The 72,089-nt window shown below is 33.5% G+C and overlaps 2 protein-coding genes across 2 annotated transcripts; both read left to right on the top strand.

Annotated features, from left to right (window-relative positions):
- Nucleotides 1-7,017: 7,017 nt before the first annotated feature.
- LOC148598806 (uncharacterized) lies at nt 7,018-8,505 on the top strand. The gene is made up of 2 exons (XM_088561442.1): nt 7,018-7,096; nt 7,716-8,505. The coding sequence occupies exon 2, from the start codon at nt 7,716-7,718 to the stop codon at nt 8,325-8,327; it is 612 nt and encodes a 203-aa protein (XP_088417568.1). The 5' UTR covers nt 7,018-7,096; the 3' UTR covers nt 8,328-8,505.
- Nucleotides 8,506-26,538: 18,033 nt separating this feature from the next.
- On the top strand, nt 26,539-55,855 carry LOC148598807 (gamma-tubulin complex component 5-like). Its single transcript, XM_088561316.1, has 22 exons — nt 26,539-26,653; nt 28,691-28,797; nt 31,470-31,581; nt 32,570-32,669; nt 33,695-33,774; nt 37,656-37,942; nt 38,642-38,731; nt 40,467-40,560; nt 41,331-41,553; nt 42,405-42,607; nt 43,628-43,743; nt 44,940-45,088; nt 45,497-45,628; nt 46,619-46,874; nt 48,596-48,758; nt 49,087-49,149; nt 50,697-50,788; nt 51,533-51,738; nt 52,810-52,970; nt 53,883-54,097; nt 54,601-54,701; nt 55,301-55,855. Exons 1-22 carry the CDS (start codon nt 26,585-26,587, stop codon nt 55,351-55,353), a joined length of 3,072 nt encoding a protein of 1,023 aa, XP_088417442.1. The 5' UTR covers nt 26,539-26,584; the 3' UTR covers nt 55,354-55,855.
- The last annotated feature ends 16,234 nt before the right edge of the window (nt 55,856-72,089 follow it).

Consider the following 72,089-nt stretch of genomic DNA (forward strand, 5'->3'; position numbering starts at 1 on the left):
AAAACTTTTAACTTCTATACTCACAACTGTCAAAGAGGGTCTGCAGTCCTACCGCAACACTTGTTACTCCCGAAGTGGTATTAATTCAATGTGGATCCTGAAAAATTCAAAAGATCCTTTTGAGACAATCAGTTCAAGACTATTATCTGAATATGATAGCATTAAAACTTGTGGTTTTTCAACACTGTATACTTCTATTCCCCATAGTCAGTTAAAATCCCGACTTACAACATTATACATCGTTGCCCCCCCCCCCCCCACAAAAAAATGGTACACCTACATACAAATATATAGTTATTGGAATAGATTCTTCATACTTTGTAAGAAATAATTCTAAATCATCTTCCAAATGTACAGAGGAAGATGTTTACAAAATGCTGGAATATTTAATCGACAACATAATTGTCCAGTGTGGTGGATGTGTTTTTCAACAAACGGTCGGCATTCCAATGGGAACAAATTGTGCTCCTAATTTACTTGCTGTCAACTTTCCTTTCATCTGTGGCAACATCCTTCAGCACCTGCGTATGGTGTTTTCATATCACAACTCATACGTTATGCCAGAGCTTGTCGAAACTACGCAGACTTTTTGTATCGCGCTAGAACTCTAACAAATAGGCTTCTGGAACAGGGTTATGTTGCTACAAGATTGAAGTCATCACTACAGAAGTTTTACGGTTCATAAACTAGTGAATCGTTACGGTGTATCCATATGCACCACAAAAACTGATTTATTCAACGGGTCATAGTTTCCTTTCCTCCTTTGTCTACCCCGGAAAATATCAATGAGCAACTCCGCGGGTGTTTCAAGAAAAGCAGAGGACGCTTACCATACTGGTGCACCTGATCCATGTTCCCATTTTTGTGTGGAGTCCGAGTTGCTCATTTGCTTTTGTGACATTTTATGTATGATTTTAGTTTCTTTATGTTATTTGTTGTGTATGTCTGTTTTCCATGTCTGGTCTTTATCCCGGGATTACATTCTTTTGATTTCTGCTATAATCTTGGTTCCCTTGATTACTCGTTTATCAAAACGTTTGTTTTGAAAATACTGATAATTGAATAAAAGAAAGAGAACTGAATATGGTAAAACCTAATCATAACATTAACCTTAACATTATCGCAGGCGCAAGAAATTTGCAATAGAATTTAACTAGTTGCATATGGCCTTAACCATCCCCCGTTCCTGTGAGGTCAAAAATTATTTGAAACGACAAACAAACACACCATAAATTTAACGTCCTTATTGGTATAAATAACGTTCAAAGAATAGATAATAATTTGCTAACAGTATTCCATACATATTAGTCGATAAATCCATCGGATAACTTGACATAAGTTGCGTAAAAAATGCAGTTGAGCAATACCATAATATAATTAAGAACTTACAAATGATATACGTATATTTGCATCAAAGCTTTGTAATGGTGAACATAAATGTTTTCATAAGTTTGTGATATCGATATCTCAGGTACAAGGGCATGTCTGTAACAGGTTTAATTTTTTCAACATCTGCCAATTTATTACGAATTCGAGCAAAACGGACCAATTGCTAAATGTAAATTCCATATGGCGATGTTTCAGGAATATTACTCACCAGGAATGAGAAATTAGCAAAAGAGAAAATCAGAAACATCTTTTTTGTCATCGATTTTAGTGTGCATGTTGCCACTAAGTTTTTGTAGTATTATCGAATTCAGGAAAAGGTATTTATCAAGATTTCAGCTCGAAGTACTATTGGTTGATTTATACGGCTATACTTTTACGTACGCATATCCAGCTAACTCATACATGCGCTAATCACACACATTTGGTGCGGTGACCAATGGATAAGTTTAAAGCTGGCCGGGAGGGTCATAGGGGAGCTATTAATACTTTGGTAAACAGAACTAATGAGTCTAACAACCAAGAGCTACCGATGATCGTCGATTCTTTGAACAAGAAACAGAAAGTGTTACAAACATTGAACAATACAATTCTAGATTCGACGGAAAGAGATAGTGTGAGCAGGAAATAATGGAAACTGATGACTATAATATACAGTTAGAAGTAACAATTCTTCGTTTTAAGGACATTTTTAATTCAAAAACAATGAAGAAGTCACAACTCAGTCAATGGTGAGTCAATCGTTTTCCGGTGATATTCTTTTATGGCAAACTTTCTGGGAGTCGTTTGAATCTACAGTCCATGCAAACCCTGCATTATCAAGCATTCAGAAATTCGCCTATTTGAAAGAACAAACACACAATGAGGCAGCGAGATGTATTTCAGGATTATCGTTGACACACGCTAATAATGAACAAGCCATTATCTTACTTAAAGATGCACGCATGCAAAAGCTTATCAACTTGCCTAGCCCTACTTTGACCTTGAATAGTTTGAGAGCATTTTATGATCACATAGAAACTAGCTTTAGAAGTTCAGAATTCTTATGACAGAATAATGAATCCCCATGAACACCTATCATTTTCCATACACTCCTTGCCGACATCAGAAATAGTATAACACGAGAACACGGAAGTTACATTTGGACATAAACTCGTTACGCTAAGCGATAAATGATGAATTATAAGAACAAGGAGTAGGTCAAATGAATATATATGACGAAGTTACTCCAACTGCATGGTTTGTTACAAAAGCTTCTACAAAGTCAAATTACAAAGATAATAAAAAAAACTTCAGGGCATGCAACACAATTATGCGTTTATTGCAAAATGCACCACCATTCCTACAAATGTAGTACAGTAAGAGAGAGCGTAGGCCGATAAGCGAATGTAAAGAAACAACAGCTAAGGTTTTATTGTCTGGACAAACACAGAGCTTCAGAATGTCAATCTCGCTTTAAATGCAAAAAAATGAGACACAAAAAAAAACACTACACAAATCTGTGTAACAAAGACGATCACACCAAAACAATTCATAAAACGCCCACCGTTATAAATACAGTGAACACGGAAAAGATGACGCGATGTCGATGTCAAGCCTATACACTACATCAATGCAACCAGTTCAAACTCACACAGAGGTTTTTTTCAAAAACCACAATTTCCCAAGTATGACACAAAAGTATTTATGTACACGCTAATTTGGACGAATGATCGCAGGAGACACTATATTTAAAGATTTAGCCAAATCAACCCAAACGGAACCAATTTTGGAGAAACTTCTCATAATGTCACAATAATGAACAACGCTATGATAAACCTTGAGACCGAAGATGGAAAACTACTACCGAAGTACTTGTGGTACCGAAAACAGCAGCCCCATTAAAACGTTTTGCAAATGTAGAAGCCGCCTAATTACCATATCTTTCAGGATTAAAGCTACTAGCGCATCCTGTGAATGGAAACAAGAATTTTGAGATCGCGTTGTTAATTTGTACCGATTACTATTAGATAATAGTTGAAGATAAAGTTATCCGTGGACGAAGCCCAACTGCCGTTAAAGCTAAGTTGGGATACCTTCTTTCCGGCCCACTGAATGAAAAACCAAGTAAAAACACTTTCACACTTCTGTTGAATATTTTGATGGACCATGAACTAGAAGAACACAGCTTGGAACGTTTTTGGAGCTTAGTGTCTATGGATGGGTATTTCTTCATCAGATAACTCAAAGGATAAAACTGATTTCTACAATCTATATGAGAAGTCCGGGATCCGCAAGGATAACCGTTACTGTGCTAACTTACTGTGAATCGATGAATGCCCAGAATTACCTTCTAACAAGAACACTGTTATGAAAATGCAATCAAAGGATTGAAGAGAAATCAAAAAATACTTAAGGTATATGGAGATATTATAGCAGACCAAGAATATCGAGAGGATTCAATCAAAATGTACCAGATTACAAAATTGAAGGTACGACAAAAAGAATTCATTGTATTCCACATCATAAGATTTTGCTACTACGCCTATCCGCATCGTGTATGATTGCAGTCGTTGAGAGTAGCCGAATAGTGCGAGCTTGAACGAGTGTATCATGTCCGTCCCGCCAGAATTAAACGATCTCACCAGTATACTAGTTAGATTTCGAATACACAAGTAGGCAATATCAACCGATATAGAGAGAGCCTTCTTACATATTAGATTAGATACCGAAGACAGAGATGTGACCAGATTATTTTGGTTGAGTGACCCAGAAGATGCTACCAGCCCTTCAGTAACATACCGATTCAAAGTCGTATTGTTTGGAACTACACGCCTTCCGTTCATTTGGAGTACAACATTAGTAAAACATCTAAAAGTGAATCATAATATTTATTGAGGAGAAACTTGTACGTAGACAATGTCTTGTCAAGCTTTAGAAAAGAATAAAAGCTGTTGAATTTTTACCATGAATCACAATCTATACTCTCAAATGGTGGATTTAACTTGAGGTTTTGGACGTCAAACAATACAGCTTTACGAGATGTTGCCAAATGGAAAAACTGCCTAAATACCGACAAACTTATAAAAATTCTAGAACTACGTTGGAAAGTGGAATCTGACAAATTATTTTTCCAGAATACCATATCAGATCCACAAAGAGTGAAATTTAAAATAAACGATTTTCTAGTTTACAAAAGACATTTTTAAGGTAACATTACATTTTATAATTGTGAATTTTATAATTTATTTCATTTCTTTTCTATTGTGGCCGCCCCGAGTAGATCATTCAGCGCGAAGTACTAGTGTAACAAATTACATTACCTTTTCTTAACGTTACGCCGACGGTAGCGTAGCGTGGCCGATTAGTTGTTGATTAAGTGATCGATTTATACGGCTGTCTTTTTATGTTCGCATATCAAGTTAACTCACATATACGCTAACCACACACAGTATTCGAGTACAATAGTCCATGGGCTGGAAGGGTCCACCGTACACCACCCCCACCCCCCACCCCCCACTCATCAACTTCATGGTGATTTTAGGTATCTTTATACCTCTGAATACGGAATCAATTTGTCGCCAAAAAATATTCTCGAATTCTTTTTCATTATAAGCCTATATTTGTATCCCACTGGGTAAATATCCAAGGTCTTTGTGACTCAATTGTTTGAGCGTCTAAGCCTTTCTGGGATAGCATATGTTAACAAACTAAACAAATTGAAGTATCATCGTGTACCTCAAAAGATTAGTATAGTCTATGCTTTATAATGGTACCACGAAAGTTGCAACAACTATTAGGATTGAGCGGCAAAATGACAAATATATTCCCCTACCCTGCCAAAAAATCGCTTAAATTGACATCTTTTTCAAAACTGAGTGGCAACTTTTCACCTGACTTAACTTAGAAAAGTTCTAATATTTTTATATAGGCTCATTTTGAAGCTACAATACTATATTATAAATGTATTTAACACACAAAAGCTTGATTAAACTACAGTGTTCTGAGACAATGGAAATAACGGGTGTTATAGAATAAAATTTGGAAATTCTGAAAATTCCCTTTTTCCGATTTTATAGTAATTGTCACCCAAAAAAGGCAAATCTAAGCGCCTGAATTGATCAGATATGTTTGGGACATTATTATCTTAATTATGAATTCCTAAAATATAAATTATACAATGAATGAGAGTTTTGTTTGATACTAAGCCAATTTTTTTAAGGGTAGGGTTAACATTTTTAACATATTTTGAAAATCCCTTCTTGACAATTGGGTTTTTTATGGTTTAATCATATAGACAATTAAATTATCTATTGATTGATGCCAAATTTGAGACGTTTAAGTTTTGCAATAACTTGTAAAAAAGTTTTGTTTGTGTGACTATTACCGACAAATCGAATCTTTTTTTTTTAATTTATTTATTTATTTTATTTTATTTTTTTTTTTTGATAAATTTTATCTACGAAAATCACCAACATTCACCAAAAGAACTCCAAAAGTATAAATTGTGTTAATACTAAACGGAAAATACCTAATAACCCATTTTTTAACTGAGGCATTAATACTCTAGGGGTTTTTACCTTGAAAATATATATCAATTTAAGTGATTTTTCGGCAGGAGAACGGTACTTTTTTTTCATTTTGCCGCAAATTCGAAGTGTTTTCGCAACTTTCCAGGTATTGTTTTAATGTTTTATATGTTTGTTTACTTTGTTTTGTAGAAAAAAAAAGTTTGTAGAATAAAAAAAAAAGTGATTTTTGCCTCAACGAGGTATAGAATGTACCAAAAAAGTACCAAAAATTCCTCCGTTTATTTTTTTGCGACAAAAACTATCGTAAATGGAAGGTTAGGGTATCTAAATATTTTGGTTGATGGGGGGTGCACGGAAGGGGATATCTAAGCCCATGTACTACTATTATTGTTATACTTATTTATCTTATTTTATTTTTAGTAGATATCATAAAGATAGTTATCTAAATTAGTATTATTTACGGCCAAATATCCAAAAGGTATGTAAAAGCATCATTGAATTCATGTAACAGATAGTTTTTTGTGGATCTTTGAAGAGTTTACATATAAGCTGCCATCCATAACACATATACCATGTGTGGAATACAATTATTCCCCATTGCAATTCCACCAACCTGTCTATATTAAGTCGAATTTTCAATTCGAATAAAATGTTGTCAATTAAAAACTTCAAAACGGCTTTGATAATATCTAAATATGCTCAATTCATGTATGTATCTCACTGAAAACTTGTACCAGAATAAAAACATTGTTGCAAAATACTATTGTAAAGTTCATTAATACTTATTTAATATCAACCACTTCCGGGGCAACTAACCGATGCAATATGTAGCATATTATATTGGCATTGATAAGATATTTGGAAAATCAACTGAATAAAGAAAGTTCTACATTTTGACTTCTTGGCATCAACGAAAAACTATAATTTGAAGAATGGTATAACTAAGTTACTTCATAAACACCCAATAGAAAAGGTGGCACATACCCTTTCCTTTTATGCTGATTAATGTCCACCCAATTTCATTATTTAGGAAGAATGGAATTATTCAACCTGTCAACCAACTCTCCCACTTTTTTATCGCATGACCAAATATTTGCCTACTATTTAAGTTTTCATCTTTCAGCTAAAGATCACTGGGCGTTTTAAAACACGATCATTATTTTCGTGAAATTATAACCAAAAGGGGATAAAAAAATAGGGTAAGTTTTTATTCATTTTTCTTTCTTAAGTATACCTGACGCTTTGTGGGTGATATGTAGTGATCATATTGTCAGCTCACTATTCATTTTCAACCATATTGTTTCTGGGTTGCGCTGCGGGGTATTGTTTTCTGATGTTGGCTCACAGTTGATATTTTGATGATAATTCTTTTATTTTTGGCAAAAACAACATCTTTATAAAAATTACAATGACCGGTATAAGTTGTTATCGTTAAAAATACTGTAAGCATAGTTATTATCGCGAGCGATTGAGTCCCTGGATCAAATTCTTTTGATTACTGCTATAACCTTGGCTCACTTGATTATTCATTCAATTTTGCAAGCAAGTTGAAATTGCAAAAATAAATCTCCGGGAAATAAATTTGTATTTGTTAAAATGCATCATTGAAATAGTGTTAGACGCGACATTGAATAGGCGCAAAAATGGTTTGACATCATAAAACTTGATGATAAAAGTCAAGTTTACTATACCTACAGTTAATCTGAAAATATTAGATTTTGAACCTGTTATGATAATATTTCAATAAATAATTTGTTGATATATATGAAATTGAAATGCAAGCTGCAGTTATACATTTATTTAAATTGTTTATTTCAGATGAAAGGTTTTGTGTGTGTTCTTTTAGCCATATTTGGTATTGTGCATGGCAGAGGTTTCTTCTTAAAGAAAAGTCTTCCATCTGAAAAATTTGACGAATCTACCGTTGAAATAGGCATGGTAGTAATCAAGGATATCATTATGTCTGAATTAGGAGATTTGATGAAGGGTGTTGATGAAGCTTTCACTAAAAACCGCGATAAAACTCGTGAGGTTGTAAGAGGTTGTGTTGAGTCAGACAAACCTATTTTGTGCATAACTGAAGAAGTAAGAAAGGCACTAAGCTTGTCCAAAACCGAGGGATCTATTACAGAAAAGATTGTAGGGCTCGGTGAATATTTTAAAGCAGTACACGAGAATTGTGCTGAATCAGCCCCGGAAAATATTTGCAGCGAAGAAATTTATGAATTCGGCGAATGTGCCAAAAACGCAGGTCAAAGATTCTGTGAGGGCGATTTTGCTGATAATGAAGAAGAGGCTAAAGACTGCAAGAATGGAGTAAAATGGGTCGAAGGTAGAGGAGAAGAGTTCTATAATAAGCGTTGCGGGTCAGAGTCTGAGGAAGCTAGTCGTCGTTCCTTGTTTAGATTGTTTGGTAAAAGCGAACAATAGATAGATAGATAGCATCAACTGTCACAGAATTAACAATGATTTCTATACTTAGTTTCTGACTTTAATCATACCTATCTGAAATTTCAGATGAATTATCATGTTTTAATATACTTTTGGCGATTGAAAAAATATAGTAACAACAAATGAAGTTTTAGATGAGACAATTAAAATATTTTGCAGTGAATTTTGTCGGCTGTTTTCAGTAGTTTGATCATTCGGGGCCTAACTTAAGTTCAGAATATGCCTCATAATCAGATCTTTTGAGGGCAGATAAAATTTGTTTCTGTGATGTCATAATACCAGTACTTTGATGCCATTTTGTCAAGATTTTTCTCTGTAAGAAATCAATCTAAAACCTGATTGGCATGTTTAAGTGTCAATTTACTAACATAACACATATACTAACGTTGGTTCTCTGTTATTCGACGTGACCATAACAGAGCAGAGCGTATCTTGCAGACGACTAGAACAATTGACCATTTCATACTTCACTCCATTTCCGGGTGGAAACCGATGTGCCCTTTTGTTTGCACAATTTTCATGCTGTCACATTCGGTTGATACTCTCTGAAAAGTAGTCTGCATTAGTTTGTTAAAAAAAATATCATGAAATGCTTTCACACAAACTTTATAAACATAAAAATGACAAACTACTTCAAAGTAGATGCTAAAATTATTACAGAGGCTCCTTTAAACCTGGGGTTACAGTATAGCTACTTATCGAAGGAAACGATAATTATCCTCTCATCCAAACAGATCAAATGGCCGAAACATGATCCTTTGAATAAGAAGATTGACAAACTATCATCAATGAAAATCTTCATCGATTGTCATTTTCATAATTATTTTGATGATTTTTTTTCTATTTTTTTATCTAAAATCAAATCTACATCTAAGATAAATGTAATGAAGGTTGCATCCTTTTTTATAATGATTCCGTATTTCAGTCTATATTTAGTATCTGTAGTATATACTTTCACATATCTGCATGACGTTGAACGTACAATGAATTATTTTAACGTTCATATTTTAAAGGGACAGACACTCCCTACAGATGAAGAGATAACAGCATTTATATCGTCAGCTTCTTTCTAGGTTTTAAGTATATGATTGATGAAAATAAAAGAGTAGTCAAGGGAACCACAATTCTAGTGACAATCAAGAGAAAAGAAATTGATATAGTCATGATGTTCACATTGCTACCTTTCATTTGACTTGCGGTAACCTAACCATATGAAACATTTTAGTGTCTCCTCTTATTAACCCCACTTACCCATTTTTTCATTTATTTCTTTTTTGACAAACCATCGATATTTTGGATGAATGACTTTAGTCTTTTCTTTTGATATGCTACAATCTTACCTTCAAAGAGCTTTTAAGAGCTTTTCATATTTAAAAGAGTAATCAAGGGAACCAAGGTTATAGCGGTAATCAAAAGAATGTAATCCGTTGACAAAGACCAGACATAGAAAACAGACATACACAACAAAGAACATAAAGTAACTAAAATCATACATACAAAGTAGCAAAAGCAAATGAGCAACTCGGACTCCACTAAAAACTGGGAGCATAGACCAGGTGCACCAGTAGGGTAAGCGTCCTCTGTTTTTTTTTCTAGAAACACCCGCCGAGTTCCTCATAAAAAGTCAAGTCCAGGGTAGACGAAAGAGGAAAGGAAAACTATGATACGTTGAACAAATCAGTTTTCTTGGCGTAGAATAATACACCGTAACGATCCATGAGTTCATGATGACTTCAATCTTGTAGCAACATAACCCTGCTTCAGAAACTCATTGACCCTACACTTCAAGCATGTATGAAATCGTGGGTTTTAAACCTTGATTTTTAAACCGTGCTCATTGAGACCTTAAAAATGATTTATCACATGGCCCCATCCGACGAAGTTGTAACAATGATGCAATAACAAACATATGGAATACAAGTATACAAAACCACTGTAAACTATAAAAAAACATTTGGTTGTTGTAGTTTGGTTTTTCTTTTTTTTCCAATAAATTTCAGTAGTTCCGAAAGAAAAAAAGGTATTTTAAAACTGTAGAATCGGCAGAACAACTACAAGATGAAGACACAAAATTCGGGCAATTTCAGAGCTTATATTAGGCACAATTATTCAATCATTGAATGATAAGGATATGATGTAAAAACAAACTCCAGAACCGGGAGTTGTAAAGACATGGAACTAGCACCATACATCGAACGATCACTTGACCTTGAAAATTGTTACAAGATTAAGGTCACACCATAATGTAGAGGCTAAAAATGCTTCTCTTTGAAACAATAAAATTGTCATAAATTTTGGACAGACGGTCGGACTGTTGTAAAATTTAGCTCAAAATGTAGAACTTATCCATGTTATCAAGAGCTGTATATATGTACTTATTTCTTATAATTTTCTCAGTATCATGGCTGAAGTTTGCAGTGTGAAAGGATGAAAGGTCGTCCAATGTTTCTACGACTTTCGGTTCCCGAAATACAAATTTTCAAAACTTCGGGCATATTTCAACTCCTATAAGGTTTCATAACAAAATACACGTTTATGTTTATTCATAAGGTAATTGTATCCATCTGCGCCATGAAAACTGATTTGTTCAATGTGTCATAGCTTTCCTTTCCTCTTTCGTCTAACCCGGACTTGACTTTTTATGAGCAACTCGGTGAGTGTTTCTAGAAAAGCAGAGGACGCTTACCCTACCGGTGCACCTGGTCCATGCTCCCGGTTATTGGTGGAGTCCGAGTTACTCTTTCGATACTTTGTATGTACTATTTTAGTTACTTAATGTTCTTTGTTGTGTATGTGTGTTTTTCCATGTCTGGTCTTTGTCCCTGGATCACATTCTTTTGATTACCGCTATAATCTTGGTTCCTTTGATTACTCCTTCTATGAATACTTCTAATCGTCAATGTGTAATGTTTTGCAAGATATGAGCATTTTTTTAAAAGGACATAACTCTCAAAGAAGAAATATTTCGCAGCCTCATTTGCTTTTAGTACTTGATGATTTCTACATGTTTACAACGTCAAGTCTTGAAATATCTTGAAAAATGAAGAGGGGACAGTGCTAAAATATCGTCCAAAAAGTAAGATAACATCTATAAGGGATGATAGAAAACAACGTGCCCTCATCTTGAGATCTATCAATTGTCCAAGTTTGGTAATAATATCTTAAAACATGACGAGGGGCGCCTTGCCAAACAAAATGCCGGAAAGAAAAAATACATACAAAATATAATAAGGCTTTTTTCGGAAAGACCTTAAAAATCAAACCAAACGTGATTTTTGTGACTGGGTCCTTGTTACGATCAGTATAGGTCTTTGTCATAATGCTTCATCTTAAATATTTTCATTTACTATTTTTGAGCAGTGATATAAAATTAATATCAAGTACTCGACATAAAATTGCTTATCTGCCTAATTATTCAAATTCATAAAGCTATGTCAACTGCAATGTGCCCTTGCCTTCTCACTTATGAAATGCCAGTACAATATGAATTGTTTGTCAAGTTTTTTTTTTTTTTTTTTTTTTTTTTTTTTTTTTTTTTTTAAGGTGTTATTAAAGATCAAATTGGGAAAATGTGGGGAATAAGATTAAGATAAAACAATGGTTGTAAATTACTTTAATTATGTATTTTTGGTAGTCCAAATCTTGCATAAATTATTCCTTTGAGCGAATTCCTCAGCATTTGTCTCTGGAAAAACACCAACATAAATAATTAAATGTTCTACATTTTAACCGTATACTTTCGTGTGAAAAAACTTTCAATAGTGGAGGACAAAAGAAACGTAGATCAAATATGATGCCTATAGAAACTCAGTACAACATGCTATTAAATTTCAGTTAAAATACTTCATCCAGTTTTAAAATTATTATTCTGACTTGGTAATGGGAGACCTTAGCATTGAATCACTTTGACACTTGTTAAGCTGATGATAGGCTAAAATTTTAATTTAACCAAATTTCTACAAAAGTAAAGTAATTGGTTGTTACTTTTCATTGTGTATTAATAATGACTTTCCTTTAAAAACTAAACTTTATTAAATATTCTTATAACTTTTCTACATTTGGGACTTTAGTAGGAAAAAATGAGTGGGGGGATAAAATTATTTAGATATAATCCTACTTTATTTAACATTACTTATATAGTAATTGGTAAAAATCTGAGACAGTGTAGAACAAAAAATAATCAAGGAGCAGGCTTTCATTTTTAAAGCTAAATGGAATCTTTTCTCTTTTTTTTAAATCATTTTTATCAATAAAATAGGTCAGTATGAAACAATCGTAGTATCGATTAAATGCTTGTGCATATGCATATATCGATTTTTTTTATTTAACTTGATTTTGTCTATTCTGGAGAAGATTATTTTTCATATACTTATAGCTGAAAGAATATCGCTACAAAATGTGGATAAATTTTAAAAACCAAAACCGCTGATATGCATACACATTTATAAAACAGGACAAGTGCATAAGTATATCGACATGCCCTATTAGTTACATTGTTGTACAAGTATTATTGAAAGGACCACCGCAGAGTATCATCTTACAAATTACATGTAAGTCATTATAAAGCTAAATACGTCAGCAGAAGATTTTTATAATGACGCAGCAATCATTTGGTATGACCTGATATTTTAATTACAGAGAACGCTTTGAACCAATATAAATTTAAGTAGTATCGTTTCATAAGTTCGTTTATTAAACCTTACAGATCAACACAGTTAAAAGTTCCCAAAATAGATATCCTAAATTCGTACTTTTCTCTTTAAGTTAATTTAGTTTTTAAATGTCAGTTCCTGTAAGGAACAGGCAGTGGGTGAAACATGGTATGAAGGAACCCATCATTTTGAAAGTGTAATTTGACTATTTGCACCATCAGAATCAAGTAAAACAGACAACATTTTCCATATCATGCTGGACCATTGAGTTACAATATCATTTAAATTCACTGAAAATGAACATTTCAAGGGCAAACAGCTCTGTCAAAAAACCTACATTTTTTCTATCAAAGCAAAATCAGTGATGCAGCGATTAAATTGTGTTATCTTCCAGTAGAGAAAGTATCCTTGAGTAATATTATATTGTCAGATCGCTGGGTTTTTTACATACATTTTTCTGATTTGTCCCATTTTGCCTGATTCTTTTAAACACTTACACTAAATAGCTTTTTTAAAAGAAAATATTTTTGTTTCATTTGTTAGCTGAGTTTGACCAATTATCAAGGCGAGCTTATGACAGATCTGCGTTTTTCGTTGTTGTCGTTGACATTTCTGAAAAAAAATATATAAAAAACGACCGTTTCAGTTTTATCTTCGAATGTCGGTTTAATACGAAACTTGGACGCAGACTAAATCTTTTTGTTACTTAAATTTTGAAAATTTTGGAGCCAGAAGGAAGGTACAATACTCACCAAAAAACTGCAAATGATGGATGTCATCACTTTTACATTTTCGGGAGTATATGCATACAAGAACAACCAACAACCTTAAAACCTCATTTTCAACAATTGCTAAGTATAGCTTCTGCAATATTTTGTTCGTGTCTGGCTATGGTAATTCTTTTTTGTTTACTAGTTTGGGTTATTTTTTTATTATTATATGAAATATTACTTCAAATGCCGTTTATGTTAATACTTGTAGATGTAAGTTTGCATAGGATATTGTATCCGCCAGAATAGATAAAGTAGAAAGAATTTAAATTGCTTTTATGCATTCACTCGGGAGTTCTTTTCTATGGTCAAGCATACAAGAATTATTGCCCCAAGATCTTTGCACCCAAAAGCAATATAACCAACATGTAATTAACCATCGTTTATATAGTTCCCATTTAAGATTCTTCCTCACTCTCCTATTGAATATTTTTTTCCTTCCATGCTCGTTCGCAGATACAATTTAGTAAAATTTATTCGTCTTTATATTCAAAAACACATTCAATGACATGTCGTTTATTACAACTTATAAATGATAACGGATGTTGAATGAGTATTGAAAGCATATCGCTTTTCATGTTGTCTTTTATGATGACTTTTACCGCATACAGCCCAAACCCTTTCCTTTTGACACGGGAATTACTATTTTCATGTGACATATCTAAAAAAATCCTCCATTATTGGATCTCTGCATCACTAGATTTGCTCAGAATTTTTTCAATAGAATGTTTAAAAAATGAGAATTTGACACAGTTATCTGCCCTATAAATGTTAATTTTAGTGCATCTCAATGAAATTATAACTCAATCCACCAAAATGATATTGAAAATTATGTTTTTTTTCCTTGATTCTGTAAGGCAAATATTTAATTCAACTTTCGAAATGATGGGTTTTTTCATACCATGTTTCAAACACTGCCTGATTCTTACAAAGACTGACACGGTGCATCAACAATACAAGAAAAGGAAAAATGACTATGAAAAAGCGTATTACTTTATTCTAGCTAACGTAAGCAAAAACTTTTAAAAATAAAAGAATTCCAAATTCTGAACTTTGTCCTGCAATTTATTATTTGTGTTTGTCATGCATCTGACATGTTGACAAAAAAATTAAAAACGACACCAATAAATTATAAAGAAGAGACGCCCTCCAAATAACTACAATACAACACACATCAATTACTACCCATGATCGCTGTGTCATTTGTTGGTCTAATTGCTGTGTGGTGATCCGTATCGATCTCATAACAAACTCAATATGTGTTTGTTTTAGTCCTCAATAGGTTTGATACTTCAACTGGAACCAACCAAAGTTTTTTTTCACATTTTTGGAAAAGTATTAATATATAAAAACATTCAAATAAACTTATATTCCGGATATCTCCCACATGATCCATGTAAAATTCCCACATATTATTTCATCTGTATAATTACCTATTACAGAAAACACATGGATGATTGTTAAATTCTGCATATTTCTGTTGGATAAAATAACAATTTAGTGCATAACTGTCTATTACTTCTCAAAAGTATCAAGATGCTTCTCACCTGTGAGGTATCTAGATAGCTACAAGAAGTGTACTTCGATAAGTATAAAAATACAAAAAAAAATAAGATATAAACAAGTTAAAAATGGAAATTAAAAATATCTTTAGTTTTTATAAAGGTGGATTTGTTTCAAATAAGCGGGATGCCCTTTCCAAAATTATAACATAAGGCTACCGTACATAAGGATAACATCTATTATAATACGATTATTTATTTCACTTGTCAGTAAGATTATCAACATTTTCCATATTGGTACTTTTAAGTCATCAGCGTCGATCGGTCCACAGTCCACAATTCAAAACATTTCATACTGATTAAGGCTTTTATTACAGAAAAAATCGTAATTTTGACTTGAATCGATTTGAAATTTTAAAGTTATAAAGATTGTTTTTATTTTTTACCAAGTTATGTTTGCATTACTAAGCGTAGGCCAGTTTACGCTTGTTCATAAACCGCAATTCTGTAAAATCTTACTACATATCAAGCGCGTTACCATGACAAAAATGATCATGCACGAAAAGAAAATAAAAGGATCCTATGAACCAACTCGATGATCTGAATTTCGCTGATAAAATTGCTCTTCTACACTAAAGACCAAAAGTTTTTTTAAAAAAAAATCAATTTTTGCTTCAAATATAAGGATTCGTATTAAGAACGAAAAAAAACGAAAGTAATGGAAAAAAACTTCATTAATGTAGAAAAGGAAAATACACAACATGAAAATGTGACGTCATTTATGCGCGTTGTTTACCATCTTGGTGGCAAAGATGAAGATGTAAAATGAAGATTGGCAAAAGCATACACTATACTAAAAAGTATGGAAAATTAAAACTATAACAAGTTAAGGATATTTAATACAATGTTAAATTGGTATTGCTTTATGCAGCAGAAACATGGAGTTTGACAGTTGCCAATGTGATTCATAAACATACGTCTGAGGAACATTCTTCAGATATGGTGGTCAAATAAAATCTCCAATGAACATCTTTGAGAAAGGGTAAATCGGGTACCAATTATACAAGAAATAACGAAAGGGAATGGAAATGGCCAAGGCATACACTACGGAAGGGCAAAAATAACATCACTTGGCCAGGCCTACAATCGACACCTCAAGCAAAAAGAAAAAGGAGACGAACATGATTAACCAGAACTTGCAAGGAACAGAGTTGCATGGAGAGGACTTGACAGCGGTCTATACTCGGCATTTGAGTAAATAATGTTTACCTTAAGTTCAACCAATAGATCATCAACATCAATAACACTAAAAGATAGTATCTTGCATGCTTTCTGTATGTTGTGTTGCAAAACGATTGATTGGAAAGAACCGGCTAAGATCATATTTGAACCTGTTAGCTTGTTGCAGTATTGGTAATAGTTTCTGCTTAAAATCTTCTTAAATACTTATACGTCGGTTATACAATTTATACAAATGTGTTTTTCTCATGATCATCTGGTCACCTTGAAAATAATTATTCAATAATAATTTAGTAGTCGTATCTAATTATGTTATTTATAGATATCTAAGTCATTTTAATTGTATATATCCATGCCCCTTTTTATTTTCAAGTAAGTTTTGTATATAATTACATTTTCACTCGCTACCGATTCTTTTAGTTTTGTGACAATAATCTTTATCAAATTTGATTCTTTATCAATTGTTTTGGTTAGAATAGGTGCATATTTTCCTAACACAAAATAATAGAGTATTGTCCACGCGGAGAAATTGGAGTATGTCGTCCTTAAATTACGGTGATTTTTGTTACATTTTTAATCATATATTTGATATTTAGTGCCAACACGAGTTCCGTGAGGTCGTACCAATGACTTCAGTGTAAGTGTTTGTAAGAATCAGGCAAGATGGGAAAAATCATAAACATGCATGTCAAACACCACAGATCTGATAATAGCATATCACTCTAGGATGTTTTTTTTTTTTTTTCTAATTTAAAAATACCATTATTTGATCTCTGTATCATTGGATGTGCTTAAAAATTGTTCAATAGAATCTTAGAAAAAAGAGATTTTTGACAGAGGTATCTGCCCTTGAAAAGTTCTTTTTCAGTGCAATTCAATGAAAATGTAACTCAATTGTCCAGCATGATATGGAAAATCTTATCTGTTTTCAATGATTCTAAAGGTGCAAATAATCAAATTACACTATCAACGTTACACAGCTGGATCTGCAAAATGTACCACCAAACCTCTTTCAAAACTTCTAACTTCTATACTAACAGTTGTCAAAGAGGGTCTGCAGTCCTACCACAACACTTGCTACTCCCGTAGTGGTAATAAGTCAATGTCGATCCTGAAAAATTCGAAAGATCTTTTGGAAACAATCAGTTCAAGACAATCATCACAATATAATAGCATTAAAACATATGATTTTTCAACACTGTATACTTCTATTCCCCATCCTCAGTTAAAATCCCGACTTAAAAACATTATACATCGTTGTTTTTCCAAAAGCGATGGTACACCTAGATACAAATCTATAGTTCTTGGTAGAGATTCCTCATACTTTGTAAGAAATAATTCCAAATCATCTTCTAAATATACAGAAAAAAATGTTTACAAAATGCTGGAATATTTAATTGACATATATGTCCAGTGTGGTGGACGCGTTTCCAACAAACAGTCGGCTCCTCTACTTGCTGACCTATTCCTTCACTCTTATGAGGCTGACTTTATAGCTGATCTGATCAGAAAGAAAGAATATCGTTTAGCTAGATCCTTTTATTTCAGTTTCCGCTATATAGATGACGTATTATCTTTAAACAATCCTAATTTTGGTATTTGATACATCGCATCTACCCCCAAAGAACTTGAGATAAAGGATACTACAGATACTGTGAAGTCAGCCTCATATCTTGACCTGCACTTAGAAATCGATTGTAAGGAAAACTATTGACCAAACTTTGCGACAAACGTGATGACTTTTCATTCAGAATTGTCACATTTTCTTTCACCTGTGGCAACATTCCTTCAACACCTAGCTTCGTATGGATTATTCATATCGCAACTAATACGTTATGCCAGAGCTTGCCGAAACTACGCAGACTTTTGTATCGCTCTAGAATTCTAACAAATAGTCTTCTGAAACAGGGTTATGTTGCTACATGATTGAAGTCATCACTACAGAAGTTTTATGGTAGTCATCATGAACTCGTGGACCGTTACGGTGTATCCATCTGCGCCGTGAAAACTGATTTATTCAACGGGTCATAGTTTTCCTTTCCTCCTTCGTCTATCCCGGGCTTGACTTTTTATCCGCGGGTATCTCTAGAAAAGCAGAGGACGCTTACCCTACCGATGTTCCTAGTCCATGCTCCCAGTTTTAGTGGAGTCCGAGTCGCTCATTTGCTTTTGTTACTTTGTATGTATGATTTTAGTTACTTTATGTTCTTTGTTGTGTATGTCTGTTTTCCATGTCTGGTCGTTGTCCCTGGATTATATTCTTTTGATTACCGCTATAACCTTGGTTCCATAGATTACTCTTTGTTAAAATAAGACTGTGTGGGTATTATGCATGCAAATTTTGTTTTTACGGGTACATTGTTATACAATTTAAAATAAAACTTATGGAATGGGAGAGTTTAAATGCACATGTCTGAAAATGTATTCAATAAGCCTGACTATTTAGATATTCACATTATAAAGCATACCTAGGGAATAAAGGCTAGAAATGATATATATATCGTCGCTTTTACCCCATGCAGACGAACTAATTGTTGAAGACAATAGAAAAAAAAGAATTTAAGTTATATTGAAAATTTTATAATAAGTCTTTCTGTATGACAAGCCAAGGTGGACAAAATGAGCATTTTCTAATATTAAAAAATCTTTTCTAATATTTAAAATATGATTTTGTAATATATAAAATTCATTTTCTGATATTACAAAATATTGGTTTTTGTCCACTTTGGCTTGCCATACTTCTGTTCCTTATTCATGTTCTTTTGTTGTATTTTAGCAAGTACTGAGAATCTGAAAAATTAAGGTAAATATTTATCATGTTTTGGTAAAAAGTCGATGTCATAATTTGAAACTTTTAAATATCTTTTCTGAAGTATATGTGTGTACTATATGCGGTCAGACTAAAGGAATCCAGTCGTTTGTGAAATGTTTATTACTAATCTTCAGCCGCTCAATATTTCGTGACTGACCATTTCTGTCTTCTCTTTACGTCTTAGGAATTGTTTTGAATATGAATTTTATTCGTTTGTACGGTCTGACTTTCGACTGTCCTAACTACCATTTGTTTTCACGCGCGTGCGTCTTTTCTTCTATAGCTTCTACAGCCTCCTTGATCTTCTTTATTTTAATTTACCATTTTCATGCAACTACTGTCTTAAAAAATATGGTTAATGATGCAATTCCTTCGACAAAAATAAAATGGATCAAAAGTATATTCCAAATATTTGTGTTTTTTCCGGTAAAACAGTTCCAGGTCTGGCGAAGAATGCCTTGTTTTATCACAACCAAAGTAAGTTATTTATAATGTCCGAGAAATTTCGATCAAATAAAATGGGGGTCTTTGAAACATTTTTGTATAGCAAGTGTTTTTACTTCAATGCTACGTATGTATTACCTATAGTTCGTACTTAGGCCTTTCAACCTGACATGAGCAAAAATGCCTAGCTCTTCTTGCACATTGAAAAGAAAAAAAAACATAATTACCGTAGGCAAAGTAAACATTTTTCGTTTGGAGAAGATACGAAAGTATAGCTTTTTCTGTTGTTGTTGTTGTTGTTGTTGTCTTCGTATTTTATTTTTCGTATGTTTCTATTCAACCATTTTGGCTACAGAAATCAAAATAAAAAATCCAAAAAGCGTATACCATTCTGTCGGACGGAGATATCAGCGTTGATATGATTATACCTGTAATTCATATTGATTACCATTATGAGAACTTCGCCCTTTATTATCATAAAAATCCCATATCTCTGAGATTTGTACATAAAGAGAAAATTTTGCCATGCAAAAAAAAAAAAAGAAGAGAAAGGTTCAATGAAAAATCTTTTTAATTCTAGCTAACGTAAGCAAAATATCTGCATTAAAAAATTCAGAATTCTAATTTCTGAACTTTGTCTTATTATGTATGTGTCAGTCGACAAAATAATATTTTTGAATACGAAACCATCGAATTAATAAAAAGAGACGCCCTCACTGTAAATACAATACAACACTTAAATCATACGATGGCTGTGTCATCCATTATTATCATTATAGTTGCTTAGTGATCCATATCTTATCACGAAGTCAGTCTTGGAGAAAAACTTAATTCCTTTTATAGAATTTTAAGTTTTGTAAAAGTACTAAATGTGTGTTTTATTCTAATTCAAACAAACCAAAATCTTTTCACTTATATGAAAACGAATAGTTCATAAATTGAAAGGGTTCAAATAAATGTTGAACTCATTTTTATCTCAATGGCAGATCCAGAGAGTGGCAGAGAGGCGTTATACCATTCTTTTTATTGGAAACTTTGTCATTTTCATACGTAAAATTGGAAAAAAATGGCAAATAATGCCCTAGCAGATCCGTTTTCGGAAGAACCTCCGCTGACATCCCTCTTATTCAAATGTTTGAATCCGGCCCCGTATCTTTTTTTTGTCCATTCATTCTTAGTAAAAAACAATCAACTGTTTAAATTAAATCTACAACCTAAACATAAAACTAAAATCAGTTGAAAGTTGTCAGAAATTAGTAGGTGTATTTAAAATGGTGTACAGAATTGTTAAAAGAGAGGTTTTGTCTAAGATCGAAGTGTTGTCCTGGTGCAATATTTAAAAATAGATTGAAGCTATTGATTATCTCTTCCGGTGCCACACAAACTCCATTAACCTTCATTTAACCGTGGCGATCAGACCTTGTTTTTATTATTATTATTATTATTATTTTTATTATTATTATTATAGATGAATAAACCTTATTCTATAGACACAGTAAATAACTGTTACAGAGAAGATATTTATTGAACAAATATAAATAATGTATTTAGCATGTTTTAAATCTAACGTATATAATGTTTTTTTCTAGAATTGTAATGTTTTCACTATTAAAAAGTGTTCGAAGTTTAATGATGTTACTACCATTTGTACAGAAATGAGGCAATAATTTATTTCGTTCTGTCTCAAAAGAACGATATGTCAATATATATAGTGGAATTCGTCCCCAATATCGGAAGATCGAATCGCAAAGATGGCATTTTACTATTCTCCCTCCCAATACCTTGCAATGCATCTGCCCGATTCCATCGGTAGTTGGCGATTTCAAGTTCTAAATTTACATATTTAACGATCGTAATATAGATAAAAAAAAAAGGGTTTAAATTTACTTCTGCTTTTAAAAAGTTTATAGCATAAACTTGTGTACATATTATTCATTTCAGCGACCATTTTTTAAGAATTTGGTATTACCATATTTCATATTAACATAGCCCAATGTTCGACTTACCACACTGATAAAAATATGTTTAAAATGAGACAACCTTCTGCTTATAAAAAGCGTAATTACTGATATGTAACAATTCATACAGTAATGGTGATATGTTGTTTTCTTTATCATTTACTAAACTGTACTTAACACGCTGGTGATGAAAATAAAGTACGGCCACCAATAATCAATGCCTTTCCCATTGCACAACAGCCTGTCATGATTTTGCAAAACTGTAAGTCGAAGAAGGTTCTTGGCTTCTTGGCAGGAGCTTAGTTCTTTATCTCATTTAAATCATATGCCATGCAAGTGTAGAGGAATTATACTACTGACCAATACTTAATATGGTGTGTTATTGCAATTAAGCTAACTTATAAAATCATATTTGGAATTAAAGACATCGAAATTATTCTGACAAAAATTTATAGAAATACAAAGCGCAGCAACTATATACAAACTAAAACTGTAGAATAGAAATATACACAATGCATAATGAACGTCTTAAATAAAATCCCTCAATATATATATATATATCAAAGTAGATACAAATTATCAATTTCGTTCAAAATCCGTTTTAATTTTGATTCCAGGTAGAATTTTCTTCTACACATCTAAAGTAGTACTAGTTTTCACAAAGGTCACAAGAGACTAATCCTCATAAATGTTTGGCATGTTACAACCAGCGACACAGTCTTTTTCTATTTCAATTGTAAAGCTCGGATTTTTTAGAAGTTTAAAAGGTTTCTAGCAACTTCTAACTTCGGAAACGGCTTTATTTGTTTACTCATAAAACATTTGTAAAGATGTTTTCTCATCTTGTCTATATCGAATACTACAGAACATCCTCTAGTATAGTTGTTAAAACAATATTCTGTCATAAACGCGATCGCGAAAAGTCCACAGTCGGTATTATTAGTTTGCTCTTGAACAGTTGGAAAGTTGACGTCTATATTGCGTTGACCTGGAAAGTAGATTGTGCTTAGTTGAATTTGTGTGAATGCCGAAATAGTGCGACGCGGGTTTCTGCTATCCAATAAATACACTACTTTGTTAGTTAGAATTGAGGTTACCCAATGGTCATGGCCAGTATGGTGTTTTGTACCGCTGGTGCAGAAACAGGATTCATTTTGACGGAGTAATGCCATTCGTTGTCTGAAATTACATGGACATATCTTGTGTGCACTGAAATCCATTTCTATACTTAAAGTGTATCTTTTATAATTCCTGTGAAAAGTCAATTGTCTTACAACATAACTTATTTCCCTTTATTACAAGTTTTTGTTGAAAAGATAGCGAGTGTGAGTCTGATAGTTTAATCCAACATCTCTTGGAGACGGTTACATTATTCGTATCAGAGATCGCAGTGGCGCAGATTTGTTCTTTTTCGTCTGCACTGTAAGGAGATTGTAGCACAGATGAAGCCATGAGCGATTTCGCTGGGTCAGTCGGTATTAAAGGAAGCGGTGAGTCTTCGGGATGTATTTTTGGAGATTTGGGTGTTTCATTGAGTACATCGATGGCAGCTTTCTCGAGTGATTCAAACTTGATTCGTTTCCTTGAAGTATTAGATGTTGGTACAGTATGTTTTCTTTTGAACCTGGAGTCGGGTTGCATATTTCAGGTGACGATAGCGCATCTTTATCAGGAGTCGAACATAATAAAAGACGCCATTCGGGTTGAATCGGGAACTGTTTTTTTTCTCGGCTTTTTTGTCAGGCCTTTTTCTTGTATTTCTGCGAAGTTGGGTTAAGTAACATGTTCCTTACGACGGACACAAACATTGTCCTTTTGGGTGTAATTGTCCCCTGTATTTGTCCACGAATGAGCCTACCTCTGGTACACGAAAAACACGTTTTTGTCGTACGACTGTAATAGCTAATGCTCTTTGAGATGTTGAACTTGTTTGAGCATTAATGTTTTATATCTGCATCGTCTGTGAGTTGTTATGGTTGGTTCTCCATGTTATGTTTCGGCTGGCTGAACGGATTCTCGTAATTCATTTCTCCTTTCACCAATTCCACAATTTTCTGGCAACTTCATTTTTTCCGGTTCTACGCCAACGGAGAGGTGGGGTTGTTTAAGTTTGTAATTTCCTATCCTACAAAATCCATATTGCAATACATAGATATAATACATTTGTAAGTAATTAAAACTGAGAACGGCTGAGTCAACTGGTACTTCTTTCCAGTCGATGAGACGTTTCACTACGGAATTCATACTTTCAACAATATTGTTAGTCGTTCCGGGATATGGGTCGTAAATTTCTGCTTCTACAAGAACCTAACGAACGGCATGATTTAATATATCATCTTCCAAATAGCTATGAAAGTAATCTAAAAATGGTATATTCCAATTAGATGACAGTTCCTCAAACATGCTGTCGAATTCAGTCATATTTTCGCATTGTAGTAAAGACATAATGTTATCGGTGTAAGTCATTATAACTGCAGTGCCGCCGCCGTGTTCTCTAAGGTATTATTTTATATCTCGTCGAATATAGTTCCAGCAGAAAAATAACTTGGCTTTCGGTACATTTCCTAGAATGGCATTCCTGATTCCTGCTTCTCGGTCGGTTACAATTACAGGCGATTGCTTTACTAAGTTTGGAATCAATTTTACAAGTTTCCTTCAAAACAGGTCATGAACCTCACCGGATTATCTATCCTGTATCAGAAACGCAACAGGCAAAGTAACACCACCTTGAAATACAACATGCCGAAAAACTAATACAGATACGAAAAAATCACCAATTTCAAAAGTTGTGTCGTAAGACAAAAGAAGAGGTTCGTCTGATCTAACTAGTAAAGCGTTGTTGAGTTCGTTTAGTAAGTCGCGACGTGCACTATTAATAATGCAGGTTAAATCGGAAAAATTGATATTCCGTGTATAACGCCCTCTAAGTTGTACGCGAGTTGAAGAGTGACCACCATTTCTTTGTAAATAACGTTAGGTTCGTGATCAATTCCTCTTCCTTTTACACTTTCCAAGACAGGTGGTAAGGTTCTTCTGTATTCCCTTGGATTCTCGAACTTGTCGTTTCCATGGTGATGTGGAATATATGATGATTCATCTCCGATATAGTGAACTAATTTTATTACCGAGTTTATTTTATAGTATACTCGCTGGCGAAATGAAACTGATCCTTTGACATCTTTCAGTCCGGTGTTTATATTATAACATCTTACATACACAGACGGGTTATTCTTGGGTATACCATATCTTCCCCTGTTTACATATCTGTATCCATCACATGCCCAGTCTTAATTTTGCTTTTTCTGTTCCACCGTTCATCATATATACTTCACTGCCTTTTGGTTTATATGGCGGAACACGAGACATTCGACTGAGATCAGGATTCTCTATAAGGCTGAAAACTTCTTCAACATTCAAATAGAATGAGGATAATTTGTAGACTACAGCGTTTTCTGTTAGACCACCACCAAATTGTATATATAATTCTTCGGTGCATTTATCTGATTTCTGAAAAAAACAATTAGGGGAAGGCTTGGTCGTAATTTCCGAAAAAAAAATCAGGAATTTCTTGACTTTTCCTCTTTAACAGCATCGAGAAAATTCGGAATGGACTTTCTGTTTTGAAAAATGGAGCTTTTGGAGCATTCCGGTGTATGTGGTAGTGATGACCCGTCGTTGTTTCTAAAGATTTTCTCCATTTCTTTTTTAAAATGCTTACAAATCAAAGTTCTACCTTTTTGAAGATTTCAACTGAAAATTGAAAGGAAAGTCCAAGTGTTATATGTCACCAGGTCTCTTAAATTGAATGTTTCTCTAACCTTCATCTTAGTATATTATAAGTATCTGCGCGTCTGTGTTTGCGAGCATCTTTTTTTAGATATTTTGATAAAAATTAGCTAAAATCTGTTTTGTATAGAGCTTGTTTATGCTGTTATCAATATTGCTTTATTTCATTTATCGAATTAAGATTTTTTTTTATTTTCACTTTAATTTTTTTTTTTTTTTTTTTTTTTTTTTGGCATTTTGTGTTATATAAAATTTGTTACGGTTGAACGTGTATATATTAGTAAACTATGCTAGTATTTGGTATCATATTAATAAAAAAAATATCTACCTTTGAAATTCGAAGTAAAAAGCCTTGTAGACAACTCTTTCAAAGAAGAATCAGGAACCGCTCACTGTATAAGTCAAGTCAAGAAGATACGATTATGCTTTTCTCTAAAGTCGATGTGCACTCCAGAAACAATGTGTGATTATGTGATTAGAGAAATGAATAATACCTAAGTTACTAATAACTTGCGGTTTCTTTTTTTTTTTTTTTTAATTATATAAATCTCGTTCATAAATGCAGTGACATTGACACAAACATCCGTTAGATTTTTTTGGTATAAATGGCAATTAATAATATGTCATTTTTTTCGATTTCGGGTGGTTTTAGTCCGTTAAAATTCCATTTGTACAAAAATAATTCATTTTATAGAAAGACCAAAGGGCCTTACGAATGCACTAATGGCCTGATAACATAGTTTTTAATCCGATAACGACACTTGAGTTAAACAATATACCGACCTATGATTTTCAATAAAAACTGTTTTATGGTAACAATCAGAAACCCAAATGTATAAAAATAAAGATTACATTACTTTACTTTTCTTATACGGCTAGCTTTGGGTCGATTTGTAGGTTGAAGAGCTCATCGGAGCTCATGTTTGTAATGTTGTGTGTATATATTCAGCTAGACTCTAGATAAAGATTACGTTACTCTACTTTTCTTGGGACGGCTAGCTGTGGGTCGATTTGTCCCAATAACGTCCTTTTCATTCGGAGCATTTTTTGTTTAGAGGCGTTCCGATGATGATATGGCGCGATGGAAGAACAATTTTGAACACGAACTCAAACAACTAATAACGCTATTTACAGGTTTTGAGGTTAATCATTTTTCCTTTTTATTCCATTACTTTATAATATCTATGCACAAACTTCAGACAAATTACACATTTAATGATACATCCCTTTACTTATAATGCCTTACATTACACTGTATTCTTTAAATTACAGTATAAGGAATCTGTAATAGGGATACAGTTCTGTACACATGACAGGTTCTTAAAAGTGTGGTACAAGTTGCTAGTTGACTTTCGTGCTTTACTTTCATTGAAAGTGCATGGTAACATGTATTACTCATGCTAAACAGCTACCCCTAGTTAGCATGTAACCAACACAAAGGTAATATGAGGTTGGCATGACTTTAAATGCCAGCGAAGCATAAAGAACTAATTTCCCTTTTCAAGAAGTACAGTGGTGATCACTTCTAACCTCTCTGAAATTCTGTCTGAATATGTTAAGAAACTGTTTTAAGACAGCAGATAGAATCAGGACACACTTTGCCCTATTCCTTGGGTATGGTGTAAAATGTTTTTGTTAACCCGTACCAACTTTTCCCCGTTCCCAATTATTATTTTGTCAATTATTTCATTATTACATGATATTTCCAACTGAAAGTTGGTACATATTTACAAAATGATAATGATGGTTAGGCTAGATTTCATGATTTTTAAAATGTTAGTAAAAAAAATTTTTTTTTTTCAATTTTCTCTTTTCAAAAGGTCTAAAATGTGTAACCCGAAATTCCCGTACCCAAAATCAAAGTCCGCTATTTTTGTTATCTGTTCAATTTTAATGCATATTTGACATTAGAACATCATGATATTGTCAAAATTTTCATTGATGATAAATTATAATCACATTAGACACTATTTAAGAGACTTTGTTTTTCATTCTGGATAAGATTGTATCCATTCTTTGCTGGTACAGGGATTGACGCTAGATCTGCTACGGAATTCAAACACAATCACTTATTTTTTAAAACAATGCCAAATCTTTCAAAACTTTATCCAAAGTCTTAAAGTGAAGTTTTAACCCCTTAACAATTTTAGAAAATCGTAAAATTTGGACAGGAAAGTGAAAAATAGTCAATAATTAGTTTGGTATGGTTACTTCTTGTTACACATTTTAGACCTATTGACTTCAGAAAACAGATCAAACAAGAAATATTAGAAAAATATACATCATTTTCTTGATTAGAAAAGAATTAAATAGATTTTTCCACATCTCATGCAATTTTCAGTCCTTAACATACCATAAGAATGGACATTTTAGCAAAACATTATTTGGGTACAGGGAAAAGTTGGTACGGGTTACACATTTTAGACCCTACCTTTTCCTTGACAGATCCAGACAGCAACTGTTCTTATTTATTCCACTTTGATATGTCATATGATTTTTGGGTTTTTGATCCTTCAGTATTCAATACATACAACATTATCTTTATTTCATAAAGACAAACTAAATACAAACACATTATGCATATACAAATGAAGCAATACACAATTTATACAATGCAAATAATAAAATAAAAGGCTACTACATTTAGTACTAAGTTTACATTTAGGGAATTTATTTCTCGCAGTAATGTGTCTGGAAGGATAAATTGTGTTAAATATTTTCATTTTAAGACACAAAAATCGTGTTATCCATCCAAAAATTGATATTTGACAATTTATAAACATGAAGAGCAGTGATTTCAACCAAGTAAAATTGGCGGAAAATTCAAATTGAAAAAAGTATATTTGTTATGTAGTATAAATACTCTTAATAAAGCTTTTGAATGGAAATGTGCATTAACTTTTGGATAGATTTAAAATTGGGGAAAGAGGTGAAATGGAACAAAATAAGTGTCTGAAGTTGCATCAGTAGTATAGATTTACTTTCAGTTTATACATGTACAATGTACATATTAAAAAGGAAAGTTCTTAATAGTATTTTAAATGCAATGTATGATCAAAATTTAAGGTCATATAATCTTTGAAATTTTATTCATGGTACAATTTTTACAAGAATCGAAAACTGCCAGTACTATCAGCACTTTGATTTTTCTTATTCACTGATTCCTCTCTGATTGGCAGGAACAAGAAGACAACTTCAAGATTTGTATACAATTTGCAGAGTCCAATATTAAATACCACAGATTTCTCAGTGTAGACAGCCATAAAGTATCAGATTCTGTAAGAGGGTAAGAGAAAACAAATTGTGTCTAAATATGTAGTATTCATACAGTTTGTAGTAAAACTTACATGCAGTGGCAGTGAAAATGAAGTGTCATTGGACCGCAGACATAGCTGGGTTTTTTTTTCACAAGGTCCTATAAAATTTTCTATATTACTGGTTTGACTGTCTGGTGCTGTTTCCCGTAACTATGTGAATTTCCACTTCAGTGAAAATGAAATACTTGGTAAAGTTGTTAAAATGTCCAACTAAAAGTTTGTCAAATGAGACCCAGATGTGTTCCACATTAGCACCAATTGACATAAGCAGGAGTGACATTGTAAGTGTATAATATATAGGAGTTAAGTTAACCTCTGATCATCTAAACCTGGCTTAGTTCTCCGCTGTTTAATTTGCTTTTTAGCCAAGTTGCAACAAAATTGAACTTATATTAGTGACTGGAATAAACTGCATTGGTATTATTTCCCAATGTGACAATCAAATATGTGTATATGAAAAAAAATCAGCATCATTATTCCGAAAATGATCTTAGATATACAGTGAAACTTCTCCAAACTGGACCCTCAGAAAACCGGTCTTCCCTCCAAACCGGCCATTTTCAAAAGTCCCGGCCTATATACATTAAAACCTATGTGTTTTGTCTTCAATTGACCGGCCACCCCTAAAACCATACATCGGCTGGTTTTTCAGTTTTAGTTACATATTTCAAATAAAAACCACCTCTCAGTTTTGGCCACCCAATTATTGTTCACCTGTAATAGATGTGTCAACAAAACTGTAAATGATTACATAATATTAATAATTCATTCACTGACCGGTTTGCATTTCATCAGTGGACAGATGATAATTGAAAGGGACAGTAGTTTTAACAACAAATTTAATCCAGACATTACATTTTGTCACTGGATGGCTGTTAAATTGATGTTTACACACGTCAGGCAACTGGGGTCATTTAATAGTATGATCTTAACGATCTTTTAACTGTCAATTAATGTGACCTGTGCCCAAGCCAAAACAACATAGGGGTGAAATTATTAGAATTTTTTTATAGGTAATTTACGAAAACAATACAAATAATTAATTACCATCAATAGCCCTTTGATCTTTAATACACGTTCTCAAAACCGTGAACATTATGTTGTTGGCAGTACCGTTTGTAAAATCATATCATTTACAAATGATGCAAGCTTTGAAATGCAGTAAAAGGCCAAAAGTTTTAAATTGGCATTAAACATGTCTCGACTAACAAACTGACAAGGTGTAGGGTTATTGAAAGAGTAATCAAAGGAACCAAGGTTATAGCGGTAATCAAAAGAATGTAATCCAGGGACAAAGACCAGACATGGAAAACAGACATACACAACAAAGAACATAAAGTAACTAAAATCATACATACAAAGTAACAAAAGTAAATGAGCAACTCGGACTCCACTAAAAACAGGGAGCATGGACCAGGTACATCGGTAGGATAAGCATCCTCTGCTTTTCTAGAACACTCGCCAAGTCGCTCATAAAAAGTTATGTCCGGGGTAGACGAAGGAGGAAAGGAAAACTATGACCCGTTGAATACATCAGTTTTCATGGTGCTGATGGATACATCATAACGATCCACGAGTTCATGACGACGACCATAAAACTTCTGTAGTGATGACTTCAATCTTGTAGCAACATAACCCTGTTCCAGAAGGGAACCTTGAATCTTGAACACATTAATGGAAACAGCTCATAGAATGCATTGCTATTTTTTACAATACCGGCCACCCCTATAAACTGCCATTTTTTCTAGTCCCAGTGGTAGGTGTGTAGAAGTTTTACTGTATTTTAAAAAATTCAATTTACATCTAAAAAGACCACACTCATTTAAAGAAGATTTTTTGAATAAATTCTAAACCAACTTTTGTCATGTAGAAAACTACTTACATGTAAGATAAGGTGGTACATTGTATTACTAAAAGTACAAATATAAGAAATCCTTAGGGGACTCTTGCAGCCATTGTATGTAATAATTTCATCTGTACTGTTTTGACTACCGATTTTACTAATTTTAGACGATGGCAATTTATGCTGCCCATTTGTGTTAAATTATACAGGAAATCATAAACTATAATGAAAGCAGGAGGTTTAGCTATAAAATCTGGTTTAATGCACCATTCTTATTGGAAATGCCTGTACCAAGTCAGGATCATTGTGGTTTTTTAACTTGATGTTGCCATTTGATATACTCACTTTCCTTTTGACTATTGCCTTCATTATATCTGTTTGGTAATTTAACCCTTACAGGTTTCCCCGAGACCTATTAAGGATGACACTGCACCATGCCTTCTTCTTTACACACCATGCTGCCCTCATCTTGAGCTTTGCAATGTGCCTCTATTTTGCCAAATCCAGTTTTCGGTTTTAGATTGATTTTTGTTTGATTTGCAGTCATACATACATTTTGTATAATACTGTGATGTTAGCACCTATTTGTGATATTTTTGTAGCTCAATCTAGGGTGAAGGCTGTTTATTGCAGGTTTTGGAATATAAATAACCCTTATGTTTAGGTCGGTTGCACCCAAAATGACCTGTCGTAATAGTTAAGTAACCTCAAAGTGTATAGAGTATCATTACTTTACAAATTTCTTGGGAAAATACTAAGTCTTCCATTACCATGATTTCAGTTTTATATATTATTTAGTGTGATAGAAAAGCTAAGTATCCACTCGGAACAGAAAAAGGCTGTTGCTCTGAAGACGTTAACAGATGAATTTCTAAACTCTCCTGTATTTGAAGGCAAAAATGTTGGAAAGGTATTGTATATATTTGCATACTACATCTATGGTTCATCTTGAATGCATCCATGTACATGTACCTAGATGCCGGTTTCAAGTCTGTAATTTGGAAGTCTTTCTTGAAAATTATTTTTATTTTTACCATACTAGTGGATAATCTGCAATCGCCTTACATGCCTTATTTGTTTTGCATATGCAAATAATTTTTTTTGCACTTGACAGAATGGGGCAAAAGAACATTCTTTATTCCAGTTTACATTTATTTATAAATCGATTTCTAATCATTCATACTTTGTAATGATATTTGTTATGCTGTTTCTTGTTGCCAGTTTGGTATAAAATTATTTCAAAAGATAATTTGGTAGAAAACACAAAGCTTTTAATTCGATCTTCTTGTTTCTTTTATGAACAGTTAATTCTTCGTTTCAACAGAACATGTCTTCAGCATGAGACATGCTCAGATTGACAGCTACATGTATGATATAGAAAAGTGTCAATTGATATGTCAGTAATAAAATTTGGAGATGATATTGATATTCTTGTCAAGATCAACTCATATCCAGAGACATGATTAGGTGATTAAGTTTTCTATTATTTACATGTACATGTATGTCAATGTACTATATTTTTTGTTTATTGTATAAATATGTTCTACATGTATTTACAGACATTCACACACTGAGTTGTTAAGCCTTCTACTACATTTAACATATATTCTACATGTATTTACAGACAGACACACACACTATGAGTTGTGAAGCCTGCTACTACATTTAACATATATTCTACATGTATTTACAGACAGACACACACACTATGAGTTGTGAAGCCTTCTACTACATTTAACATATATTCTACATGTATGTACAGACAGACACACACACTTTTGGTTGTGAAGCCTGCTACTACATTTAACATATATTCTACATGTATTTACAGACAGACACACACTTTTGGTTGTGAAGCCTGCTACTACATTTAACATATATTCTACATGTATTTACAGACAGACACACACTATGGGTTGTTAAGCCTGCTACTACATTTAGCAGATTCGCCAACTCATGCTCACTATGATGTTGACTTGTCCGACACGGCACAGGAAGGTAAATTACATCTTAAAATTACAAATGTAGTATATACATGTATCTGAACAGTGTTGAATTATTGGTTTTTCATTGTGTGATGAATTTTGATATTAAATTCACAGGTCAAATAAATTCCGTAATTATACCTCTGCTCCAAAAGAAAAGGGTTTAAACTATTTTAACCTTTTATGTGAGTCCTGTACAGTTTTCTTAACAACTACTGATCACTGCAGCTTGAAATTTTAACACATATTTTTGAAATTTTGACAACAACTTCCTATTAATCAAAGGCTGTTTATTTTTTTATTTTATATTTTTGAAAGTTGAAATTTTCCTTGGTTTATTCTTCATGATTAACATTTTAACTTATTCTTCCTATAGTTATGTTATATCTTTTGGAAAAATTCAACAACTTCCTGTTTACTGAAGACTTTGTCTATTTTCCTTATATCGTAATTATAACCTGGATGAGCCATTGCTCACAGATTACTTGTTTCTTTTAGAGAAAAAAACAATAAAAAGAATTACATTTGGTTATCATGAATAACCAAAATTTAATTACTTGTGTTAATTATCCTTTGAAATTTAATTTGAGTATGGAGTAAGTTCAATACAATTATTTTAAATCTTACATTCTGGCATTTGTAATCATATTTTGAGTATTTACTCTTTCCAATAGACTGCCCTGTTGATTTGATAGTTAGTGATGAGAATATGACAGTCAATCAATAGACATAAAAAAGTAGTTATCGTTGTATGATTTTTGTTTTAAATGGAAAAATTTCCCTAGTTATCTTTTTAAAAACTGGAAGTAACATATCTTATTAGAATTTTAATAAGTCACAGAAACTCCATATTATTTTTGTTTTACCATGGGCTGGCCTTTCATGTTGCATAATATTACCTGAGGAGTAAAATAATCCGACATAAATGGCCAGCTGTGATAAAATAATGATAAAATAGAGTTACTGTGTTTCATTTCTTAATTAGCATTTTAGTTGTGTACAAGTCATATCTTATTGTCTCCATTTAAATATTTGTAGACCCAGAGGAACTGTTTGATTGGACAGGATACCTTTTGCAAGGTGAAAGTAGACCGTTGCAGATCTATGATGATTTAGAGGTGGGTTACTGGGAAATAAAAAAGACAACAGGGGTCCAAATGGTCTAAGGTCTTGGCCCCTCAATTTCTTAAGCAGGACTATTGAAAATTCATTTATCTATGTCCTGAACCAATCCTTTACAATAAGTCATGTAATAGGGCCATTCTTTTTTTCTGGTGGACCTTGCAAAGACATTTCACTCATGAAAGTAAATTTGAATACACCTGGTAACCACTGATTGATTTTCAAAATAACTTCAAAAAAATATATATCAATACAAAGATTAATTTATTTCCACATAATGTAGATAAGCAAAGTCGTACAAAAATGTTATAAACTCCAGTTACATCTCACCCTCCAACAAATCTGCTGACTGTCTAAATAATCATAGACGGTCACCTGGGAGTTTATAACTTATACAAACATTCCTAAAATTGATTTCTACTGTCCTGAACTACAATCTGTCCAACACCACTGTCAACAATCAAATCTATTGTTATCTGTGTAGCAGTATAACATCTAGAATTTCACCGTCTTTTATGTTTTGCCTATACACCTAATTCATTCTGAAGAATCTAATGCTTCCAATGTATATCTTATTCAAGAGTTCACAAATTTTGTTTTTGATCAAATTCAGTTTTAGGCTTCAGTTATATTGTTAGCTGACAACTGTTTAACCATACATGTAGCGCCCAGTGCAGGTCCGGGTGTTAAAAGAATAGGCCTGCAGCAGCGCTAAGCTTGTCGTATAAGGCGACTAAATAGTGCTCAGAAACCTAGCCAGGGGCTAGGCGCTCTGCCCACAGAGCAACTGGGATGTGTGCCCCAGGTGGTGGAATGGGGTACCCCTGGCGTGTTACATGCTGGGGTTGTCAGGCTATAATACGGAAAACCTGACCGCAAACCATACTGGTGCAGTGTGTTGGGAAAGATGCCACGTTCCTCGCACGTTAAAGAACTCTGCTGTGGTATTCGATAGGAGTAGGAACCGTTGCGCTCCGCCACAGGAGGCTAAATTGCCCTGCCCCGTGCAGGTCCGAGTGTTAAAAGAATAGGCCTGCAGCAGCGCTAAGCTTGTCGTATAAGGCGATTAAATAGTGCTCAGAAACTAGCCGGGGGCTAGGCGCTCTGCCCACAGAGCAACTGGGATGTGTGCCCCAGGTGGTGGAATGGGGTACCCCTGGCGTGTTACATGCTGGGGTTGTCAGGCTATAATACTGAAAACCTGACCGCAAATCATAGTGGTGCACCGTGTTGGGAAAGATGCCACGTTCCTCGCACGTTAAAGAACCCTGCTGTGATATTCAATAGGAGTAGGAACCTTTGCTCTCCGCCACAGGAGGCTAAATTGCCCGACCTTACCCATCCCCCCCTTTTTCCAGTGGCAATCAAAATTTGTCGACCCTATTGTCCTTGTGTCCCATCCTTTTTTTTTTTCATTTCATGTTCATTTTATCATCCATTTCATGTTCATCGTCTGAATATAGCTGAAATATTGCTGCTCGGACGTTAAACCCCAACAAACAAACAAACTAAATTGCCCTACCTTACCCATCCCCCCATTTTCCAGTGGCAATCAAAATTTGTCGACCCTATTATCCTTGTGACCCATCCTTTTTTTTTTCTTCATTTCATGTTCATTTTATCATCCATTTCATGTTCATTGTCTGAATATAGCTGAAATATTGCTGCTCGGACGTTAAACCCCAACAAACAAACAAACAAACCATACATGTAGCAGGGGTCCAAATTTGCTCTCAATAGTGAAAGGTTGAGCAGTCCTTAAATTTCCACAAAAAATTGAAAGTGTAAGATTAGTAATATTAAAGTTCTGATATCGTAATGGATCAAAGTATTATAATGTCAAAACTTACAACTAATGTTTTCACTTACAAACTTTTGTAAAAAGGACTGCTGGACTTTTTTGAAATATCAAATTAATGATCCACTTGGGTAATCTCAAAAGTCCTCTATAAACTGTCAATGAATATAGTTCTTGGTCCCAGACCTGAGTAAATGAAATATTGATGGTCCTATGTCAGAATTTAAGGGTCTTGGACCTTGGGCCACTGCTGATTTGAACCCCTGATGTTGTTAAATGCAACTTAAAGATTAATAAAAGAAAGGGACTTGAGATTTTGAGGTGTTTGGATATACATGTAATGCTCTTTGAGAGGTAGCTCACAGTATTTCTTTATCGAAGACTGATATAAGAAATGAGCTAAGTTTTTACTCCTAAAAAGGATTGTCTTCAGAAGACCTATGGACATTTAATGTTGAATAAATAGCAATGCTTCTTATTAAACACTCAGGGCTATTCTGTAAAAAGTGTGTCATGGGGGCAGAAAGTCCATGTACTACCAATTCATTAAAATAAAAATGCAATACTTTTATGTTAGAAGAAAACTTCAAATTTTACCCCCTACTAACTCATTGATAATTCAATGTTCTACCCGTGGAGACTTTTGTCCTGAAATAACCTTTGTGTGAATCAATATAAGAACAAATTCAATGTAAACTGGAAGAACAAGATGGAGGAGAAATATAAACATAATTCTCTTAGCTCTTTCATAGAGCTGTGCCTGTAATCTAATGGTTCGAAGCGTTCTGAGAAACCATAATATAGTTCTAATCCAACAGAATATTTTCACAAAGAACATATCGAGTTTGTCCAAATAGAACACTTACATAGACCGAAGAGCTCATAATATCTTCTTTACAGGAGCCATAACTTTTATCATAAATTCTCTAAATGAGAGTGGGACTTTGTTTATCTTGTCTTATAAGAAAAACTACAAGTGCATCTGTGTTTTTCAGTTACAAAGAGCCATAACTCTTGTTTACATTAAAGGGTAGTCAGGACCACTTTGCTGGTATTGTATCCATTTGGATTTTTCTTTAAAAAATGGTGGACTGAAAAACATGTTTTTTTCTTAAAGAACTTTATTCAAGAGGATTTGAAGATAAAGTTAAGCTATTCTAAACCACTTAGGTTAATAGTGGACAAAAATCTTGATACAGTGAAACCAGTCTACACAGAATATACCATAGGTGATAGCTTCCTGGCTTTTGGCAGGAGCCTGCCAGTATATAATGAAAAATTTAACCCTCTTTTGTATTTGTCCATGTAAAAGTGGGAGATTTTAATAGCAGAAATTTCATAATTACTTCACTTCCTGTCAAAACATGCAGTGCAAACAAAGTCATGGCAAAACTCCTGCTTTCAGAAAATTTTTATAAGGAGATCCCTGTCTTCAGAATTTTTTAAGGTTAAAGAGTAATCAAGGGAACCAAGGTTATAGCGGTAATCAAAAGAATGTAATCCAGGGACAAAGACCAGACATGGAAAACAGACATACACAACAAAGAACATAAAGTAACTAAAATCATACATACAAAGTAACAAAAGCAAATGAGCAACTTGGACTCCACTAAAAACAGGGAGCATGGACCAGGTGCATTGGTAGGGTAAGCATCCTCTGCTTTTGTAGAGACACCCGCTGAGTTGCTCATAAAAAGTCAAGTCCAGGGTAGACAAATGAGGAAAGGAAAACTATGAGTTGAATAAATCAGTTTTCATGGTGCAGATGGATACACCATAACAATCCACGAGTTCATGATGATGACCATAAAACGTCTGTAGTGATGAAGTAACACATGCATGTATGGATTAAACAGAAAACCTGTCTACACTAGACATTTTTAAGTCCTTTGTTTAATATGGGTAAACTTATCACGAGTCCGAACCGGAAAAAAACTTATCTCAAAATGGGTCAAATAATGAAGAACATACATATAACACAATAATTAACTCAACTACATATTTAACTGCTTCAAAGAAATTTTATTATCACACATTTATTTTGGAAATTGTATTAGAGGATATTTTTTGTCACTTCAGTCTGATTCAGAAGAAGAAACTTTAACAGAAGATGAAGATGAAACTGAGAAAAAGCATACTAAAGACCATGTTTATGGTGATTCTGCAGGTCAGGTGACCACACATAATGTGACCTTGTCAACAATTGAGGGTGACAACACAACATTTTTTGAGATTGAAGATGCAGAACCATCTGACACTGGCCTTGCATGGTTACAGAAGAACTTGGTTGTTCAGTATTGGACAGGCCAAGGATGTCCAGAAGATGCCACAACAGGACATGAAGCTTGTCAGCTTACAAAAGATTGGTATGTTTGATTTTTTTTTTTCAACTTCAGTAGCAGTCTTTATATAAATATCATACAGGAACTGATATATGTACATGTATGTAAAAAATAAAACACTAATATTACTTTTATTATCTCATTCAGAAACAGTAACAGACCACAGTTGTGTTAATCATTTTGTTGTTGCAATTTGTAATTTGAAATTGGTGTTTTGCAAGAGTTGTCTTTCTTGATGAGGTTTTCTCCAAAATGCAGATCAGAAGGAACTAAAATTACATAAAAATGTTTAGAGCAAAAAATACGTCATTTGTTCTGTGGGTTTTTTCTGTTCCTTTAATCACCTCCATTATTTCCCGTGTCAAAATATGGATTGGTACATGTACTTAAGGAGGTACCTAACATCTAATGGATTGATTGATTTCTTATTTGAAATGTGGCATACATTCTGAGCAATTCTGGTTTCTGTCCAATTTCAACTCTGTTTCATGGGATTGACGTACAAGTTGCATGTACATTTTTGTATTTGGCAGGGCTGTATGCGTCTTCACGAATTTACCTATATTTTTTACTGTTACACCATTAGCTTAATGTCATAGAGAAGTACATAACTTTTTTGAATATCTGTATTTAACATTTAAGAATATTTAAAATGATCAAGTTGTGAAATGTCATCATCATTTTTATTTTAAAGGATCTTACAAGCTACCCTTGTCATTTCAGGGAGTCTTACAAACAGAAGATGAATCCAATATATGGAGAGCCCAGACAGGTGATGATTACAGAGACCATCCTGATTAGAGAGATTTTATGGTAAGTTAAATGTTATTTGTCTATTGGTTTGGCACTGCTAACTTATAATTTAGAAGTTTGCTTTTCTGATTTTGACTAAATGATTTTAACATTCTATAATAATTTTATGACAACTTTTTTAAAGTCCTATAGGAAACACATTGGATAACATAGGATACAACACCTTAACACAATGAAGCAGAAATAAAATCAGAATTACTAAAGCCACATATAATAATTTTGGACTTCACAATACTTTTGACATCAGGTTACATGACACTATGATGACACAAAACAATAACACTAATGGCAAGACATAGAGATTCATTTTGAGATGAAAATGAAGAAAACCTATGGGTGAAATGTTTTACAAAGGTTGAAAAAGACAACTTCACAACAGAGACATTCCCTAAGGAATTGTATATCACTAGTCTGTGATTTTAGGCAAAGATTTATTTTGTTGAGGATGCCAATACAGATATGGGGATAATTATATCTTTTGTATTTTACTCCTGACATTTCAATGACACATCACAATTCTCAGTTCCTATGGCTTACAATTTTGTTGGGTCTCACATGGTTAGAAATTTACCTTGGCAATTCTATAACAGACCTGATTTTCTTCCACATTAAAGCAGAATTCCGTTTTTTCAAATCTTGAATTTTCTGTAATGGTTGTTTTTTTTGGGTTTTTTTTCTGCATGTTCACTGCAAATTTTGCCAATTTCCACTATTCTGGTTGGCTCGGTAAAAGCACATCTGTATATTGCCCATTTTTGGAAATAGCAACTAAAGGTTAAAAAGATTTATGTTAATGATAATGTAGTGTGAGTAATCAAAATAAGATTACTTGTGTAAAGAACGATAGAAAATTTTACTTTAAGCATGTAACTGAATGTCTGTGTTCTTTGACCCTTGTGATTCTATAATACTGTGAAGGTATTTATATTTGTGGGCACCAATTTTTGTGGATTCAAGAAAAAGTGCAGGTTCATAGATTCTTAAATTTGTGAATTTTTCATTTAAAAAAAAAATAAAATGTTGCTTTATGCTCTTTGGGAATTGGCTGGACCCAAGTCTTGGTCGGCAAGATAAAGTGTTCATTCATGATATAATTTATGTGATGACTGCACGTAGAAGTGATCAAAGGTTAGTAATTAAATTGAAATTCAATTAAATTTAATTAAACAAATGATTTTCTTCCAACTATTTCAAAAGAAATTAATTATTATGGTAATCAACACTGATTGATAATTACAACGTGTTTTAATTTTGCCATTAACAAAAAGTAAATGTCTAGCTACCCAAGCCCTTAGCGAATGGTAACCCAAGCTCAGAATGTACTCACTAAGCGTTTGATGATACTCAAAGGTAATCAACTGCCTTTAAATAGAGGCCATACAATGACAATGCATATCACTTTCAAAATGTTGTTGACGCAGTGGTTGACTTGATTATGGATCTGTACCAGCTGCTTTGGTGGTGTAATATCTATTTTGCCAGATTTATTTTGGACTTCACTTGATTATGGATCGGATTGGTGTTTGGCAATTTTGTTGTCAGCCATATTTTATTATGATTGTTTTTATTCCAAATGGATAGATTGATTTTAATTATGTTATGTTGCTTTACATAGAAAGAGTGTAAGCTATAAACCATTAAGGAACTTGTTGTGGGGTTGTTGAACCTGTGGGACACACCTAGCACAAGTACATGTACACATGCAATTTCATATTTTTCATTATATATTTTTCAGGATGTTTATGGGAGTCACAGAATCTGCCATATTTATTTACAGTGGAGAGAAATTCCTGATCAAAGATTCTACTGTCCTATCTCACTTGACTGATGTGAGTTAATTTCTTCTCAGAAATATATGGATATGGTACAAGAACAATAATTCAATCTCTTATTTAGACCTTCAACTGCTACCTGATTTGATATGTATAATTCTGCTAGATTATAAGTTCTGCTATCCAGGATGTGAAAATACTTACAGTTCATGTACATTACTATGTAATGAGATGCTGAAGTGTTTACACTGTACTCCTGTAAATGGTTTCATTTTCGTGGTTGCTAATTTCATGATTCTGTCAAATGAACATATTCGCAGGTATCAATTTTTGCGTTTCAAAAAATGTTATTTTGTTAAAAAATCCAAATAGGGGGTACTATTTTTCATGGTTTTCTGTCCACCACAAAAATAGCAAAAAATAATCCTTTTTACAGTATACCAATTTGCATAAAGAGGTTTAGTTAGTGTTGTAGAGTTATATAGCTTTGGAATAGTAAATATATTGTGTCCAATACATGACCCAGCCAGGTCCTGTTTCACTCAGTAATATGGTAACTGTGAACCTAACTACATGTAAGTACCTTTTAGTCCATGCAACCAAATAAACAAATTTGCATAAAAAAATGCTCAAGTGAAAGCATTTCTTTAAGTTTATATTATTGAAACTTATCTACATTTGGATCATGTTTAAAAAATAAAAAAGATTTTTTTACTGTTTACTTATTATACTTAACTGTCACTTATTCCGTAGGTGAATGTTTCTGATAAAGGCTAAATGTAATTTTATATTAAAAGAAATGTCTTATTACTGGTAATAAATTTCAGAAAATGGTTGACAGTGTCTTGTATGACTTCATCAGATATGGTGGCTACATACAGACTCTTCAGAAGTTTGAACAGGAAGTGACATCAAACAGTTATCTTGACAACAGTGAAACAGGACTGATGAGTCAAACATACCAGTCATTTCAAAGTGCTGTTGCACTTGGGTTCATGGATTCATTCAGAAGGGAGATAACCAGAATTGAAAAATTGATTGTGAAACAAGGTTTGATTTCTTCTTCAAATGGTGAAGGTTAAAGTTAGTGCACCTTTGACTTACACAATGAAGTCCACTGTGTGATGTACTTATTAATTGCATAGGAACTAAAGAAATAAACAAAAATTTCTATCATATCAGTGTAAAGTATTCCTTTTATTTAAAAAGATCACACAAATAAAGCAAAACATTATCACATGTATTAAAATTAAATTTTCATCATATTTAGGTCAGACAACAAGGTTGTAATGGCATTATTGTAAGCTTGTTAAGTCTTTTGAATTAATGTAACACTTTTATTATAAGGACCGTTGTTAGATCCTACAAGCTTTGACTGAATGGAACATCATGCAAGCTTTGATTGTGCCAAAATATTTCATTGATGAAATTTTAAATGGTAATAAGAAATACAATATCAAATATAAAATAAGTATACCCTTTACAAATACACAGAAATTGAACCATTTTAATACAAACAAAAACTTCCTAAATACACTAAACAGAATTAAAAATTACACAAAAATTTTGTTTTTTAAAATGCATTACTAATATAAAAGGAGAAGTCACAACAAAAGAAAAATATAAAAGAAAATTACACAAACAAAACCAAACAAACCCAAACAAATAAACAAAAATTAATATATATTTTTACATTAACATTAATCTTATTATAAAATGGGATTGGGGGCATTTGTCCTTGGGGGCTTTTGTCCAGGGGGCTTATGTCTTAGACCCTAAATAAATGTAAAAAAATAATGCAAAAAAAACTACGTAACACCTAATTACTAAATTATACTTACAATAAAAAATTTTTTTTTCAAGCAGATCATATTATTTCACTTGTTATACTATTTTTTTAGAAGATGCAGTGACGTTGATCTCCCTCCATGACAACTTGAAACCATGGTTACACAAACTGGACATTTTATACTCACTCTATGTGAAGGGTATCCGCGAGGCTGAATGGTTACCTCACAACTATCAGAAAACCTCCTGTCTGATCAGTGTGTTGTATGAGGCAATCACAGAATTTGATGCACTTGGTGAATTTTCAAAAGATGTTGTAAGTATAATAAATAAGTTATTTTTAAAAATATTTTAGCTAAGCTTTGATGTCTGTTGTCTGTTCACTTTTACAAGAATCTCTTAAAATTACAGATCTGATATAGCTCATTTTGCAGTTACACCTATAACAAATGTAATTTATAAATATTATCACCCATATTTACAATTATTACAGTTGTCATGGATACTGTAGAACATGGGATGAATAATAACCTATTTGAGTTTTGGATTTATCAAAATATCTTATGCACTTCCCTACTGTTTTTGAACACTACACAAAAATATAGTCTAAATATAATTCCTTTTATATCATCCAATACATCTTTTATAACTTGTAAGTATGTTTCTGGCAATTATTCAGCTCAATAATATTCTATTATTTCTGCAAATAAATTATGATCTGTTTAGTAATAAATTAGAATTTAGGGAATGAAGTTTTTGCAATAAAATATGCTTAGCAGGTTCTGTTAATACAATTATCACTCAAAATCTTTATCCTATCATTTAATAAACAGAAAATGAAGAGCAGTGGTTTTAACAGAGTGAAATTGGCGGGAAAATTCAAATTGATAAAAAGTGTCTAGTTTTGAAAATCTTTTGTTGATCATGGAAATTATTTTCTTCAGCTGAAATAAGTTCCATATGAGTATAATTACAGTGTAGGATAATGTTGTGATGAACTACTTTTGAATGTGATTGAATATTAACTTTTGGACAGGTTTAAAAACTTGGGAAAAGAGTGAAACACAATAAAATTTGTACATCCATTTTTTATGTCTGAAATCTGTGGTATTGATTGACATTCAGTTCATAAATATTAGAAAAAAAACAGTTCTTAATAATATGGGAAATATGCAAAATTATGAATATAGTTATGATTTACATCATGTAATTTTTTAAATTTTGTTCATGCCACAATATATTGTCACCTCTGTGGATTTAGACTGCGATCCCTTACATAGACATTATAAATTATTAGATGAACAGTCAATCAATCAGTATGTTTTTATTTTGACAGGTAGATTTATTGTTACCTCTGTGGATTCAGACTGCCAACCCTTACATAGACATTATAGATAACTGGATAACCAATGGTGTGCTGTATGATCCCAGACAAGAATTTATTGTTAGGAGGTCAGACATTATAATTAGTCTCAATCCCCTTTTTTAATACTAGTAAATCATATTGGAAACATTTCTTCCTCTCATTATTCTCACCCAGTTTCCGAAATGTTATTTTACATATAGACTTGACAGAGCTGATTTTATATTCGTATAATCTCTCATTACATTTTAGAAATCAGTTAAGTGATAGATATAATGTAATCTTTGTAATTTTTAATCAATTCTGCACACCACAAGTTATATTTTAATCAGTTATGAGTATTCATTAAATGTTCTTTGAACATACACTGATTAAATAGCTTGTTTTTAAGGTAAGATCCATAATCATTCTTCTTACATTCTTAGTTTTCTATTCTGTTTTCTGTCCTGTGTTTGGTTTCTATGTTAGTAACACTAAGATACTTGAATGATACTATTTCAACATCAAAATTTAAGTTGGTTTGACTAGCATTCATTTGATGGAGATTGTGGTTCATTGGGTTCATAATTTTGTAGTTTCGCACTACCCACAAAAACCACAAAAATTGGTATCTCATGAATAAAAAATGAAACCACAATATTTTATCCTGTCATAAATATTTTTCATGTGGATCATCTTTATTTCTTATTTTAACTTTTTGGTCATGTCTTTGTGCTCTGATCATGTGTCTGGTGACTCTGATTTGATGTTTCTATATGATTTGCCAATTTTTTACTGCCTGTGAGAGGACCTTATGTGTTATTTACATGTTTGATAAAAGTTAATTACACTTTTGTTTTTTTACTATAAAAGTAAACTCTCCAGTAAAGAGAAGAGAATTGTCATTGGTGTGGATTTCACTGTTCATTGTTAAGTTAGATGTTTAAATAATATTCTTTGTGAAATCGTTATAGCTGAATTATTGATATCCAAAGATTAGCTTGATAAGGGAAACAGACTCTTACTCAGCAGAAAATGCCCATGTCATATTTCTTAGACATAGAAAAGACTTGGCTATGGCTTTTGAATTCAAAAGTTGCTGTCTCATTTATAATAAAAACTCATCTCAGAATAAGATTATATACATGTACATATATTGTTTGCTAATTTTGATGGAATTCTGTAAATCGTGTTTATTATATTTTTATCAAGTTTGAATATTATGTCCATACTTGTTGCTATTGATCAGGGTTTGTCCTCTGTAGCTTAGCATTTTATTGAATTACAAACATCCATTTAACTACAGAAATGACAGTATACAATCTCTGGATGAGAAATTCTGGGAGACAGCATTTACCATACATGTGCCTGAAAGTGACTCAAAAAATGGAGCTAAGGACACTTCCTCCCATGATGTTAGTTTTTCTAGTCCTCTGGAAGATTTGCCAAAATCAGGTATCTTTTTTAAAACTGCAATGATTTATAACAAATAATATTATTTTTGTTGTGTTAAACACTGTATTTCAAAAATAACTGTTAAAGGTAATGGGATGTCTGAAGACTGCTTTTCAAGTGCTTAAACTTTCATTTTGTTGCCAAGACAATGTGTTGTGTACCATGGTTGATGACCTTTGACTTTGACCTCAAGGTCAAATTAATGATTTTGCAATACTAATTTGTGTCTTGGCTCTATAGTATAGACTTTTGATATATAACATGAGGGTAGATCAGCTCAAGATAATATGATCAGCTTAGATTTTCTGTATAATTTCAATCCTCAAAAATGTTCGTAATTCATTTTGATAAGGCCATGGCAGGGTCCTTATAGATGGTTTCTATCTCTAACTCCTATTTATTCTACAGAATTCCTGAGTCACTGGGCTCCCCAGTTTTTGCAGCCTGTGTTAGTTGAGATTGTTCTGGTCGGGAAGTCCATGGAAATGCTACAAGATCTTGGTAAATTAGCTGAGGTGGTTGGCCATAATGCAGGAAATGGTAGGATGATAATCATTATCAAGCCTAGCTTAAATAAAACATTGAAGGTTTTTTTCTACATGTTTATTTTGATGAAGACCTTGAGCACCTCAAAATGTTAAAAACACTTAAGTTTAATAATATACTTGGCTGTCATGGTAACTCCAATTAAAGTCTTTGACAGTTACAAATTTTCCAAATCATTTTTTAAGTTCAGTTGGGCTGAATTGTTTACCCTACAAATTTAGGGTTATTGCTCCTTATGAGTCCATTTACCATATTTTGGTGTGAATTATGTGTACATTTTTTTGCATAGAAATCATTTCCATAGCATGGGGGTGTGTATTATGCATCAATGAAAGATTTGCATATGAGAAAAGAGATCTTGTAACGAAAACAAACAAACAAGAGGTGAAATGTTACTGAAAGTTTATCTAGTCTTCAAATACATCTTTAAGTATTGAATTTTATGTGATGTTTTGTGCATATCATGTCTATATGTTTTAATAACATGTTTATACAAAGGTTGTACAATATTTCTTTCTTATAAAACATGGTTAGAGATTACAATGAAACAACTAAAAACCAAAAAGTCATTTTTTTTGTCATACCATCCTTACCAAATGCTTTTGCAGCTGAAAATAAGAATTATTATAAACTTGTTTTGATTATTTTTAACAATTTTCTTTCATAAAAATATGTTCTAAAGTGAAACATTATGAAATTTGAGTTACAACCGTGATGATCATGGTGCAGTTTCAGGACTTGTATGTTGTCCCAAGGAAGTTGTGATGATTGAAGCTTAGCCAAAGTACAATTAACTAATTATGATACACCATACTACGTTATACTATATTATGTGAAATCCCCCAAAGTCATTGTAACATTAATACACACATAGGAAGTTAAATTCTTCATTAAGTGTTGTATATATATATATTTGGAACTATTGAGAATTTCGAATTTGTCTATAGATATAGAGCACCATTTAAAGATATGCTTTCATTACAGCTTATGAAGCTTGCTCACTGTACACACTGTTTCTGGAATCACTACAGTCCACACTTGGTACTAAACCTGGTATAGGAGAGTTCAGCAAGGAGGAGACAACTCCATCCTACTCACTGTTTACTCCTCAAATAGAACAGCAGATGAAGATTAAAGGAATATATGATCCTTTGTTGAGGATAAACTTTGAAGCTGTGTTTACTACCTGTGTTGTAAATCTGGAAAGATCTTCTGTTGCTGATGTATCTTATAATGATAGGTAAAGTTTAATTCTTTATTAAATTAAAGTACATCATGCTTATCAGTACAAGTTATGCAGGTATTATGTTAACCAAAATGCAAAATTCATGAAGTAATTTTAGTTTATTACCAGTATCTATATAAATGTAAATGAACTGAGATAAAATATTGCAGGTTATTTTGGCAAATGTGAAATTTGATGATTTATATGCCAAAGGTCATACAAAAAATGTTAGTGTTTTGTATTCTAGCGGATGATAAGTGGTACACAAAGTACTAAAGCCCAGTGTAAATATGTCATATGATTCATTTTGGCACTTTAAGGAAGTAGACGTAGGGTAAGGGACATAACTTATGAAGTTTGTATCATATTCAATTTCACCAAAGGCTATCAAGATTTCATTTGACACAGAACAAAATTAATCTAAGTTACTTTGATGCTTACATGACATTTATGTAAAATGCTGAATACAAACTTTCCAATGATTTTTAAGAGTTGTGTCCTTTACCCTAGGTCTACCTCCTTAAGACATACCCATAAAATATGATAAAATTAACATCCTGAGAAAATAACCCACTTTACAGTAAATAAATCCCAGAGATATCAAAACAAAACCAGATTAAAAACCTTATCTGACTGTTCATTCCAGTAAGAAAGCACATGTACAAGTTTACAAAAATCTACACTGTTAAAAAAAAATGTCTTGGGTTTAACATTCTTTACTCTGGTACATGTAGATTACATATAATTATCATTTTCTCTATATCTGCTTTGTTGTTATATCTAACTTGTGCAATATTTTGTCTTTCCAAGGTGTAGGGGCACTATAAATTTTGCCAAAAATATCAACTTTGTTGTAACAACATAAAAATTGTTCATAACATAGTTTAATATATAAATGTTAGGAAAAAGAATGTTTTGTGCATTATTCATTGTAATGATGTCATAATGATGCTACAAATATACATCATTTTACAAACACTTTTGAGAATTGTAAATTTCAATGTTTTTTCTGACATATTTTCATCCATGTTCACACCAATGATACAACCTTATGGTTTTCACATACACATATGATTAACTGTGTAATAATAAAGGTATTCACTAAATATGAAGTTGTTTCTTGGAAGTGGACACCATTTCCCTATCAAAATATGACTGGAATGTTTCAAAAAAAGATACATAACTGACAGAATAGCTGATTTATAGTCAACTTTTCGCAATTCTTTTGTCCTTTTTAATCATTGAAAGTCTTTATATTTTCTCATTGGGTTATGGATTCAAGTTACCTTATTCAAAATTAAATCTTTCAACTCTTTAAGATTAATTTTCAGTTGTATTTCAGTTTAATAAGAGCCTTTTATTGCCAGTGCTTAAAAGTGAAGACTAATCTGCTGTATTTTGTCCTTACAAATATGGCATTGATGTGTCGAAATAACTACAACAGCAAATTAGAAAAATAAATGGCTAAATATCTATGAATTCTTAATATATGGCTCTTTCTCTTTCTCAAAGTGTGCAGTATTATTTATTCCTTCAAGATCTTTATTTTTGATAATTAACCCCCACCACCCAGTGTGCCCTTATCAACACAATTTTGAGGGTATTGTAATGCTACTGTTCATCTCATTGCATTTGTAGCTTCCTTGTGAGTACTAGAACCATGCAATAATTAAACAGTCCATTCCTTGAAGGGACTTAATCTTTTATGGAAATACTCTTTAATGTTTTATTTACAGGCTAACATCAGCTCTCCAGAGAGACGGGTTACAGCCTATAGACCAGTTACTACAGCAGTGTTTGTATCCTCACATTAAACAAAAGTATTCCCATGTGTGTTCTAAACTGGTACAGATTCTCAAGGAGGAGTACCACCTTATGGAATATCTAGCTACTATGAGGGTAAGCTGTACTCATTTTTTCTCTATAGTTGTTGAAATTCAGTGAAATTGCTTGTTGAAGAAACATTTATTACCTATGAGATGACAATGATGACAACTGTTCCTTGATTGAATATGTCCACCAGAAAAACAGTGTTTGGTATTGCTCATCACAGGCATGGTTATCTTGCATGAGAATGCATTGTACAAGACCTTATGTTAAATTGTCAGAGTAATTCTTCAAAGACTATCAATATGAATGTATTAAATAAACATATTTGTTAGCCCTGATGATGTGTTTGTTGAATATTTACTTATTTTTATTAATAATATGACATTAATTTTTGCAGCATTTTTTCCTGATGGAAGCAGGTGACACAATGTTTGATTTTTATACCCAAATTTTTGATATGGTAAGTGCTGTACGACTACACAGGTGTTTAACTTATGGATTTTATGAATTTTGTCTACAAATTATACTCAAGGGATTGTGAATCACTCCATAGATTCTACAAAAGTCAGGATTTTAAGGAATCAGTTTCATTATCATTATTATTCAATATTGTCCAACAATATCATTTGTCATACAGTACATGTAATATAAATAGGTCTACTTCAAGTCATAAAACATGGTACACTCCTTGGGACATTCATGTTTCCAAATTCATTGATCGTGCGTCATTTATCTTCCGTTAACACATTGTTTTGTGTTTGTTTATACACACATTAGAAGTGTTTGTTTATACATACAATAAACACACATTAGAAGTGTTTGTTTATACATACAATAAACACACATTAGAAGTGTTTGTTTATACATACAATAAACACACATTAGAAGCGTTTGTTTAAACACATATTAGACACACTCATTAAGCGTTTCTTTCAACATATGGTACAAGCGTTCATTAAAAAACACGATAGAAGTGTTCGTTGATTTTTGTACTTTGATTATTTCCTTGATTCAACTGTTATTTTTATGATAGGAGCGATAGTTTAAACACATGATAAAAGCGTCCATTTATTTTGTATTTGGTGAGCGTTTAGCGTGCGTTTGGGTATCGTATGCGGGAAACCTAAACATCTCAAGGAGTGTATATTAAGATTATTATGTCATTTTGTCCTTCCATTTGAATTAAATGGCAATTATCTCAGTTTCAATTACATAGATTTCAAATTTGGTTTTTGGCTTCATATGTATCAGGCATACCTTGTAAGCAATTTTTGGTGCTGTCCAATATCAATTTACTGTCTCATGGACTTTCCCATTTTTCACTCTATGGAATGAGTGAGAAAATTTTCATCCAAAAATCTTGACTCCTAATAAATAAATTGATTTCAAATTTGGTGTGTAGCTTCATATAGATGGGGCATAAGCTAAATGGGATGTTGGTTGCCTTCAATATTGACTTCCTGTATTAGTTGTGGTATGCTTAGAACAACAAGGCATGAATTTTCATGTTTGTGTCCATTGTTTTGGTAGTTGTCCACTGGACGGGACACCCTCTTCTTTGCTCCGATACGTAAGACAACATAACTCAACATTAGATTATATCATTTCTAATGATCCATTTCATAAATTATATATTGCTAGAATAATTCATGTATTTAAGGAGGATCATGAAAAAAAAAGAATTTTAAATATTTTTGAAGTTAGGAATGTTCTGTTAAGCATTTTAAAAATATCAAAGAACAAGATAAAATTAGATAATTATAAAAAAAAAAGAAGTTCTAATCTGTCTATTGCAAGATTTTGAAAAACATAATGTTATTTAAATATATGTTTTGCTATTGTTATCCATGTTATTCAGATTAGTAGAGTGTGTCTTAAAAAACTAAACTATTAACTATATGAAGTTAGGTATGAAAATTATACAACTATATACTTTATGTATTATTGAAGGGTATGCGCATATATTAGGGAAATTGAATAATTTGATGTCTCCATATTTTTCTGCAGATAAGATTGAATGAACATTGGAGAGATGTTTCCATAGTAAATCTTTGTTTACATGAAGCTTTACAAGCCAGATTTCCAGAAGAAATAAATAGGTAAATCAGAATTTTATACAGTGAAATCTTAACCCTTTTTTGGACTGAATTGGTTTGGTTTTGACAAGTGTTCAATTTAACAAGGTTCAAATTGACGTAAAAGGGACTTTTAAAGCATTCCTTTATAACAGGCATTAAAGTAAAAATTGTTTTTAATTTGAAAATTTTAATAATAAAGTTCGAAGGAGTAAACATTATCCTAAAAATGACTTTTTTCAATGTATGTGTAAATGATTTATAGGGCTAATACTTGGGGGCATCTGAATCTACCCCTTTTGAATTTGAGTTGGGAATATTTTGACTGACTTTTTATGGAAAGCAGAGGATGCTTATCTTGCAAGTTGACCTGGTCCATGCTCATCGTTTTTAGTGGAATCCAAGTTGCTCATTTACTTTTGTTTGCTTTGTACATATTATTTTGGTTTATTTTTTTATGTTCTTTGTTGTGTGTATCTGTTTTCCCTGTCTGGTCTTTGTCACTGGATTACATTCTTTTGATTTCGGCTAGAATCTTGGGTCCCTTGATTACTCTTTGACTGTATTATTATTTTATCATGAACAAAACTTTTTTTTCTTGAAATTACCAATGTATAAATCTTACCTAAGGCTGTGATGACAAAATACAATAACAAATGCTTGCAAATATTTTTTAATTTACAGTTATGTTATTTTGGACAATCCTACTGACATGTATCACATGCTTACTTTAATCCAGGCTTTACATGTACATTTTTTATGTTTCAGATTAGATGTATCTGTAGAAGCTCTAAATCCCAGTAAGGATGTGAACCCTATCAATATAACAGATTGTATAAAGCTACAGTTCAATGTGCCATGGCCAGTGAATGTAGTGATTAACTCCCCTTGTCAACAGGTCTATAATGAGATCTTTAGTTTCCTTCTTCAGATAAAGAGGGCAAAGTATTGTCTAGATGAGTTGCGGTTCTTTGGTAAGAAATCAAATGTTTTGACTTTTGTCTCTCAGGGTTTATTTTAAGATGTGGAATGAGCTACTGCTTCTTTTGATGTACTGAACATGTGAAAGTGTTATGTTCATGGGCTACCAATTTTATGTGTTTTTTAGACCACAAAATTTGCTTCCCAATGAAAAGGAATTTTTTGATTTCGTTGGTATGATAGAGTTGTCAAATCCATGAATTCAAGAATCTACAAACTGATGAGTTTTCCTTAAACAACTAAAATTGGTACTCAAGAATAAAAATACTTTCACTGTAGCTTTTAACACCCACCATTTTATCCTGTTATACATGTGAGTCTATGACTATGGTAAACCTGGGTTGGTAATTCTAAACCACACAGAATCAAATTGGATAGCGAAACCTCACAGTCATGTTCTAATTAATATGCATATTATACATATACACATACATATATAACATAAAATAGCTTCCGATCATTTTCAAATTGGACAAAATAATATGTTCTATGTCTCGATAAAACAAAAATCTAGTAAAAAAATATAGCAACACATGTACACTGTACAAATTTCATCATGCTGAAAAAATTGCTTGCATTGATGTGGGACCACCCTAGTAGGTACAGGAGACATACCTAAAGAGACTAAATTTAATCTTATTCATTTTCTTGATTGTGATAACATTTCTTTCTATGAAATAATAAATGATAATTTTGATGAGAAAAAAAAATGAATAGAGTGTGTTACTACTCTGCAAGCACTGTTGAAGTCAGAATGTTTTTCTCATGGGCTCGATGTAAAAAATAAATAGGAAAGCTTTTTCCTCCATTCCTTCCCGCCTACCATTTGTTTTTTAAAGGTGTAATAGGAAACATACATTTTATAATTTTTGTTTTGGCCTTAAAGAGGCTGTAATGAGATTACCTTCCATTCTGTTAAAGGGTAGTTAATGCTTTTTATGTTGCATTAGGTTTGATCCAAAACTTGTTGCTTAGTTTCTGTCACATATGCATTTTCTTTATTTTAACTTACTATAAAAATCTGCCGATTACCATATTTACCAACCTCTCATTTTTCTATACAGACCTAGAGAAGGAAAACATTCTTCATAGTCTGTCTGCTGATGAAGTGATAATATCCCTAGACCAAGAATGTCCTCAGTCAGCTAGAATTCATCGTATGCAGGTCCTCAGAATGAGGCTGTTACACTTTGTTAATAGTCTTCATAACTATATTATGACCAGGGTAGGTAGTAAAATATAATTATTTGGTATAATTGTAAGACTCAGATTCATGTCTTGTTCAACAAAGATGTCTGATTTCACAAACAATTCCGATCAGATTGTTAAATCAATTCACGTCTTGGAAATTGCAAAGTCCTTATGCCCTATAAGAAGCGGTCACTTTCAAAAACGTGTCCAATTTGATAGTACAAGCATGTCCCATTTTCAGATATCCAACAAAACTATTTATGTTTTTAAGAATTTGATTGAGCTTAGAGAGACCATATTTCCTTGATATCTTTGCCATGACTTTGTCTTAAAATGATGAATAAACGAAAAGTAAAACACTATTACAGTATACTGGTTCTCATTGGACGCAGTCTCTGTTAAACAAACCCTACATGAAACTACTAAAGAAATGTTCGGACTGGGTGACTCCGCTAAACTTTGTGCCATTGTAGGGAACACTACTTTTCCATCCGTCTGACATTATTTATTTATTGTATATTCATTATAACAAAGAAGTCTACAATTGTGGGAACAGTTTTTGTTTAATTGTGTGACCTATTATCAGATGTGGTTGTAAAATCTGATATGTTTATGGAATTGGGCATGTTTTTGAGTCCTACATATTTAAGCTATTTGGACAGATAACACAATGAGCCTTAGTTAACGCACCATATATAAGTCTTGTTAAGTATTTATTTCCCATCATATGTCACGGTGATGGATTATGTAATATCCTGTGTTTGAACAATTTGAGATTTGCAGTCTAATGTGGGCTTTGAATGAAGATTTGTACTTTGTTATAGGCTTTCATTATAAATGCCATTGCCCAAGTTACTGGTGCCCAATACATTTCACTAGTAGTAGGTCCCATAGGACTACAAGTAACTGTCTTGTATCATTTTGCATTTTCTTCCCTTTTCAATAGATTTTACACAGTACAGGACTTGAGTTTAAAGAAGAATTACAGAAAGCTAGAGACTTAGATCAAATAATTTCCGTCCATACTAAATATGTTAATAGAATCCATGAACGCTGTCTCCTTCATAAAAAAGTGGCTTTTCTGAAGGAAGCTGTGATGCGAGTCTTAAACTTAATATTGACATTCCAGTCACGTTGGGATCAGGGCATACAGGAAGTTAGGTAAGGGGAGATAATTGTAAGATAATAGAAATGAAATAAGTCTTCACTTTTACAGGGTAATAATTGATGTAAACACTTCTAGTTAAAAATGTTTCAATGTTTTGATCATTAAAAGGCAATGTAAATTGCTATATATACTGAGTTGGTCAATTTCTAGTGTAAAGTGTAAATATTTTCTTAATTGAAAAAATCGGTTTTTACAGAAATTTGACATTTTAGTGCCCAAAGCCTTTACTCTTTTTTTTTTTTACTCCTAAAGAAGCACTGTACTAAAATTTAGGCAAACAATTACGTTTTAAATACATTAATAATGAATCCTATATAGATCAGCAATATCCCTCCTTGGGGTGGGGGGTTATGTTGGTCCATGTTCTACGAAATATGGGTTGAATTGCAATGGTTACATTTTAATTTTGGATTATAATTTACTAGAAAAGAGAATTACATAAAGTAAGGTTAATGACAATATGACCACTAATTCTACAAGATTGTATTTATTTTAGCATTAAGACTATAACAGTAATGGAAACAGAATTTTCCAGATGTATTCAGTTTCTATCATCATTTCTAAACAACGTCATCAAAAGGGGTTCCTTTCCTCATTGTAAGTATACATACTTTACAGGTTACATGTATTTTAAATTTGTATACAGTTATTTCTGAATTGCAAATATGAATGTGTGATACTAGTAAAATGAAGTAAAATTATGAAGTAATGAAATTGATAAATCAATCAGCCATGACTTTGATATTCATCTGACATTCAATGCAGAGTAGAAGGATCATATCTATTGAACTACTTCATTTACTTTGTGCAGTGTATTTTATCAAGAAAAAGTATACATAGAGCATTGTGGTATTACTCACCTTAATTCAAAATTATATTTTTTTTCATCAGTGATTTAGTTCTGTTCATAAAACTACCCCATTTTCTGGAATTTGAAACTCTTTGAAATACTTGTATGTTATTAATACTTGTTTATCCAATAACATTTTTGCTAATTTGTACCAATACTTAACTAAACTGGGATTTTTTTTTTTCATCTTTTAATTAATAATTCAACCCGAAAATTGATTAGTCTGTGTCACATGCTTTTATTTTCCTCTGAATTCAATTGATTCACAACCAGTCAACATTTACATACATACATATGTTAATCATATGATCATGTCTTCTCTCAATTCAATTTTGTTCTGTTTCAGTGGAAAGTCTTGCTTTTGCATTGATCACATCAACAGAGCATGTTGTCAGATGATACAGATTATTGATATATGACAAACTGTATAAATATTGTGATATTGATGTTATATTAAGTACCAGTCCATATAAAATTTAGGCACTGCATTTAGAAGAGGTGAATCATGGTGTTGAAAAATCCACAGAACAAACTATGCTTATTTATTCTACAGATGCTATAATTTTATGTAACAATTGCCCTTTCTGCATGTAGATCTGCATTATTTTGAAAATCGTACATTCATCTTTGTCTAAAATCAAACATATTCAAAAACAATAACTCATCCAAAGTGCCAATTTCATGTACAATCTATATGACTTTTATCTAAAAATGCAACAACAAAATGACAAACTAAGACTGGTTTATGATATGTGGTCTGTAACTGTTTCTGAATTAGAAATAAAACTTGGTGGGTTTTTGACATGCATGAATTATTTCCTGTCTGATTTTTATAAAGACTTCTACTTAACCTTAATACACCTCAGATGAGTTGGAATAAAAATCATGAAATTTGTGTTAATGATGGTATTTTTTTTTTGTCTTTTATACATAGAAAGTTTGAGTTTACATACATGAAACTGCCATAATGATGATGCAGTCTGATAACAAAACTAATATGAAGTAGGCAATGCCTATATCAGTGAGCACTGTGAGCTTTACCATACATGTATTGTCTGCAAGACTCATAAAAATTATAATGGGGGATGTTGGGGGGGGGGGGTCAACCCAGATGAAAATTTTTTTCTTCACAGTCTGATCAATCTCTATAGATACTGGAAATATTACAGTTTTTCATAGTTGGAATGTTTTACACATATCATGTGACATAGACATAATTCAGATGACAGCTGCAAATTCCAAACAAGAAAATGATTGCCTTTCCTATTTTAGAAAAAGCTATGCTTCAATTTGGAAAATACAGAGTTATATTTTTTTCCCAGGTGGGTTAGGTTCTTGACAACAGCAACAGTGGAACAGTGGAGATACTTGTATGTACATCCACATGTTTCCCGAAGATTTTAAAAACATGACATTCACATCTTTAAATAAGTAAAAAAAAATATTAAAAGACTTGAATTTATTTTTACTGAAACGTAATCTTAACCAATATTTTTTTTTTATTTGTTTGATTGAAGGAAATGATGAATTTTCTCTGTAAGGACAGTCACTTTGCGTTACTTCTGGGACATGACTGTTTTTTTCGTTAGTATATTGGGGAACCTGAAGGGAAATTAGAAAATACGCATTATAAACATAGAGCTCACACCACTTCGCGGTGCTTGCTATAATATGTGGCTTTATATACTATTATATGCAGAATAAGTTGTAAACAAATTTGGATGCTATCTTGTACAAGTCAGGGTATACCTAGAATGACAACACATGAAAATTCCTGCTGTAACAAATCTAATTTTAAGCTGAAATAACTTTTTATTTACATAACTCTCCTTTGTGTATTGTGAATATAGATTGTCTTTATTTTTTGTTTTCTTTTTACAATTTGGATTTTGATGTCTGAATTATGAATTATCATTATTTTAGATGATTTCGTGTCTTTATGATGTGAAAAGAAAAGCTATTAAATTCTTTTGTATCATGTATTGGATTGGTATAAAGCTGAAAAAAAACACAGAACGAATATCGTTCAGAAAGAAAATGGACCTATCAGCAATCATAAGATGTTAAACTGATGCAATCATTGGGTTATCAGAATTGTTTGGCAAATCAACATTTGATATGTAACTGACAAATGACTGTTGACAAACTGCAAGTTGTCCAGATTAGTATTAGGTACCGTTACTATATTAAAACACGAATGTATGTCTATGTGAGCTTATACCACCATTGTCTGATGTCTATGTGACCTTATACCACCATTGTCTGATGTCTATGTGACCTTACACCACCATTGTCTGATGTCTATGTGAGCTTATACCACCATTGTCTGATGTCTATGTGAGCTTATACCACCATTGTCTGATGTCTATGTGAGCTTATACCACCATTGTCTGATGTCTATGTGACCTTATACCACCATTGTCAGATGTCTATGTGAGCTTATACCACCATTGTCTGATGTCTATGTGAGCTTATACCACCATTGTCTGATGTCTGTGTAAATTGTTGATATTCCATTGTCAAATATGTTTTTTTCTTTTTTTTTTTGTGTCGCTCGCAACTAAAGTCATGGAAGAGTAATGAAGGGAATCAAGATTATAGCAGAATTAAAAAGAATGTAATCCAGGGACAAAGACCAAACACGGAAAACAGGCAAACACAACAAAGAACATAAAGTAACTAAAATAATACATACAAGGTAACAACTCTGCTCCACAGGTGAGAATAAGGTATAGCTTTGTGTTCACCTTAAAAGTTGAGAGTTTATCAATTAAATATAAACCACTTTTGCTAGGACAATCATATATGGTATGCAGTTGCATCAGCTTCTATACATAAGTATTCTGTATCCGTTCGTTGCATATACCCCTGCAGTCATGATCTATTGTCTTCAGAATTTTGTGTTAGTTTTTTTAATTTAGTTTAGTATGAAATCACTTGTGCTAGGTCAATCATATTTGGTATATAAGCATTTGCACCAGCTTCACTACATGACAATTCTGTATCTATTTTATAAGCATGTTTCTTTGCAGTCAGGGTCAAATTCATGTTAATTTTAGTATTTGTAAGAATCATGCAAGTTCTTTGGTATGTGATACACCCCAAAAAAGGCTACTTATTTTTATATTTTTGTTATTTGCTTTATAGGTCTATGTGGTGAAATGTATAACTATTCATTCCAATCTGCCTGCTCTTGGGAGATAATCAACATGGAAAATCTAATAGATTCCATTGTATTTTAGTGTAATTCACAGAGTTATGTCCCTTAGTTTTAAATTGTGATGAATGAAATGAGAATTGTCATTTATAATATGGAAGATAAAGTGTTTAATAACAAATGACATAATGATAATTGGTTACAATAAAATACCTACATCAGGTAATGTACTAAGTAGCAGTCTTAGTAAGAATCATGCAAATTGTGTACAATGTGATACACCCAAATATTTTTTATTTTTATTAAGTTGCTTTTAGGTCTATATGGTGAAATGTATTACTATTCATTCCTATCTGTCTGATCTTAGGAGATAATCCACATTCAAAATCCAACAGTTTCTATTGTATTTTAGTATCATTTACATAGTTATCTCCCTTGATTTTGAATTCTACAGTATATTCTTTATTATGTTTATCTTCTAAGAAAAAGGGTTATGTGAAAATCTGCATGCTAATTTCTGTTTACTATAACATTTTAAACAAAATATCACATATAAAAATATGTTGGCTTTCCAACCATGAATCACATTTTGCATGATTCTTATCTGGAGTGCTACTTAAGATTTTAATTTTTTCTGATTATGTCATAATAACATGGACTTCTCATGCTAGATCATCAGTATTTAGTACATATCTCTGTGATAACAGTTTATTTTGCAATAAGTCTTTATCTGAAACCGTGGATCTAATGAAGCTGTACAGTGTTAATTAAGATATGTAGTTACAAATTGTTCGTAATTTAGAAATAGCTTGCTTTGCTGTAAATAGATACCTCTTAAGGGTCATACCTCAAAACTAGGAGAATTGATCAAACTAATCCGAAACAAAAATTCATATGAAGCATCAAGTGTTTTGCAATTAACTGTTTGAGGTGGAAGCCATAATTCAAATTTGCTTTACCTGGCTCATTTTCCTTTGTTATATCAATAGAGATGATTTACGTTCATATCTCAGAAACAATTTTTGATAGAGATTAACAGATCATGCAACATATGCAGTGTCATCATACTTAATTGCACCCAAGTAAGAAAACGGCTCGGTATACAAATGTTCATATAAGCCGCGTTCATCACTCTGCTTTCATCAGCGTTTTTCATTTTTTTATATTCACCTTTATTTATTATTTTTTGTTTGGCTTGTTATGCTCATGTGAGCATCATGTTGTTTCTCTGAAAATTGACGTTTTATTGTATTTCGCTTACATCTTTGAAACAAGTAATGATTGAAAGAAGCCGAAAACTAATAAAATGTGCAGATATAAGGGCTACATTTGTTTTTACAAGAACAAAGTTGAATGGTATTTTTTGTCAAAATTTATGATTTTAAATTTTTGGCCCAATCCTGTGAACTTAAGAGGGTGTCCATGCAGCAGGCAGTGGGTTACACATGACAAATTTTGTTTAAAATTTTTATGCATTTCATATCATAAATGCATCCATTCTCAAAGTTAAATGTTGGTTTTTGATTAACTGGAGGGGTTAAAGAAACATTACATAAATAATCATTGAAATTCATTTAAAGAGCAGATTACTCTTTATTTTGATGCAAAATATGGTTGCTTTGTTGGGGACCTTTAAAATCGTTTTCCGAGCCATCAATTATTGCTTTACAAAATGTTTTTACTATTTGACATACATAATATATAAACATTACATTGGACTTAAAAATCCAGTGGGATAAAATTTACCATGTTCCAACTATATGATCTTTACATTGACAGCCTATTAATAACGAAAAAGTAAAATACCCCAAGTAAATTGTATTTTGCTTGGTTACAATTATAAAACAAGGGGTTTGCAAAAAGCCTGAATCGCTCATCTGGCAAGCCATGCCCTATTATTAAGTAAGAAAAGGTATCATGATTTGTTTCCATGTTTGACCAAAACAAATACTGCAGTTGAGCATATATTGATAAATGCGGTATGTCCTACGGTACTGTTAAATGTTAAAAATGCATTCAAAGTGTTTTTAGAACCTCTGATAAAATTTTGTGAGGGGTCCTTTTGCCTTGTTATTCCACCAGACGGGGCATTAGCCCAATATACATTTGTTGAAAAAGGACACAAAATAAAGTTAAATCATGGCTATACAACATTTTCATCATTACTTTTCAACTCACAAGACCACGTTTACTATGTTAACTAAATATTGTTGAAATCAAAGCAAGTAAAAAAATTAACGGGGAAAATGGCCGCCCAGAACAAACGTTTGTCATCACCATTCAACTTAGAATACCATGTTTCCAGAAGAAACCAAAAACTATTGGAATCCGAGCAACAGGTGAAAATGGTCGCAAAATGGCAGCCTGAAAAAAAAAAATCAATACTGCCAGCCTACTGAGCATATGTTTATCTTATGAGTAGCTTCCATCTTCATTATTCTTCAATATTGACCCCAGTGTTCTATTTTTAGTTGCGACGGCCACGATTTTAATTTTAAACGACGAATTTTTGCTGGATAAACAAATAAAACGACCATAAGATCTGTTTCAAGAGCCATAACTCCTACAACGGGCGACATATCATTTGAAACTTTTGGCAATGGTCTGTGTTCTGATATTGAACAATACTACCCTCTTTAAGAATTAGCTCAATTCATTTTTAGAGTTATTTGTAAAAGAAACAGTTTTTAACCACTATGTTCTATTTTTAGTTGCAGTTTAACCCTAAATATAACTCTAACCCTAACCTTAACCCTAACACTAACACTAACCTTAACCCTAACCCTAACCCATAACCCTAACCTTAACTCTAACCCAAACCTTAATACTAACCCTAACTCTAACCCTAATACTAACCCTAATCCTAACACTAACTCTAGTCGTAACTCTTATTCAAGCCCTAACCCTAGCTTTATCCTTAACTTAACCCTAACTCTTTCTTTCTATGACTTTCATTTTTTTTTACTCTTCATTAGTTTTTATTACATCTAGTACAGTGCATTATTTATCTCAATGTTAGGAAAAGAGTTATATAATTAGCGTGCGGTAAAAATACTAAGGTTGGGTTACAGTTTCAGATAAGGTCCATTGTCAAAAAAGTTGGATTTAAACGTCAGATCTAGAGTAATCAAGGGAACCAAGGTTATAGCGGTAATCAAAAGAATGTAATCCAGGGACAAAGACCAGACATGGAAAACAGACATACACTACAAAGAACATAAAGTAACTGAAATCATACATACAAAGTAACGAAAGTAAATGAGCAACTCGGACTTCACTAAAAACTGGGAGTATGGAGCAGGTGCACCGGTAGGGTAAGCGTCCTCTGTTTTTCTAAAAACACCCGCCGAGTGCTCATAAAAAGTCAAGTCCGGGGTAGACAAACGAGGGAAGGAAAACTATGACCCGTTGAATAAATCAGTTTTCATTGTGCTGATGGATACACCATAACGACCCACGAGTTCATGATAAAGACCATAAAACTTCTGTAGTGATGACTTCAATCTTGTAGCAACATAACCCTGTTCCAAAAGCCTATTTGTCAGAGTTCTAGCGCGATACAAAAAGTCTGCGTAGTTTCGGCAAGCTCTGGCATAACGTATGAGTTGTGATATGAACACTCCATACGCAGGTGCTGAAGGGCTGTTGCCACAGATGAAAGGAAAGTTGTCAATTCTGAATGAAAAGTCATCACGTTTGTCGTAAAGTTTGGTCAATAGTTTTCCTTTACCATCGATTTCTAAGTATAGGTCAAGATATGAGGCTTCACAGTGTCTGTAGTATCCTTTATCTCAAGTTCTTTTGGGTAGATGCGATGTATCAAATCCCCGAAATTAGGATTGTTTAAAGATAATGTGTAATCCATATAGCGGAAACTGAGATTGAAGGATCTGTCCAAACGATATCATTTTTTTTTCTGATCAGATGAGCTATAAAGTCAGCTATAAATCAAGGTTCGGGTTAGGGTTAGGGGTATGGTGATGTAAAGGGTTGAGCTTTAAGTTTATGTTAATGGTTGGGGTCAAGTCACGGTATTTGTCTAGGGTTAGCGTTAGGGCTATGGCCAAATAATATGATAAATAATTTATCGACTAACCCTAACCCTTACTTTTTCTCTTTTTCTGTCTGTTTTTTTTCTATTGTTTTAACACTAATCCTAACCTTGATTCTTACCCTAACCCTAATATTTGCTGTGGTTATTTTCTATTATTTCATCACTAACCCTAATCACAGGTCTGTAGTGTACTGGAAGTCTTTTCCGTATTGTTGTAGCGATTTATTTTCTTTTTTTTTCACCCTATCCCTAAACATACTCCTAACCCTAACCCTAACACTAACTCTAACACTAACTATAAATATAACCCTAACCCTCACGTTAACCCTTACCCTAACCCTCACCCTTAACCTAACCCTAACTCTATCCCTAACCCTAACCATAAATATAACCCTAAGCCTAACCTTTACTCTAACCCTAACCCTAACCCTAATTTTTCTTTAGGGTTAGGGTTAGGGTTATCTATGCATAATAAATACCTTTTATTTATCAACCCCTCACTCTAAATATAAACCGAACCCTAACCTCAACTCTAACCCTAACCCTAAATATAACTATAACCCAAAATCTAACAATAAAAATAACTCTAACCCCCAATCTAACCTATACCCTAAATCTAAACCCTAATCCTAACCCTAACCACTGACCCAAACACTAACACTATCCCTAACCCTGACCATAATCCTAACCATAAATCCAAATCCTAACCCTAACCCCTAACCCAAACACTAACACTAACCCTCAATATATATCCTAACACTAACCTGAACAATAAACATAACATTAACCCTAACTCAAACCCTAGACCTAACCTAACACTAACCTTAACCTATAACCCTAACCCTAACTCTAACCCTAACCCTAACTCGAAACAATAAACCCTAACACTAACCCTCAGCCCTAACCTTCACCCTAAAGCTTCACATACCACCAACCCTACACCTTAACCCTAACCCTAAACCCTAACCCTAACCGTATCCCTAACCCTAACATTAAACCTAACTCTAACCCTAACCCTAACCCTAAATCTAACCCTGCCCCAAACACTAACCCTAACCCTAACCCTAATCCTAACCCTAACCCTTAGCCTAACCCTAACACTAACTCAAAACCTAACCCTAAGCCCTAACCCTGACCCTAACTCTAATGCAAAGCCTATACATTAAATTTAACCCTTAACACTAACCCTGAACCTTACTATAACTCTAACCATAATTCTAACTTAACCCTTACCCTATACCCTAACCCATACCCGAACAATAACCCTAAACCTAAACCTTAACCCTAACTATAACCCTAACCATAATCCTAACCCTAACCCTAACCCTAACCCTAACCCTAACCCTAACCCTAACCCTAACCCAAGCAATAACCCTAAACCTAAACCCTAACCCTAACTATAACTCTAACCCTAACACTAACCTTAACCCTCACCCTAACTCTAACCAAAGATTAGGGTTAGGGTTACTGTTAAAGTTAGGGCTAGTGTTAGGGTTAGGGTTAGGGTTAGGGTTAGGGTTAGGGTTAGAGTTAGGGTTAGAGTTAGTGCCAGGGTTAGGGTTAGGGTTAGGGTTATATTAAGGGTTAGGGTTTGAGCTAGAGTTAGGGTTAGGGTTAGGGCTTAGGTATAGAGTTAGGTGTAGGGTCAGGGTTTAGGATTTAGGATTGGGTGAGAGTAAGGGTTAGGGTTCGGGTTAGGTTTAGGGTGAGGGGTTAGGGTTAGGGTTAGTGTTATATTTAGTGTTAGGGTTATATTTAGGGTTAGGGTTTCGGTTTAGGGTTTAGAGTCAGGTTTAGTGTTAGGATTAGGGTTAGGGTTTAGTGTTAGTGTTAGTATTAAGATTAAGGTTAGGGTTAGGGTTAGGTTGAGGTTAGGGTCAGACGTAGGGTTTACGGTTAGGGTTAGGGTTAGGGTTAGAGTTCGAGTTATATTTAGTGTTAGGTTTAGGGTTATATTTCGGGTTAGGATGAAAAACATGGAAAATACATCGTAACAACAACAAGAAAAAGACTTCCAGAACACTACAAACTGTGAATAGGATTAGTGATGTGATAATAGAAAAACAACCCCAGAAAATATTAGGGTTTGGGTAAGAATCAAGGTAAGGGTAAGGGTAAAAGTTAGAGTTAGGGTTAGGTTTAGTGTTAGGGTTAGAGTTAGGATTAGGTTTAGGGTTAGGGTTAGATTTAGGGTTACGTTTAGGGCTATATATAGAATTAGGGTTAGGGTTAGGGTTTATATTAAGGGTTGGGGCAAGTCATGGTATTTGTCCAGGGTTAGGTTTAGAACAACGGCCAAATACTGTGAGATATAGTTTCTCGGTAAACCCTAACCCTAACTTTTTCTCTTTTTCAGTTTTTATTTATTGTTTTAACACTAACCCTAACCTTGTTTCTTATAGTAACCCTACTATTTCCTGTTATTTTTCTATTATCTCATCACTAACAATTATCACAGGTTTGTAGTCCTCTTAAAGTCTTTTCCGTATTGTTGTTACGATGTATTTTCCTTTTTTTTCATCCTTCCCCGAAATATAATCCTAAACCTAACTCTAAATATAACCCGTATACGGTTAGGGCTAGGGTTAGGGATAGTGTTAGAGTTAGTGTTAGGGTTAGGGTTAGGGTTAGGGTTAGGGTTAGGATTAGGGTCAGGGTTAAGGATTTAGGGTTAGGGTTAGAGTTAGGGTTAGGGCTAGGGTTAGTGTTATATTTAGTGTTAGGGTTATATTTAGGGTTAGGGTTTCGGTTTAAGGTTTAGGGCCAGGGTTAGGGTTAGGGTTAGGGTTTAGTGTTAGTGCTATTATTACGATTAAGGTTAGGTTGAGGTTAGGGTCAGACTAGGGTTAGGGTTATATTTAGTGGTAGGGTTTAGAGTAAGGATTAGGGTTAGGGTTAGGGTTAGGGTCAGGGTTAGGGCTTAGGGTTGGGGTTAGGTTTTGAGTTAGTGTTAGGATTAGGGTTAGGGTAAGGTTTAGTGTTAGGGTTAGGGTTAGAGTTAGGGTTAAAGTTATGGTTAGGGTCAGGGTTAAGGATTTAGGGTTAGGGTTAGAGTTAGGGTTAGGGCTAAGGTTAGTGTTAGGGTTATATTTAGGGTTAGGGTTTCGGTTTAGGGTTTAGGGTTAGGGTTAGGGGTTAGGGTTAGGGTTAGGGTTAGGGGTTAGGGTTATTGTTAGGTTATGTCTAGGGTTTGAGTTACGGTTAATGTTATGTTTATTGTTCAGGTTAGGGTTAGGGTATATACTGAGGGTTAGTGTTAGTGTTTGGGTTAGTGGTTACGGTTAGGATTTGGATTTAGGGTTAGGATTGGGGTTAGAGGTAAGGTTGGGGTTAGGGTTAGGGTTAGGGTTAGGGTTAGGGTTAGAGTTAGGGTTAAAGTTAGGGTTAGGGTTATATTTAGGGTTAGTGTTAGGATTAGGGTTAGGTTACGGGTTATATTTAGAGTTAGGTTTATGATTGTATTTCGGGTTAGGATAAAAAAAAAAGAAAATACATCGTAATAACAATACGGAAAAGACTTTCAGAGGACTACAAACCTGTGATTAGGGTTAGTGATGAGATAATAGCAAAATAACCACAGGAAATATTAGGGTTACTGTAAGAAACAAGGTTAGGGTTAGTGTTAAAACAATAAATAAAAACAGGAAAAGAGAAAAGTTAGGGTTAAGGTTAATCGATAAAATATTTCTCACATTATTTGGCCGTAGACCTAACACTAAATCCGGAGAAATAAACAGAAAAAGAGAAAAAGTTTGGGTTAGCGTTTACCGAGAAACTACATCTCACAATATTTGGCGTAGTTCTAAACCTAACCGTGGACAAATACCATGACTTGCCCCAACCCTTAAACTAAACCCTAACCCTAACCTAACCCTAATTCAATATTTAGCCATAAACCTAACCCTAAATCTAACCCTAACTCTAACCCTAACCCTAACCCTAACCCTAACCCTAAACCCTAACCCTAAACCCTAACCCTAACCCTAACCCTAACCCTAACCCTAACCTTAAGACTAAACCTAACCCTAACTCTAACCTTAACCTTTACCCAAACCCTAATATTGTCTGGGGTTGTTTTTCTATTATCACATCACTAACCCTATTCACAGTTTGTAGTGTTCTGGAAATCTTTTTCGGGTTTTTGTTACAATGAATTTTCTATGTTTTTCATACTAACCCGAAAAATAACCCTAAACCCTAACCCTAACCCGAAATATAACCCTAAACCTAAAACTAAATATAACCCGAACTTTAACCCTAACCCTAACCCTAACCCTAACCGTAAACCTTAAGTCTGACCCTAACCTCAACCTAACCCTAACCCTAACCTTAATCTTAATACTAACACTAACACAAAACTCTAACCCTTACCCTAAACCGAAACCCTAACCCTAAATATAACCCTAACACTAAATATAACACTAAACCTAACCCTAACCCCTCAGCCTAAACCTAACCGTAACCCTAACTCTAACCCTAACCCTAAATCCGAAACCGTGACTCTACACCTAACCCTATACCTAAGCCCTAACCCTGACCCTAACCCTAACCCTACCTCTAGCTCAAAACCAAACCATAAACCCTAACCCTTAATATAACCCTAACCCTCACCCTTACACTAACCCTAACCCTAACCTTAACCCTAACACTATCCCTAACCCTAGCCTTAACTTTAACAGTAACCCTGACCCTAATCTTTGTTTAGAGTTAGGGTGAGGGTTAGAGTTAGTGTTAGGGGTAGAGTTACAGTTATGGTTAGGGTTCAGGTTTAGGGTTATTCCTTGGGTTTGGGTTAGGGTTTAGGGTAAGGGTTAAGGTTTGGATTATGATTAGAGTTATTGTAAGGTTTAGGGTTAAGTTTAATGTATAGGCTTAGGATTAGAGTTAGGGTTATATGCAGCTTCAGGGTAAGGGCTTAGGGTTAGGGTTAGGTTTTGAGTTAGGGCTTAGGGTTATGGTTAGGGCTTAGGGTTAGGGTTAGGGTTAGGTTTTGAGTTAGGGCTTAGGGTTAGGGTTAGGGTTAGGGTTATATTTAGTGTTAGGGTTATATTTAGGGTTAGGGTTTCTGTTCAGGGTAAGGGTGAGAGTTTAGTGTTAGTGTTAAACCTAACCCTAATTTTAACCCTAACTCTAACCCTAACCCTAACACTAAACCTTACCCTAACCCTAATCCTAACACTAACTCAAAACCTGACCCTAACCCTAAGCCCTAACCCTGACCCTGACCCTAACCCTAACCCTAACCCTAACCCTAACCCTAATCCTAACCCTAACCCTAACCCTAGCCCTAACCCTAATCCTAACTCTAACCCTAACCCTAACACTAACCCTAATCCTAACACTAACTCAAAACCAAACCCTAACCCTAAGCCCTAACCCTAAGCCCTAACCCTAACCCTAACCTTAAACCTTACTATAACTCTAACCTTAAACCTTACCATATACCCTAACTCTAACTCGAACAATAACCCTAAACCTAAACCTTAATCCTAACTATAACTCTAACCTTAACACTACCCCTAACCCTCACCCTAACACTACCCCTAACCCTCACCCTAACTCTAAACAAAGATTAGGGTTAGGGTTACTGTTCAAGTTAGGGCTAGGGTTAGGGATAGTGTTAGAGTTAGTGTTAGGGTTAGAGTTAGGATTAGGTTTAGGGTTAGATTTAGGGTTAGAGTTTGGGCTATATTTAGAATTAGGGTTAGGGTTAGTGTTTATGTTAAGGGTTGGGGCAAGTCATGGTATTTGTCCATGGTTAGGTTTAGAACTACGGCCAAATAAACCCTAACCCTAACTATAACACTAACCCTAACACTACCCCTAACCCTCACCCTAACTTTAAACAAAGATTAGGGTTAGGGTTACTGTTAAAGTTAGGGCTAGGTTTAGGGATAGTGTTAGGATTAGGATTAGGGTTAGGGTTAGGGTTAGAGTTAGGGTTAGAGTTTGTGTCGGGGTTAGGGTTAGGGTTATATTAACGGTTAGGGTTTGAGCTAGAGTTAGTGTTAGGGTTAGGGCTTAGGTAAAGGGTTAGGTGTGGGGTCATTGTTTAGTTTTTGGGTTAGGGTGAGAGTTAGGGTTATGGTTCGGGTTAGGGGTTAGAGTAAGGGGTTAGGGTTAGGGTTAGTGTTATATTTAGTGTTAAGGTTATATTTAGGTTAGGGTTTCGGTTTAGGGTTTAGGGTCAGGTTTAGTGTTAGGGTTAGGGTTAGGGTTTTGTGTTAGTGTTAGTTTTAAGATTAAGGTTAGGGTTAGGGTTAGGTTGAGGTTATGGTCAGACTTAGGGTTTACGGTTAGGGTTATGGCTAGGGTTAGAGTTCGGGTTATATTTAGTGTTAGTTTTAGGGTTATATTTCGGGTTAGGATGAAAAACATGGAAAATACATCGTAACAACAACAAGAAAAAGACTTCCAGAACACTACAAACTGTGAATAGGATTAGTGATGTGATAATAGAAAAACAACTCCAGAAAATATTAGGGTATGGGTAAGAATAATGGTAAGGGTAAGGGTAAAGGTTAGAGTTAGGGTTAGGTTTAGTGTTAGGGTTAGCGTTAGGGTTAGGGTTAGGGTTAGGGTTAGGTTTAGTGTTAGGTTTAGGGTTATTTTTCGGGTTAGTATGAAAAACATGGAAAATACATTGTAACAACAACCCGAAAAAGATTTCCAGAACACTACAAACTGTGAATAGGATTAGTGATGTGATAATAGAAAAAAAAACCCAGAAAATATTAGGGTTTGGGTAAGAATCAAGGTTAGGGTAAGGGTTAAGGTTAGAGTTAGGGTTAGGTTTAGTGTTAGGTGTAGGGTTACGGTTAGGGTTAGGGTTAGATTTAGGGTTAGGTTTAGGGATATATATAGAATTAGGGTTAGGGTTAGAGTTTATGTTAAGGGTTGGGGCAAGTCATGGTATTTGTCCATGGTTAGGTTTAGAACAACGGCCAAATATTGTGAGATATAGTTTCTCGGTAAACGCTAACCCTAACTTTTTCTCTTTTTCTGTTTATTTCTCCAAATTTAGGGTTAGAGCTACGGCCAAATTATGTGAGAAATATTTTATCGATTAACCTTAACCCTAACATATTCTCTTTTCCTGTTTTTATTTACCGTTTTAACACTAACCCTAACCTTGTTTCTTACAGTAACCCTACTATTTCCTGTTATTTTTCTATTATCTCTTCACTAACAATTATCACAGGTTTGTAGTCCTCTGAAAGTCTTTTCCGTATTGTTGTTACGATGTATTTTCCTTTTTTTTCATCCTAACCCAAAATATAATCCTTAACCTACCTCTAAATATAACCCGTAACCTAACCCTAATCCTTACCCTAACCCTAAATATAACACTAACCCTAACCCTAACTTTAACCCTAACTTTAACAATCTTTTTCGGATTGTTGTTACGATGTATTATCCATGTTTTCATCCTAACCCGAAACATAACTCTAAACCTAACACTAAATATAACCCAAACTCTAACACTAACCCGAACCCTTACCGTAAACTCTAAGTCTGACCCTAACCTTAATCTTCATACTAAACTAACACTAAATTCTAACCCTAACCCTTACCCTAACCGTTAACCCTAACCCTAACCATAAACCCTAAACCGAAACCCTAACCCAAAATATAACCCTAACACTGATAAAACACTAACCCTAACCCTAACCCATCACCCTAAACCTAACCCAAACCCTAACCCTAACTCTTACCATAACCCTAAATCCTAAACCCTGATCCTACACCTAACCCTATACCTAAGCTCAACCCTGACCCTAACCTTAACCCTAACTCTAACCCTAAGCCTATACATTAAACTTAACCCTAACCCTGACCCTAACTCTAACTCTAACCCTAACGCTAACCCTAATCTTTGTTTAGGGTTAGGGTAAGGGTTGTATTTAGTGTTAGGTCAGAGTCAGGGTTAGGGTTATATTTAGGGTTAGGGTTATAGTTAGGGTTAGGGTTATATTCAGAATTAGGGTTAGGGTTAGGGTTTATGTTAAGGGTTGGGGCAAGTCATGGTTTTGTCCACGGTTAGGTTTAGAACTACGGCCAAATATTGTGAGATATAGTTTCTCGGTAAACGCTAACCCTACCTTTTTCTCTTTTTCTGTTTATTTCTCCAAATTTAGGGTTAGAGCTACGGCCAAATAATGTGAGAAATATTTTATCGATTAACCTTAACCCTAACTTTTTCTCTTTTCCTGTTTTTATTTATTGTTTTAACACTAACCCTAACCTTGTTTCTTACAGTAACCCTAATATTTCCTGTGGTTATTTTTCTATAATCTCATCACTAACCCTAATCACAGGTTTGTAGTCCTCTGAAAGTCTTTTCCGTATTGTTGTTACGATGTATTTTCCTTTTTTTTTATCCTAACCCGAAATATAATCCTAAACCTAACTATAAATATAACCCGTGACCTAACCCTAATCCTAACACTAACCCTAAATATAACACTAAGCCTAACCTTAACTTTAACCCTAACCGTAAGCCTAACCCTAACCCTAAACCTAATCCTAACCCCAACCCTAACCCTAACCCTAATCCTAATCCTAACCGTAACCCCTAAAACAAACACTAACACTAACCCTCAATATATACCCTAACCCTAACCTGAACAATAAACATAACATTAACCGTAACTCAAACCCTAGACCTAACCTAACACTAACCCTAACCCTAATCCTAACTCTAGCCCTTAGCCTAACTCTAACTCTAACCCTAACCCTAACACTGACTCAAAACCTAACCCTAACCCTAACCCTAACCCTAACCCAAGCAATAACCCTAAACCTAAACCCTAACCCTAACTATAACACTAACCCTAACACTACCCCTAACCCTCACCCTAATTCTAAACAAAGATTAGGGTTAGGGTTACTGTTAAAGTTAGGGCTAGGTTTAGGGATAGTGTTAGGATTAGGATTAGGGTTAGGGTTAGGGTTAGAGTTAGGGTTAGAGTTTGTGTCGGGGTTAGGGTTAGGGTTAGGGTTATATTAACGGTTAGGGTTTGAGCTAGAGTTAGTGTTAGGGTTAGGGCTTAGGTAAAGGGTTAGGTGTGGGGTCATTGTTTAGTTTTTGGGTTAGGGTGAGAGTTAGGGTTATGGTTCGGGTTAGGGGTTAGAGTAAGGGGTTAGGGTTAGGGTTAGTGTTATATTTAGTGTTAAGGTTATATTTAGGTTAGGGTTTCGGTTTAGGGTTTAGGGTCAGGTTTAGTGTTAGGGTTAGGGTTAGGGTTTTGTGTTAGTGTTAGTTTTAAGATTAAGGTTAGGGTTAGGGTTAGGTTGAGGTTATGGTCAGACTTAGGGTTTACGGTTAGGGTTATGGCTAGGGTTAGAGTTCGGGTTATATTTAGTGTTAGTTTTAGGGTTATATTTCGGGTTAGGATGAAAAACATGGAAAATACATCGTAACAACAACAAGAAAAAGACTTCCAGAACACTACAAACTGTGAATAGGATTAGTGATGTGATAATAAAAAAACAACCCCAGAAAATATTAGGGTTTGGGTAAGAATAATGGTAAGGGTAAGGGTAAAGGTTAGAGTTAGGGTTAGGTTTAGTGTTAGGGTTAGAGTTAGGATTAAGTTTAGGGTTAGGGTTAGGGTTAGATTTAGGGTTAGAGTTTGGGCTATATTTAGAATTAGGGTTAGGGTTAGTGTTTATGTTAAGGGTTGGGGCAAGTCATGGTATTTGTCCATGGTTAGGTTTAGAACTACGGCCAGATATTGTGAGATATAGTTTCTCGGTAAACGCTAACCCTAACTTTTTCTCTTTTTCTGTTTATTTCTCCAGATTTAGGGTTAGGGCTACGTCCAAATAATGTGAGAAATATTTTATCGATTAACCTTAACCCTAACTTTTCTCTTTTCCTGTTTTTATTTATTGTTTTAACACTAACCCTAACCTTGTTTC

The sequence above is a fragment of the Perna viridis genome, chromosome 14 (assembly GCF_037379345.1).
Source record: "Perna viridis isolate PV_CMFRI_1.1 ecotype Kerala chromosome 14, ASM3737934v1, whole genome shotgun sequence".
NCBI lineage: Eukaryota > Metazoa > Mollusca > Bivalvia > Mytilida > Mytilidae > Perna > Perna viridis.

What these genes read in the sequence shown, in the direction of transcription:
- LOC148598806 (XM_088561442.1), top strand. Translation starts at nt 7,716, where the DNA reads ATGAAAGGTTTTGTGTGTGTTCTTTTAGCCATATTTGGTATTGTGCAT.
- LOC148598807 (XM_088561316.1), top strand. Translation starts at nt 26,585, where the DNA reads ATGGCGCGATGGAAGAACAATTTTGAACACGAACTCAAACAACTAATA. An exon ending in GTGAATTTTCAAAAGATGTT is followed by an intron (nt 42,608 to 43,627) that starts GTAAGTATAATA and finishes TTATTTTGACAG; the next exon opens with GTAGATTTATTGTTACCTCT. An exon ending in AAGGGGTTCCTTTCCTCATT is followed by an intron (nt 54,702 to 55,300) that starts GTAAGTATACAT and finishes GTTCTGTTTCAG; the next exon opens with TGGAAAGTCTTGCTTTTGCA.